General features: G+C 37.9%; 6 protein-coding genes across 14 annotated transcripts in view; 5 read left to right on the top strand and 1 right to left on the bottom strand.

Annotated features, from left to right (window-relative positions):
• Window positions 1-5,693, top strand: part of tbccd1 (TBCC domain containing 1) — a 9,856-nt gene extending 4,163 nt beyond the window's left edge. Inside the window, exons 6-9 of the mRNA XM_044131110.1 lie at window positions 302-551; window positions 646-832; window positions 1,320-1,850; window positions 2,995-5,693. Coding sequence (XP_043987045.1) covers window positions 302-551; window positions 646-832; window positions 1,320-1,850; window positions 2,995-3,187 — 1,161 coding nt within the window. The 3' untranslated portion in view covers window positions 3,188-5,693. The remainder of the gene's footprint in view (window positions 1-301; window positions 552-645; window positions 833-1,319; window positions 1,851-2,994) is intronic.
• A 1,652-nt stretch (window positions 5,694-7,345) lies between these two features.
• On the top strand, window positions 7,346-8,661 carry LOC122839500 (gamma-crystallin S-like). The gene is made up of 3 exons (XM_044131109.1): window positions 7,346-7,423; window positions 7,643-7,885; window positions 8,284-8,661. The coding sequence occupies exons 1-3, from the start codon at window positions 7,415-7,417 to the stop codon at window positions 8,554-8,556; spliced, it is 525 nt and encodes a 174-aa protein (XP_043987044.1). The 5' UTR covers window positions 7,346-7,414; the 3' UTR covers window positions 8,557-8,661.
• A 6,116-nt stretch (window positions 8,662-14,777) lies between these two features.
• Window positions 14,778-15,546, top strand: LOC122839499 (gamma-crystallin M3-like). The gene is made up of 3 exons (XM_044131108.1): window positions 14,778-14,861; window positions 14,942-15,181; window positions 15,268-15,546. Exons 1-3 carry the CDS (start codon window positions 14,814-14,816, stop codon window positions 15,544-15,546), a joined length of 567 nt encoding a protein of 188 aa, XP_043987043.1. The 5' UTR covers window positions 14,778-14,813.
• A 6,457-nt stretch (window positions 15,547-22,003) lies between these two features.
• Window positions 22,004-29,074, top strand: LOC122839498. Of its 2 annotated transcripts, none has more exons than XM_044131105.1 (6): window positions 22,004-22,167; window positions 22,246-22,327; window positions 23,488-23,808; window positions 24,027-24,284; window positions 25,338-25,396; window positions 28,563-29,074. In XM_044131105.1, exons 2-6 carry the CDS (start codon window positions 22,279-22,281, stop codon window positions 28,566-28,568), a joined length of 693 nt encoding a protein of 230 aa, XP_043987040.1. In that variant the 5' UTR covers window positions 22,004-22,167; window positions 22,246-22,278; the 3' UTR covers window positions 28,569-29,074. The 2 variants fall into 2 exon arrangements, with proteins under 2 accessions (XP_043987040.1, XP_043987041.1); XM_044131106.1 differs by having other exon boundaries at window positions 22,122-22,167; window positions 22,275-22,327.
• A 3,007-nt stretch (window positions 29,075-32,081) lies between these two features.
• LOC122839496 (adhesive plaque matrix protein-like) lies at window positions 32,082-60,706 on the top strand. Of its 6 annotated transcripts, XM_044131095.1 has the most exons (64): window positions 32,082-32,250; window positions 32,329-32,410; window positions 34,108-34,428; window positions 34,619-34,876; window positions 35,002-35,096; window positions 35,270-35,320; window positions 35,456-35,506; window positions 35,640-35,690; window positions 35,825-35,875; window positions 36,006-36,056; window positions 36,192-36,242; window positions 36,377-36,427; window positions 36,520-36,570; window positions 36,706-36,756; window positions 36,887-36,937; window positions 37,603-37,653; window positions 37,789-37,839; window positions 40,563-40,613; window positions 40,749-40,799; window positions 40,934-40,984; window positions 41,306-41,356; window positions 42,606-42,656; window positions 42,978-43,028; window positions 43,350-43,400; window positions 43,536-43,586; window positions 43,722-43,772; window positions 43,908-43,958; window positions 44,652-44,702; window positions 45,024-45,074; window positions 45,396-45,446; window positions 45,765-45,815; window positions 45,951-46,001; window positions 47,067-47,117; window positions 47,253-47,303; window positions 47,438-47,488; window positions 50,679-50,729; window positions 51,618-51,668; window positions 51,804-51,854; window positions 51,983-52,033; window positions 52,540-52,590; window positions 52,912-52,962; window positions 53,283-53,333; window positions 53,469-53,519; window positions 53,648-53,698; window positions 53,834-53,884; window positions 54,205-54,255; window positions 54,577-54,627; window positions 54,763-54,813; window positions 54,949-54,999; window positions 55,688-55,738; window positions 55,874-55,924; window positions 56,059-56,109; window positions 56,245-56,295; window positions 56,613-56,663; window positions 56,799-56,849; window positions 56,985-57,035; window positions 57,171-57,221; window positions 57,357-57,407; window positions 57,540-57,590; window positions 58,285-58,335; window positions 58,471-58,521; window positions 59,215-59,265; window positions 59,488-59,538; window positions 60,515-60,706. In XM_044131095.1, the coding sequence occupies exons 2-64, from the start codon at window positions 32,362-32,364 to the stop codon at window positions 60,542-60,544; spliced, it is 3,711 nt and encodes a 1,236-aa protein (XP_043987030.1). In that variant the 5' UTR covers window positions 32,082-32,250; window positions 32,329-32,361; the 3' UTR covers window positions 60,545-60,706. The 6 variants fall into 6 exon arrangements, with proteins under 6 accessions (XP_043987030.1, XP_043987031.1, XP_043987033.1 ...); XM_044131096.1 differs by lacking the exons at window positions 51,618-51,668; window positions 51,804-51,854; window positions 51,983-52,033; ... (5 more) ...; window positions 53,834-53,884; window positions 54,205-54,255 and adding an exon at window positions 54,391-54,441; XM_044131098.1 differs by lacking the exons at window positions 47,067-47,117; window positions 47,253-47,303; window positions 47,438-47,488; ... (8 more) ...; window positions 53,834-53,884; window positions 54,205-54,255 and adding exons at window positions 46,137-46,187; window positions 46,323-46,373; window positions 46,509-46,559; window positions 46,881-46,931.
• A 102-nt stretch (window positions 60,707-60,808) lies between these two features.
• LOC122839497 (acetylcholinesterase collagenic tail peptide-like) lies at window positions 60,809-68,883 on the bottom strand. 3 transcript variants are annotated; one of them, XM_044131104.1, is made up of 15 exons: window positions 68,390-68,883; window positions 66,854-66,980; window positions 66,518-66,630; window positions 66,330-66,371; window positions 66,187-66,213; window positions 66,034-66,105; window positions 64,970-65,035; window positions 64,106-64,132; window positions 63,977-64,021; window positions 63,861-63,896; window positions 63,697-63,777; window positions 63,430-63,526; window positions 62,701-62,810; window positions 62,327-62,446; window positions 60,809-61,348 (listed from the first exon to the last, which is right to left on the bottom strand). In XM_044131104.1, the coding sequence occupies exons 2-15, from the start codon at window positions 66,927-66,929 to the stop codon at window positions 61,322-61,324; spliced, it is 939 nt and encodes a 312-aa protein (XP_043987039.1). In that variant the 5' UTR covers window positions 66,930-66,980; window positions 68,390-68,883; the 3' UTR covers window positions 60,809-61,321. The 3 variants fall into 3 exon arrangements, with proteins under 3 accessions (XP_043987039.1, XP_043987038.1, XP_043987037.1); XM_044131103.1 differs by having other exon boundaries at window positions 62,701-62,787; XM_044131102.1 differs by lacking the exon at window positions 60,809-61,348 and having other exon boundaries at window positions 62,233-62,446.
• Window positions 68,884-69,208: the final 325 nt, after the last annotated feature.

The following is a 69,208-nucleotide window of genomic DNA, read 5'->3' as shown; positions in this document are numbered from 1 at the left end:
GGAGCTGTGTCTTGAAGGTGGGGCTAGGTTCAAGCAGGCGTTTTGCAGCTGAATGGTTGCCATGGGAGATTGAAGGGTTTTTCAAACATGCATGGAAGAATTAAAGCAACACTCCAGGTATGTTTCTGATGAGGGAATGACATCATAACATGATGTAAAACTCAAAAAAGTGGATTTTATGCGATACTGCCCCTTTAAAGCCCACAGATGTTCTTCTTTAACAGGTTTTCTGAGCAGATGTGTTTTGAATTTCTATGCCGTAGAAAGATTTAAAGCATTGCAGTTACCCTTCTGTCATCAGATCTCCCTGGAAGCCGTGCGGAGTTTAGGCCTCCTCCTGGAGGGCTCGGTTGGCCATGGAAAAGGCATCCAGCCCATCCACAAGCTGTTGACCAAAGGGCCCCTCCAAACACAGTCTGGCTACTCCATCTTGAGCCGTTCCTTCCCTCTGCACAAACTCCTCTCATGTCTCCAACAAAACCTCACCCTCAACCCCTTTGGGATGACCGCCTGCCTCCGCTCAGGGAAGAAACTAGCCTGGGCCCAGCAAGGTGTCACTGAGTCTTCTGGCATTCAGACTCCTTCAGCCTCCAATCTGCCTTCCTGGAAGTGTTTGACTCCCTGCCTGTTGTCTTTTCATTCCAGTGGAAGGAGCCATGAAAAGAGCTAAGATAGCCCGCAACACCCACATGGCCCCACCCGGCAGCAAGATGGTGCTGATGTCCCAGGTCGTCAGACAGACTCTGGCTAAAACATCCGACAAGCTGACCGGTGCCAACATCAAGATCCACAGATGTTCTGATGCCTTTATATATCTCTTATCTCCTCTCAGGTGTGGCCAGCTTCTCTTAATGCTGGGAGTGCATTTGGCAGTGGCACTGATTTGTGTTAATGTAACGCCAGCAGTATGAACGTTCTCCGTCTCACATTAGTACTTGCAGTCAAAATCAATAAAATGGAATATGGATTTGCTCACTTGATAGATTTAAAGCAACTCTTGACCTTTAAAATAACCTTTAAACAGGTAACATATTTTTATTAGGATTCTAATAAAAATATAATTAGAAGGATTCAGATTTTTTAAGCTAGCTTTAACTTTGTTTGAATCAAATACAACATGGTGCATGTTGGTGCATGTATCCCACATATTACTAAGCTTGTTTTCCTCCCCTTAGTAATATGCTTAAATTCAGTGGGTCGTCTCGTCCTATCTCTATTTTGAATTTAGATGTTATCTGTGAGGGAAACGCTGTCAGTCAGCTCATATCATTCTCAGGGAACATGAACTCACCATGTTATGTTTTTGTTGCGTTCTTTAGATCCGTCAGTGTGGACAAATGCCGTGACAGCACAGTGGTTCTGGGTCCAGTCCAGACCAGCGTCCACATCCACAGCTGTCAGAATGTACGTGTGGTGTGTGTCGCCGGCAGGGTGGTGATCGGCGCCTCCTCGCGCTGCACCATCCACGCCCTGACCCCCACCTGCCCGCTGCTCTTGCCTGGAAACTCTGAGATAACCCTGGGTCCCTTCCACATTTTCTACCCCTCCCTGGAGGACCACATGGCCAGTGTGGGTCTCGCTGTGGTCCCCAATGCCTGGGATCAGCCCTTGGTTCTGGGAACCGAGGGCCTCGCCAGCCCCCCACTCAGCTCGGCCTCCAGCTCGGACGGCACCTGCTACCGCCTGCTGCCTCCCTCCGAGTTTCACACGCTGGCTGTGCCTTTCCAGATGGAGGGCGACACATGCGAGGTGCCTGGCGGCCTGCCCCCGGCCTACCAGGCAGCACTGAGGGAAAAGCAGAAAAGGATACAGAACTGGCAGAAAACAGTGATGGAGGCCCGACTGAACAAGTGGGTATTAAGAAAAGCCTGGCAGCGCTCCATGCTTGGTGGATTGATTATTAAAGTGCAGTATGCAACTTTTATTAACAGTAAGCTTTTTTCTTTTTTTTTTTTTTTTTTACATATTTGTTAAAACTGTCACTATGTTGTCGCAGTACGTTATGAGACAGATGATCTGTGAAAAGATCAAGCTCCTCAGCCTTTCCCCTGTGGTCCTGCTGTCATCTACAGAAATACACCGAAACAACCAATCAGAGTCAGGAGGAGGGTTTTAATGCTGTAATCAGTCCTTCCAAGTACTGCTCACATCCTCCCCCTTTTTCTTGGCTACTCTACAGTTCATTACCCACAACAGATCTTACCATAAATGCTAAGGTGAGTTAGCATAGCCAACAACGATGGCAGATAAACGGCTCTCCTGTAGTTTCCATTTAGCACCATGTACACAAGGTTGATTGACAACGCCCAACCCCTCCTTCTGGTTCTGCTTGGCTGTTTTCAACCGTTTGTTTCTGCAGATGGCAGTAAGAGCACTGGAAGGAGGTAGAAGAGATTATCTGTTCATATTATACTGTGAGATGGTGACAGTTGTAACAAATATTTAAAAAACACATTGTTTATACAAACCGGCATACTGCAACTTTAAGCTGTTTACAGTGCTATGCAAAAATATTCATTTCCCTTTAACATTGTCACATTACAGCCACAAACCGCAATGCATTTTATTTGTAGTTTATGTGAGAGAATAACTCATGGTAATTCATGAGTGTAGCAACTTTATTTAGCATTATCGGAGTAAAAGGACTCCAGCCTTTTCATTATTTCATTTCAAAATGTTCCTTCCATTTTATCATTCTATGCTACTTTCTCTTCATTTGGGTAAAATTCCAAAAAAGGTGATCAATGTTGTCATGTGAAAACTTTTAAGGAGTATGAATACTTTAGCAGTGCACTGAAAACCAGGGAGGAGTTTGATGGAAAATGTCTCCCAAAGATCAATGTGGATTTGATCTATTGGCTTCTGCACTGTCTGACGCAGACACACTGGTGAACCCGTGGCAGGGAGGGGGGCAGATGGAGGGGAAATCTCTCAGCAGCCTCTAAAACTCTTTCTTGACTTATTGAAGCCTTTTCTCCTGATGTGTGTCTGTAGGGAGCAGAAGCAGCAGTTTCAGGAGTTGGTGGAGTTGAAGTTCCATGAGTGGCTTTTGGAAACTGGCCACCGACAGGAACTGGACAGTCTGATCCCAAGCCTGGCCAACTCTCAGAAGAACTCCGACGGAGCGGCGACAGACTCCAGCCGAGTTAAAGATGCTAAACCCATCCAGACGACTGCTGCTTATTGAGCTTGTGACTCGCTGTTGTGTAGGAGTTAGGTTTCTGACCTGATCCGGAACACCTCACAGGCAGACTGCATCCTGTGAGCCAAGTGACGGGTTCTGGTTGGGGCAGTTGCTGCGCTGCAGGTTCAGGTGTGACCTGTTTTCAGGCTCAAAATAGGCAGCTGAGTCCTCTACATGAAAGAGCAGGCAAAGAAGGAGATCGGCATGTTGTAGAGCAACATAGCAACAGGTTGCTGTTCTTGGAACAACACTCGACAAAATGCACAAATATGACAAGATTTCAAGATTTAACTTTTAGAGAAAAACGACTCCTTTAGTTTGGTTAAAGGATGGCTTAAATTAGTTAAAGTAGAACAAGAGTCCATCCACAAGAGTTGTGAGTTTTTTTTTGGTTTTCATTTTTTACCCAGGTGAAACCAGTTGACCAAGAAAAATCCTAAGAATCAGTTTCCTTTTCCACCCCAAGGCATTATCATTGTCTTTCCAGTACTGTTCATAGTTTAAACCTTCATAAGCATCCACATTCTTTGCCTACATTCAAAGAATAGTAGTCATTTATGGAAGCTTGTTTTAACTTCCACTGTAACTTACAAGGTAAACATGAGGCATATTAACTGTTACTGGCCGAACTGTGAGGTTCAGTTCTTCCAGTACTTCCTGCCTTGTGTCACACAGAGAGTACTCTGAACAGAAGTGCAGTGCAGAATATTCCGAGAACTGCTTATAGAAACTAAAGTGAGCAGCAGTAAACCAGGAAGAAGCTCTGGTGGAGTCTTTATGTCGAGTTCTGTTTATGTCTGCGGCCAGAACTTGGATCTGGAATATACGCCACGACCCGTTCATGTAGAAGGTGGAAAACCAGTCGGGTCTTCTAATCACCAAACCCAAAACACCGGGAGTTGATCGGTATCCATCACTATGGGAGTCTTGCAGTTTGATAATCCTGTGAAAATACAAGTTTTGTAGTACAAACAGAAAAATCAAAAAGAAAGATTGCCTAAAGATAATTCACCTTAATTTAAGTAAAAAAAAAAAAAAAAAGCAACAAATGTTCTTAATACTACCAAAATTCTAAGATATTGATACTTTTAATATAGATCTCTATGCAATGTATTATTGATAAGTTTAATACTTGTGTGTAGAATATTGTAGTATTTCTTATTTTGCTCTTTATAGAATTAAACTGGTCAAGCAAGCAGTTTGAGGCCTTAAATTTTAAAAGCTCTACCTGGATCCCAGGATCCTTTCCATGCCTGTTAATCAGGACCACATTAAGGTGAAAGTGCTTCAGATTAACTCAGATGGGCAGAAATAAACGTATTTTAAACCTTTGGAAGCCATGTTGAATTTTAAAATTTGATTGGTGAGAATCAGATTTTCCCCTTGGAAATCCAACTGTTTGTTGTTGCTTCTTCAAAATTCCCAGCTTTTATTTTGAAACATCCACCTTTTCACACACAATGCCAATGGATCTGGTTCATCTTTCTTTGGTTCTTTTCTATTATTTCTTTTTGTATTTCAGTGCCACCCAGGTTCTGTGTCTTGAGTTACCCTCAGCCAGGTTGGGCAGATGCTGATCTGCAGCCAGATGGATGAAAGTGTTGAGATAAAAAAAAGACTTGGTGTGTGTGGTGCTGCACTGTGATCCTCCTGGCAGCCTCTTTGTCCTTTTTTTCTGTTTCAGTGTGGATTTATCCTGTTCTTACAGCAGGAACAACCTGCTGGGCTGACATGTGCCAAGTAACAAGCATGCTACAAACACAATTATTTCACATGTGTGAATATTTGTGAACATTAGCTGTTGGATTATTTTTCATAAACCCTCCGTTAGAAGATGTATTACCTCAAAGTGTTTCTCACTAGCTTATTTGCACTCACCTCACTTGCTTCCAGCGTATTTACAGTTGATGTGTAACAGGCACATTGCTCACAGAGAGCTCACTGCAAAAACACTAAATCAAGTATTTTTGGTCTAGTTCAAACATCTTACTACACTCGAAATGAGACACTGTTTTACAAGTAACTTTTCAGTAAGACAAAGGAGCTTGTTTTAACTCAATTCCTTAATGTTGATGAAAAAGTACTAGTTCCATTTGCAGATTATTTTATTTATAATGACTTTTTTCTCCCTTGTTATAAGTCAAATAATCTGCCAGTGGAACTACAACTTTTTCATCAACATGAAGGAATTATTGACTTAAAACAAAGCTCCCACATCTTACTGAAAATTTACATCTCTTATTTCTAGTGTCTAAGATATTTGCACTAGAAACCAGACCAAGAATACTTGGTAAGATTTAGTGTTTTTGCAGTGCTGCTGCTGCTGCTTTGTGTTGATGAGGGAAGTTACTGTAAAACACTATGTATTTGAAGATGTGTACACTGAAAAAAAAGGCCTTACCGCTGATGTCTGCTACCTAAATGTCCCTGCTGCTGTAGCTGCTCTGTAATAAGTACAGGACATTTCATGATCAAGTGGAAACTAATAAAAGGTTTGCCAGAACTACAATGCCCGCTCTGCTCTGCTGAACCATAATGATCCTAATGCTGGATTATTATTCCTGGAAGTACTAATGTGTTTTTTTTTTTTTTTTTTTTCAATTTTATTCAAAAATACCTTTATTTATCCCAAAGGAAAATGAAATGTTGTTGTCACTCTTTTCATCCATGTATGTTCAAAGTTTGTGGTTGGTGATTCTGTGGGGAGGAAGGATCTCCAGCAGCAGTCAGTCTTGCCTGAAGACTCCTCTGACTAAACACACTGTTGTTGTATGACAGTCTGATGACTGTCCTGACATGCTAACAGCTCAACATTTCAGCAGCAGAGATGATATTCCACAGTAACATGTCCTGGATAACACCATCAGATGTTGGCATGCTCTGCTAATCCAGGTCATTTGGTCTTGCCACTCCTCTTTAAATTACTGCCTGGCTAGAAATGTTGGAGTGGGGATGTGATCCTTCTCATCAGAAGTAATGAAGGAGAATGAACTTCCTCGTCCCTTTTAATTGATTCACTTGGTACAGCACATAGGGTATGGGATATCACGCCCCACATGTGTGTTGTGTCAAGTGAATCGACTGAATAGTTATATGCATAACATTACATTTCTTTTACATCATATTTGATATACAGCTCTGGAAAAAAATTGAAGAAACCACTTCATTCCACCAAATATTGATCTCTTCCTGAGTTAAAACATCAACGTTGTCTCTAAATGAATATGAACTTATGTTCTTTGCATTATTTGAGGTCTGAAAGCACTGCATCTTTTTAGTTATTTTGACCATTTATTTTTTCTGCAAATAAATAAAACGTTTTTGCTTGGAATTTCAGACATGTTCTCAGTAATTCATAGCATAAAAGAGCAATGATAATTTTAAGTGGTTTAGGTTTCCAGAGCTGTATATATTGCATTTATTTAATAAGTGAAGGTAACACGTTGAAGTCAGTGACAGTTCCTTTTGGGAGATATTTTGATCTCACTCTTTATTCATGGCAGTTCTTCTGTAGAAATAAGTCAACATCCACACTCTTGGACAAGAAGAAACCCATGAATTAAATCATGGTAGCTCTCACCTTGTCTTCTTCCACAAAATATTTCTCTGGCCAGAGTTGGAGGGAGCTAAGAACAGGTCAATCAAAGCTGAAAGAGACTCGGCTCTAAAGTCTTCAGAATTATGTACTACTTTGTCCTGGTTTACCACATAATATTCTACTAAAATACAATGACATTTGTGCTACAATGTGAATCACTTTCACTCCCTTACCTGCTGAGTAACATTTTGTCTAGATGCCCCTGGATTGCACTTCTTTGTTTTTAATGACCACAATTTCTGTAAAAATTAGAATAGACCAGAATGGCTTTACATAACCAGTGGATGGATGAATGTGGATGAATCCAAAGAGTGGAGCTGAGTTATGAGCTGGCAGGCTCTCACCATGTGCTAGTGGGCTTTGGACCCAGCCGGTGGACGTGCACCATTATGCCGTAATCCTTCCATGCTTTTCTGGAAAAACTGAATAGCACTAGAATCACTGACTCAATTTTTGGATCTCATTTTCATGACAAAGCAATTGTTCCCCTTGTACTAACACTGTTGCTGTTTATAAATGTGAGCGAGTGTTGGGGTATAAAAAGCAGAACCTGAAAGGCCAGTCGACACGAGACCTCAGGGGATCCACCATCGCTCAGCATCACCAAGCCGGTCCCAAACAATATACCCAAAATGGGCAGGGTGAGTTAGCATGAGGCTCAGGGTGTCTGCTCCAAACTTCTCTTGGCTCTGGACTGTGAAAGAGTTTTTTTGGGAGGGATATTCCAGTTATGGTTAAGTCTACAGAACCATGTCTCTGTAGCTTTTTAGGTAGACCTACATCTGTTCTGGTAATCCATACTGTTTTCTAAGAGGACCTACACATTGGAGAAGTCTCACACACTAAATGTTTTCCTCCAGATTATCTTCTACGAGGACAAGAACTTTCAGGGTCGTCGTTATGAGTGTGACAGTGACTGCTCAGATTTCCACACATACCTGAGCCGCTGCAACTCCATCCGAGTGGAGAGTGGGGCCTGGGTGGTGTACGAGAGGCCCAACTACATGGGCTACCAATACGTCCTGACCAGAGGGGAGTACCCGGAGTACCAGCGCTGGATGGGACTCAATGACCGCCTCAGCTCCTGCAAGATAGTCCATTTTGTAAGTCAGTCTGTTCTGGACCTATACTAACTGGGTTTTTGGACCACAAAGTCTGCAGTGCGGGGTAAAATATTAGAGTTCATGGAGTACCACTTATGCAATCAGTGCCTGCAGGGCTCAGTCAATAACCAATAAAGGATGTGTTCCCGGTGTGACCCTTAGTCTGCAGTGTCTCTCATCTAAAAATCAAAGTTGTGAGCTGACGCTGCTATTTCATGGTTGTGCTCAAATGATGTAACCTGAAATTCTGCTTGGTGGACATTTCATCTGCCCATCAAGTCTCCTTTATCTTTTATTCTTACATCCCTCTTCCCCTTACTCTATTCATCCCTAACGCCTTTTCCCTTTAAACCCCCGTTTGTGTCGCTCTATCTCCTCATGTTCCCCTCTGCTTCCAGACCAGTGGGACCCTGTACAAGATGCAGCTTTATGAGAAGGCAGACTTCGGCGGCCAGGCCGTGGAGGCCACCGAGGACTGCCCCTCACTCCTGGAGAAGTTCCGCTGGAGAGAGGTCAACTCCTGCAAGGTCTTTGATGGCTGGTGGGTTTTCTACGAGCGTCAAAACTACACCGGACGCCAGTACTTCCTGGAGAAGGGAGAGTACCGTAAGCCCGGTGACTGGGGTGCCGTCAGTCCTTTGGTGCAGTCTTTCAGACGCTTCACAGAATGATTAAAACTCAATCCCAATTGTTCCAAGTACCATAAATGAGGTAAATCAAAGGCATTAACTGCTGTAAAGTGGTTATGTCATACTTCCAACAAGCTGTGGTTTTGAACTGAGGTCTTATAAATAAAACTATTAACAAAATCACTTGTCTTTGTAGTTTTCATATGAGCTGTTAAAGTCATAAATCCAAGTACGAGATTAGAAATGTTATTATTGCTGTTTCTTTAAAAAATGATTAGTGAGTGATAGTGGCTCATAAACAGTGGTTCATTCTGTCTATATTTAAAAATCAGATAAGTCTCAAATGCTCACTGTCATTACTTTACGAACCCAATGTGCCCTAGTGGTATGCTTACTTTATAGAAACTAATTAGAGATAAAAAGTGCATTCATTAGCATAATTTCAATTAAACTAAACCACTAACAGAAACCTAACAGAAACTCTGAAAAGCAAACTCAGATGAGAAAGGTTGAGACAGACTAAGGTGGAAACAGCAACGGTTTATTCATCTCTGGAACAGAGGGGAAGCAGCTACAAGCACAGGAAACGTCCCTGCTGTGATCTGTGTGACGAGTTTTTCTGCTGCATGGACACTGAAAGAACACCTCCGTGTTCACACTGGAGAGACAATTCCTCTGTGAGGTGTATGGAAAGAGCTTCAGGCATCTGAAAAGTCTGACGCGTCATCAACTTATCCACACACAGGAGAAGCCTTATGTCTGTAGGCACTCCAACAGGGAGTTTAAATTCTCAGGAGATTTGAAATGTCATCACAGAATCCACACAGGAGAGAAGCCTTATGTAGCAGAGAGAAAGGTGTGTATGTATGTATATGTGAATTTTACTCAAAATAATAGTATGCATTTGTAATGGGACTTTTGATCCATTTGTTTGGAACCACCTGGTGGTGTGGTGGGTGGCTGCGTGCGGCGGGTCCTTCAGGCGCTCTCGTGGCTTCCCCCACTGGAATTCTGGGGAGTGCTGGTGGAGGTAGGTGAGAGAGAGGCAGCGCTATGCTACTTTGTTTTTGCTTGGGGTCATATTTTTCTGGTTCAACAGTTAACGAGATACTGTAGGATCATTTAGCATTTATAAATATAATTTATAAAGTTTTCTCATGGTTGGGCTGGAAAAATGTGACCCTATGAGTGAGAGCTGTGCTAGTTGGTGTTCGTGGCTGACCACTCAGTCACAACACTAACTGTGTCTTTTGTTTTTTAGCTGTTGGACCACTTCCTTGCAGTCAGTCACATTGTGAGAGTTTCATTTTGTATCCCACTAGGTGACAACAACCAAGCAAGCAAGGCTACACTGGTGCTGTGACAAGGGAGAAGGGTTACACTTACAGCTGCAGCATGTTTGAAAAACGTTTGTCGTTTAGATTCTTTTAAAGTACCACCAATATGTCCACACAGGACAGTGTGGACATATTGGTGGTACTTTAAAAGAATCCTTACAGCTGTGAGAAGTATGGAAAGAGTTATTCTGCTGGATGGACATTGGCCACACTGGAGAGTGAAGTGGAGATCATAGAGGCTGTGGTCAGAGCTATTAGCCCAGGTTTACCCCTCTGTGATATGCTATTGCACATCTGTGTACAATATTAAAGGGACATTACAAGGAAGACAGCTCCCACTGACCTGTATCATCGTCTAATTAACATTACACAGGATAGTAATGAGTCTCCACTAAATTGTTTGATTGATGTCATCAGCCAAATTAAATTCTTGTTTAGAGCAATAGTTAAAAGAAAGATTGCTCTTCTGCATCTAGAGAACCTGGTTCAGAAGAGGATTATGGCCCAGAACTGCAGATGTCAGGGGGCTCTTGAGGCAGTGGCGAAAACTGTACATCAGCGATGATGGGATCTTATACAGAAAAGCAAGAAATAAGTCTCAGCTAGTTTTGCCATAAGAACATCATCCCTTAGGGTTTCAAGAATTACACAAAGAGAGGGGTCATCTGGGGTTCGAAATGACTCTGATTCTGATTCCAGACAGGTTTCATTGGGTCAGAAAGCAGCAGGACACAGAACATTGTGTGACCCAAGTGTGTGAGTGTCTAAAGTCAAAACGACCACAGAGAGCAGCCAGAGCACCACTGATGCCCATTGTGACAACATGTCCATTAGAACTGGTTTCAGTTGATTTTCTGCATCTAGAGGCCTGTAAGCAAGGTTATGAGTATATTCTGGATCACTTATAATGGATCACTACACTCGCTTTGCACAGGCCTAGCCCACAAAAAAACAAATCAGCAAAAACAGTTGTGGAAAAGCTACTTTTGGTTAGTAATATTAATGTCTCTCCTACAGTGTGGGACCTTTTTGATTTAGCTACAAGTTCAGCTACGTGGTAGCTAGCTTTAAGGGCTCTCTCGTTTACCTTTGTGATTTTTCTCATAAAAGTTGCCTGTTTCTCCATGTGTTTACACAAGAGAACAAAAATAGTCTGCTTTCTTATTTTGAAGCTAAGGGTGTTTCGTTTGGAGATGGCGTTTAAGCTTGCTTGGTACCATAGAACTGTTGGATAGCTTTTCACCGCATACCAAGCACAACGGAGTCGGTGTCGTTGCATCCCCGGTAAAAGTAAATCCAAATGAAATGTAACTCTCACTGTACTGTCTCAAGCTCACGGTATTTGCCTTCTGTTGATATCCACTCATACTAGGGCCTTCATCTGGGTCCAAATTTTGTCCAGGGACCAGATCGGAGTTAGCATTTTTTCTTTTCAAAAACTTTTCCATCACTGTCATCACAGTCTTGCAAGATACATGCTCTCACCTCTACCTGTCATATTCACGCATCACTAATTCTCTTGTTTTAATGTACAATGCTATGTACCTACTGCCATCTAGTGGTAAGGAAATTACATGATTATACCGCTAGTCGCTACTACAGCACAGAGATTCGAAGATGGCATATTATTTGCAGATAATTCACTTGTTTTCAAAATATCTTTTTAGACCAATTAGGTGAAATTGGATAATTTCCACGGCACACCTGACGATCCCTCACGGCACACTAGTGTGCCGCGGCACAGTGGTTGAAAAACACTGCTCTAAAGTACCACCAATACGTCCACACAGGAAAAAAAGCCTTGCAGCTATGAGCAGTGTGGAAAGAGGTTTGTTTTGTCAAACGACTGGAAGCGACATCAACTCATCCACAACCACGTCCACTCAATTTGAACTCTGGTATTTGAGGCCCATTATATTTGAAAGTTTGGGTATCCTAGACAGGACAGGTAAATAGAATTCCCAAAGAATGTCTTCAGTTCTTCAGGAGTGGTATTTAATGTTGCTCCAGACACAAGGACTTCATGCTGAATTGTGCACAGGGCCATCACTTCAAACACAGAGTCATCAAGGTACTGCTTATAATAATCCACTGGGGTCCAGTTTTGGTGTGTCAGGCATTATTGCTCTGAATGATCACTGAGACAAATTTCTTGTTCTAAATCCTAATTGAAGTTCAAAACAAAAGAAGGTACACATTGTACAACAACTGAAAATATGCAGAATTTAACTTGCACAATAGCATACGTAATTAATAATTGCTTGCTTTGTGGTACAGTTATCAATTTAACTGTGCCACAATTAAATTGATTTATATTATTTATATTTATATTATTTTTCAGTCTCAGGAAATGACTGAGGGACGAAGAGACTGATGTCTGGTTCTTTAGGTTCTGTGGTGTTCCTCCCCTGATCCATGAAAATATGGTCACCCTATTTTTGGTGATGTATGAACTTGCATACATGTGCCTTATGGTTTACTATTGACACACCCAAATATCTGTATTGTGAGACAAAGGGTTTCTATCCTACTTGAAAACTAATGAACCATGAAAGGGACTGTTTTGAAAATCCAATATAATTTGACAGTCAAATAAGAAACGGTGTTGATTTGAACAATGAACTTATCAAACAATAAAAACAACAAACAGTGTCTTGATAATTGGAAATTAATTTCTCCTGTCTTGAATAGAAAGCTCCTTTCATTTGAGATTTAGGCAGAAAGAAATATCAAAACATTTACCCAACTGAAAGTCAAAATATGGAATGCTTTGCCATATCAGAACTTTCAAAAAGGAAAAAATTAATTCTGGTCAGGTGTATGTAAACATGGCATAGCTTTTCAAACTCTGTCTTCACAACATTTGGCAGGACATCATAAAGCTTCCACAGAGATGGAGCTCTCTGGCAATATGCAGAATAATGTCCCAGGCCATCTTTGGTCAAGCTTCCCCTGAAAGCGAAGACTGCTCTCAAAGTAAGTGTTTATACTTGGAGAACCATAATGGAGGGAAATTCACTCAAGGTAAATTCAGTTGGATTTGGAAGGTCAGTGTCAATCCATGCTATTTCTCCAATGCTGTAGCTGAGAGTAACAGTTCCTGTGCAGAGAACATTTCCTGAGGTACTGGCTCCTGTTTTGAAATCAGATGGACATTCTGATTCATTCTGCAGTGATCGGAGGCAGGGAGACTGGAAGGAAGAGTCATTTTTCTACTGAAGTGTCAAACTGAGCCATGCCAGGATTTAGGTGAAACAAATGGTACTTCCCTGGTACTTCCTTTGTTTGCGTGGCTGTATTGTGAAGAGCAAGCAGTGTTTTGAGAGGTAAACGCTTGATACATTTCTCATCGTCTTCCCAATAACAGTGGCAATATTGCACTGGGCATCAATTTGGTGGGTGCCAGACCTCAACTGTGTTTTTGCAAACATTGAACTAGGCAGATCTGTCCTCTGTCAGTATGTCTTTGGGGTCACACCATCTGTAGTTATGGATCTCACCAGCTGCAAGAGTGGGTTATCACTGTCATTCATGGCAACATTTTGAAATACGGAGCTATCACAGAAAGCACAGCATAAGCACTGACAAAAGGCATCAAAGGAGCATGTGTTTAACACAGAGAGTGACAGTTTCCCAACTTTAACAGGCTGATGCATGTTTCCATTTTTTAATAGTCCCACTTTCACTCTTTTGGCCCCAGATGATGAATCTGCATGGAGCCATTCTGTGCAGAAACTCAGGTATGAAGTCCTCTTCCTCTTTTTGGGTGGAAGAATTTGTCCTCTCCAGTTTTCAACCACGTTTTCATCTGCTGTGGAAAAGTTTCTAGTGGAAATATGAAAGCATGGTCCATTGTCTTTTTTTAACTTTATTTACAAAAAATAATGAAATTTTTTTATATGCTGAATTTCGTAACACTCAGAATTTAAACTGAAGAAATATGTATATGAAAATTTGATCACTTTGATATAGGAATGTGATTTCTTTTTAATAAATAAAAATTGCAACCATGTACAAATAATGGCACTGATTTTTTTTCATGTACAAATAATGACGCTGAATTTTTTTTTAGGTTAAAAATATATTCTCAATTTATTTTAACACTGAAAAAGTAAGCAGTAATATACAACATTCAAATTTCAGAGGCATTTTTAATTCAAATCCTGACAGCACATATTTACCTCCATAGTCAGTTAACCTATCAAAGGTTTCTAAAGCCATAACATCATCATCCAGGCTTTTTCTATTTTTTAAAGACACAATGTTCATTCTGCATGTAAACACCTGAATTCAAAGCAAGTTACAATAAAATCTCTAAGAAAATTTTCTCATTAAGTTTTCTGACATTTAGCAAATAGGAAAAAATGTTAATTCTTATTCACCTAGAACAAGAACAGTATGGCCTGATTTAACTTAACTGATTTAACAGACTGTCTTTTTATCCAGTGAATGTAAATATCTGGTTTCAATTGTAAGTTTCACCCTAAAACAAAACTAATCTTTTTCTCACAACAAGGTATACTTACAATACCGTTATTACCATAGGAGAATAGATTGCACCAAATTTCTTCATATTGAGTACCTTGAGCGCTGAAGTACATTTTCACTTTGTAAACACCAAAAACAAAAAAATCATTATAGTTTAGATAACCACTGTAGAAACAATGTTTCATTCAAGTCATACACAGAATTCTTAACATTCACGTGGCTCAGTCTATTGTAATAAGCACTGTTAAAAATGCTGCTTGTAAAATCTGAAAGACCTTTCTAAAGACTGAAGACAAAGAAAGAAACAGAACATAACCTCTGCATTCTGTGCAGCTCTATAGTAATTTGCTTAGTTAGTAGTTCTGTGAAGTGAGGGTCAGTTGTTCTTTACATTCGCTCAGGTATAAAAGGAAAGGGTTAAACCAGGTAGGAAGGCAGAACAGGAGCAAGAGCAACCACTCATCAGCAGCCAACATGAGCACCACTGAGACGAGCAACACTGACATGTACATGAGGGGCAAGGTAGGCAATCTATAGGGATTGAAAAATACTTATTCTGTCACATAGGAATTGATTTCAAAAGGTGGTTTTCTCTTTTCCAGATCATCTTCTATGAGGATAGGAACTTTATGGGTCGCCACTATGAGTGCATGAGCGACTGTGCTGACATGTCCTCCTACATGAGCAGGTGTCACTCCTGCAGGGTGGAGAGCTGCTTCATGGTCTATGACCGCCCCAACTACATGGGAAACCAGTATTTCTTCAGGAGGGGAGAATACGCTGACTACATGAGTATGATGGGCTGGAGGGACTGGATCAGGTCTTGTCGTATGATTCCCATGGTGGGTTGGTGAAGCTTTCTGCTAATCTGAACTAACAGCAGCGTATTCATTACCTTTATATTTGTTTGGTTTTTTTTCTTTTACAGTACAGGGGATCCTACAGGATGAGGATCTATGAAAGAGAGAACTTCGGTGGTCACATGCATGAGTGTATGGATGACTGTGACTCCTTCCTGGATCGTTACCACATGTCTGACTGCATGTCCTGCCATGTGATGGACGGCCACTGGCTGATGTACGAGCACCCTCACTACAGAGGCAGGATGATGTACATGAGGCCTGGAGAGTACAGGAGCTTCAGGGAGATGGGATATGGAGGCATGAGGTTCATGAGCATGAGGAGAATCATGGATTCCTGGTATTAAATATGTCATGTTTAATGCTGGTGAATAAAAGTATTTTGAAATTATGATAATTTTTTCATGGCTGTATATTAACACCTGGTCTAAAAGACTCATCAAAATAGGAAACATCAAGGGTTGACATAGCACCATATCCATGTCAATTGAGACCTTAGTTTTTCTCTTCTGCTTGGTGAGTGGCGCATCCTACAGAGTTGTCTCCAGAGTATTTGGGATGCCTCATTCCACTGTCAATGACATCGTCAGATCTAGTCTTCTGTGACCCTCTGAGGTCACAGAAGGGGTAGTTGACATTTGCCACCAAGTCATCCACCTCCTTAAAACCCCAGAGGACCCAAGTACACCTCACTGCACCAAACAGGAAGGGGCAGGGACGTCACCTTGCTTAATTAAGTTTCTTATGTATACATTCTATGTATATATATGTATGTTTTTTTTATCATAGTTGATCATGTTGCTTTTCATGTCTCCTTATTTTTTATTCATCCTATAATTGTGATAGAAATATTGCAAGGCTTGGATGCCACAGAGCCTTTGTAAAGACTGTGGGTGCAATCGACGGGTGCCACATCCACATCAAGTGTCCAAGCGGCCCTGATGGTCACTGCTATCGGAATAGGAAACTATTCCCATCCATTGTACTACTATCCATTTGTAATCATCAGGGCAGCTTCGACACCTACGTGGGCTGGCCCGATGTACAGTCCAGACCAAAAGTTTGGACACACCTTCTGATTGAATTCGATATTGGTCCCATGGCCAAGGTTGAACCAGATTGGTGCAGCTCCACAAGACTCTTCCTGATGTCCTGACCAATTTATTTTTTGACTTTCCCATCATGTCAAACAAGACAGCAATGTGTCCAGATCTGACCTTAACATACATCCACAGTTGTGTTTGCAGAAACATCAAGAAGAGTTAGATGAAATGTATAAAGAAAACACATGCGGTGTTTTTATTTATCTAGATTAAAATGGATTGAGGAAGGTGAAAAAAATACCAAATACTTTATTAATATGGAAAACAGAAACTTTGAAAGAAAATCATTATCCAAATTAAATATAAATAATCCTGTAACAGAAGATAATTCAGTAATTTCAAAATATATATAAATTTTTTATAGAGATCTTCATAAAAATGCTAACTGCACAGATAGCACAGATGTATTAAACTCTTTAGTAGAAGTGAACAATGCTAATGACTCTTTAAAAGAGGATTGTGTTGAAAAAATCTGTATTGAGGAGATAAAATGGGGCATCAATAACCTTAAATCTAACAAGTCACCAGGCAATGATGGTTTGACATCAGAATTTTATCGCAAATTCTTGACGGAAACTTCAGAATTTCTTTTCGCAGTTTATAATGAATCCATTAACAATGACTCATTGTTAATGGATTATAAGACCCTGTTTCATTGACCCTATCTCATCACTCTGATCACTCTGATCACTCTGATCCCTAAACCAAATAAAGACCATTTAATAACAGGTAACTGGCGTGGCATCACTTTATGAAATAATGACTATAAAATTGTGGCCTCCATTTTAGTTAAAAGACTGAAAAATGGTTTAAATGATATTATCCACGAATCTCAAAACGGCTTCATGCCTGGATGGAACATTTCTGATAATATTCGATTAGTACTAGATTTAGTTGATTATAAAGATGTGACGATCTGTGTTTTTCTGTGTATTTATTTTGAGTTTCCTGTCTTTGAGTATTCTGGCTTCCTCCCAAAGTCCAAAAGCATGACTGTTAGGTTAATTGATTTCTCTAAAATCAATTAATCTTCCTTGTGATCTACTTGTGTCTCCAGTTCGTCATAATTTTACTATTTTTTGTTCTCCATGATTTTACCTCCACCAATCCCTCTGATTGGAGCTGTTTCCTCCCATTGGTTGAAGACACTCCTTATAGTCACATCTCTGCAGCCACTGGTTTCTCTCTTTTTGAAGTCTCTCTACGTCAGTGTTTCCCAATTCCAGTCCTTGGGGCCCCCCTGCCTGCATGTTTTAGATGTGCCTCTATACCAGAACAGCTGATTCAAATGATTGCATGACATCTTCTGCAGCCACCAAGTACTGCAGGAGCCTGTTAATCACCCAAAGATTCAATCCAGGTGTGTGGCAGAAGGGAAACACCTAAAACATGCACGCATGTTTTAGGTGCCTGCATGTTCCAAGGACTGGAATTAAGAAACACTTCTCTAGGTTACCAGCCACCATTGCTCTCCTCTGATGAGAATAACATTGCTGTCACATCCATACAACATCACATCCGCCGCTGCAAAAACATCTGGAAAACCACCATCGACGCCCTCAATAACACCTCCGCCCAGTACAAGTGCCTCGCTGACCAGAAACGGACCCCCGGCTCCCACCTACACTCCTGGCCAGAAGGTTTGGTTGTCCACTCTTGATTTTCCGTTAAAATCTATCTCAAATAAATTTTTCCCAGGTTCATTGGCCCATTTGATAACGATACTATATTCACTCCATCTGCAGTACGTCTCCGTCTTCTGGCTTCCCTATGCAGCCATCCCACTTTTCATGTCTCCCAGATCAAGCCCGTCCAGACCAGCAGTTTGTCTTTTTCTGTTGGAACACAAACACTCAAAAGAAAAGTGTTGTATTCATTTATTCCAGTTTGTTCTGTTAGAGAAACATTTAAACTGTTAAGAGTGACAGTTGCCAAAATACTATACTGTGACATCTTGTATGCTATAGCAACATTTTTTTGTGTGTAGATTTATTTTCTGTGAACAGACTGTTAACTACAATTTGATTTTCTTTCAATTTGTCTCATTATATCTGACCCTGATAGAATTATGTGACTGTCTATTTCTCTGACCCCCCAAATATAATATTAGAAGAAAAAAAAATTTCTAGGTGTATTAATAGCCAAGATACCACAAAATGTGTCTTTAGTCATGGCCATCTTGGAAGCTAGTCTAATATCCAACTGCATAGGACAAAATTACCTTCACTTACCATGTTAGTACAACAAAAGAAAAAAAAAAAACAGATTGGAAATTCTTTCTTATTTTTTAACAAGTTTTCTGTCCTATAACAGTAGGCCTCAGTCAGATGTGTCAGCCATCTTGAAAAATGGTCACCATATTGAGCTTTATCATGGCCAGTAGTATGTCACATCACCATTGGAAAGATTGTTTCACTTATTTGCTTCACTAATAGGACTGTAATATCTTCAAGGTCTTATGCTATCAGCATGTGCAATTAGTCACATTCCTGAAACAAAACTCACACTTTTGTATCACATTTTAACAACAACCTTGTTTCCCCTGATTACCTTCTCTGTGTATTTAAAGTATTTAAACCCACTTGTCTCTTGTTCCCTGTCGGATCCTTGTCATGGATATGTGCAGAAGCTGGCCTGCCTACAGTATTAGGATATGCCCAAACAGAATGCAGTGCGTTTTTAAGTCCAGCCCATTGTCCGGGGCATGTACGCTCAAGAACAGGGGTAGGGAACTCCAGGCCTCGGGAGCCTGCAACCTTTAGATGTATCTCAGCTTCAACACACCTGAATCCAATAGCTGAATGACCTCCTAAGTGCAGTCAGGTTCTCCAGAGTCCTGCTAATGACCTCATTATTTTACTCAGGTGTGTTGAAGCTGAGATGCATCTAAAAGTCGCAGGAGACCGTCTCTCGAGGCCTGGAGTTCCCTACCCCTGCTCAAGAAGAATATATAATGTGCTCTGATTACTTGGCTCTTTCTGTGGTGTTAACACTGCATAAAGAATACATTCATCTATTATCCAACACACTTATCTCTACTGGGGTCACCCAGTAGGGGTCTATCTCTAGCAGTCAACAGGCGAAAGGCGGGTATGAGGATTTGGATTTTGTGGGTGTTTTTTCAGTTAATTGGGTTAATTGTTGTCCTTTCTACCCCTTGATTGTCCACAGCTGTCCCTTGTTTCCCCAATAGAGCTTTGGAACCTGACGTCACTCCTGTAGATGTAGTCTGCAGTGAAGATTATGAAGGGATATGAGCGCCATCTGGGGCCATAAACATAACTGGCAAAAATCACTTTCTCGCAGATTTTTTGAATCCAAGTTTCTTAAAATAATTTAGCAATGGTACGAACTTGCTGCGTTATTGGATGTAATGTCCAATCACATGACTGAAATGGTAAAAAGATGAAAAACAGACCATCAGCAGTTGAAACGTCTTGATGTTACATTCTCCAACATCCAAAGATACCTACTGGTTTGCTCGGTGAATGTCTAAATTCGAATCGTTGGTGTCGTGTCATAATTTTTTGCTAGAATTTTGTCCGGGTGTACTCATGTTCAGTTTATGTTGAGTTCATTTAAGTGGGTCAACCTTGTTTAGGTCGGGCTTATATTTTTTATGTAGCATAGTCCGAGTTTTGTCAGTGGACATCAAGGTTATTCCATTACTGTGAAGTGAACTATTTAAGTTTTGTAGTGTTGTCAAATTGACAGTATTAATACTGATGTGTGTTCTAGGAAGCAAGTTGGAGAGGCTGAGGAGGAAACCCCAGGAGAGGAGCTCAGCAAGGCTGCACACTCTGAAGAGGAACATGAACCATTTGTGTTGAAATATGTGTCAGTTGGAAGTGGCTCATTTCTCTCACTTAATAATTTCATGTGGCAAACATTCATGAAACGTTTGATTCAAGCACTTCAAGTTGCATGTAAACAGGTGATGAAGTGAAACAGTTGATGAAATGAATCATATTTTAAGTAAAAATTTGATATTAAAAATATTTTATGTAATAATTGTACATGTAATGAAAGATTATATTTTTAAATATCACATTTTATGTGATTAAAGTAAACAATTATATAATCAGACATTTTGTCCGGGTGAGTACATTAAATGTTTACTGCAAAACCAGATGAAAGAGCCCATCTTTAAACATTTAATGTGTAATTAAACATTTCAGAGTAAACAATAAAAGCGGTAAGTAAATGTTATAAAATATATGACACTTTAAGTAAATATTTGTTGTATTTAAACATATTTCAGGTAAGAAGTGAACATAAAATAAAATAGATCCTGTCCTAGAATTTTATGAAATTGAACATTACAGGTAACAAATGTGATGATCATCTGAGGTAATACATTTTATAACATTTTTTTAAATATAAAATTAGTAAAAAAATAAAAAAGGGGCCAAAATGGAATAAAAATATGTGCCTCATCTATACAGTTTAGTAGAATAATTTCACATGGATTTTGAGTTAATAGGTCACATGACCTAGAAGCTATTGAAGAAAACTACTAAATTTTGATGACAGAAATAGCTAAAAAATATAGAAAGTGCTAAAATGTAATAAAGATGAGTGTGCTTCATCTATATAGTGTAGTAGAACATTTTCACACTGATTTTGGGTTAATGGGGCAACGATTTGGAAACTATTGAAGAAAAGATATTAGTTAACATTAAAATTATTTAAAATATTGAATATGAATTAAAATTTCAATAGAGGATAGTGTGGCTCATGTAATAGCATGAATTACCACTTTTTTGTATCAGGTGGTCACAAGGCAAGACATTTATTTACAGTGTTTGGTTTGGAAATTGACGGTCTCTATGTGAACCTCCGAGCGCTTGAGGAGGGAGCGATAGATAACAGCTGGCTGAAATTAGCATAAATCAGATCAACCTTGAACTAAACAGCCGTTGCTCTGCGGAGCGCAAATATCCAATATCCAACTTGAAAACATGCGTTCGGAAACACAATGAAACGCCTGAATAAAGTGTGTTTTGGTCTGTGGCCTTTAAAAATGCTACAGAGCGACTGCGCGAGACGTAAACGTCATACGTAGTGACGTTGGTTCCAAAGCTCTATGACGTTCCCTGTGTATTCAAACCCACTTGTGTCTCTTGTTTCTGGTCAGATCCTTAACATGGTTTGTCATTGTCGTATGTGTCTTGTTTTTGTGATCACAGTTTTTGTGTTCTCATCCAGTGTCTACGTTCCCTGCTTGATGGTTTACCTGTGCCACCTGGATTTTGTGAACTTAAGAAACCTATATTAAACTATAATTTTGCACTTCAACCTGGGTCCAACCGCGTTCATCCTCACCACCTCAAATTCCACAATTTATGACAGCGGGGTTACCCTCAATAGGTCGCCAGTCCATCGCAAGGCACATAAACAATACATGTAGCACATTTCAAGCTTGCATCACCATTGGAAAGATTGTTTCACTTATTTACTTCAATAATAGCACTGTAATATCTTCAAGGTTTTCTGCTATCAGTAGGTCTGCTGCAATTAGTCACATACCTGAAACAACACACACTTTTGTATCACATTGTAATGACTGAACGTGCAGAAACTGGCCTGCCCACAGAATTAGCATACGGCCAAATAGATTGCGGTGCGTTCCTAAGTCCAGCCTATTGTCTGGGGCATACTAACAAAAGAAGATAAATATGTAAAGTACTCTGATTTCTTGCCTCTTTCTGTGGTAACACTGCATAAAAGGCTCAGTGCTGTACAACTTTACATGTGGTCAAGAATAAATTGGTCTCTGGTTTGCTACTGACTCCAACTCCTTTCCTTGGGCTGCCAATAGAAGAGCTGAGTGATAGAAAAAGCTAACAATTACCTGAACCAAAGGTATTTGTACAGTTTTTCTTCTGAAGCTAATCAGTAACAGGACAAGCTATCAACTGTAGAATATGTTTATTTTAACAGCTATTCAACAACAAATCTAATCTTCATAGAGACATGAAAGCTGTGATTGGACTTCAGTTAATGCTGATAGGAGTCTGCTGTGGTGAGCTCTTTATGATTCTTTTCACATAACACTTTATTGACTCTGTGGTTGTTTTGCCTGGTTTTCTGATACATTCTAGCTGGCTGTACTTTTAGAGAAAAAAACAGTGAAATCTCTTAATGATACATTGTTTAATATTTTCTACATTGGTTCATTTTTTTCATGTTGTGGATTTCAAGGATATTCTTAGAGTTTCCTTCTTAAACCAAAATCAAAGTCTTCATTTGCTGTATCTGCATTGGGTCATGCCTATGATGTTATCAGACACACAAATCATTACAGTATGGGTGATAATCTTTCAATTATCAATACCTTATTTAATCCCAGCTGATGAAAAAGTTTTTGTTGTCGTATTATTAAGTCAGTACACACATTGTTAGCATAAAGTCAAATGTATTTATCATTTTTAATTACCGGTAGGTATCTGAAGCTTTTTCTTTTGGCGTGAAATGATTATAGAATGAACAGAAATACTACTACTACTACTACTAATAATAATAATAATTATTATAGTAGTAGCCATGGCAGCTGAGGTTTTGAGGAGACAGAGCAGAATACACAATACGAAACAGATGAACTGATGTTGGATTATCTCAGTGTTCATGACAGTGAAAGGTTAATAGCAGAAGATGGAGATGTTCTGCTATCATCTGCATTTTCTCAGCAGATGTCCTCCTCCAGGAAGGTATCACAGCTAAACAGAACACCAGTCCAGGTGGAGCTCCTGTGGAAAGAAAAATAACTGAGAGTGTACGCAAAGTTAACAGCAAATAATGTAAATTTGAGAAGAGTAGAGGAAGAAAATTAGAAAAGTGGCTAGTTTTTCTAGCCACTTTGGAGCATAACTATAGAAATAGCTCAGAACACCATAAGCCTGTCTAACTAATAACATAATTACCAGCTATAACACCTGTGCCAATATGGAATTTTGATATCTGCCTAAATTTTCAGATTGGTGTATCTCCAGTATATTGTGATATTTGTGGGTCATTGTGATTCATATTGGATTTGCAGTTGCAATAAAAGTTATCAGCTGGCTGTACTTTCCAACTCCTTTTTGTCATCATAGCTCAATTTCAATGTCGAGTCTTGCTGTTGTGGGGTACGACAACTTGTTTCATACAATTACATTTTCCTTCTCATTTTTCTTCTTTTCTAAGGTTTGAAATCTTCCTGTGTTGCCATGCATGATGGAGTCAAATGCTATGGATCTTTGGGAGGAACATTGCACATTCAGCTAATGGCTGATGCCTCAAAAATACCTTATTTCAAGTGGACAAAGAGCCGCTCAGTGTTACTGCGCTGGATGGCCAAGAAGACTGTAACCCGTATAAGAGACAGCAGATTTAACTTTTTTCCAAGAAATGGGACAGTTAGGATCACTAACCTGAAAATGGATGACACTGGTCTATATAAACTTGATCTGATTAGTGAAAATGGAAAATACAACGGCTCAAAAACTCTGCAGCTGTACGTTGAAGGTAATCCACTGTTGATCTTCCTACATTTTCGGCTTCCTTTGTTTTTCTTTTCATATATTAATAGAAGTTATAAATTTCTAGCATTGTATTTCATACATAAAATGTGAAATATAGCTGTCATGTATGTTCTGTTCATTTCCAACTTCTCATCAAATGGAAAAAAGGCATATATTTTAATTTAATATTTAAATAATATTTCTGTGTTTTTTTTCTCTCAGCTCCTGTGTCTTCTGCCCGGCTAGTCTCTAAGTGTGCTTCCTTGGGTAAGCAGAGGGTGTTCTGCTTTTCTGAGGCCGGGGACAATACTTGGTACGAATGGACTCTGGATGGAAAACCACTGAAAGGCTTTGAGAACATGTATGGAGACATTCTGGCCAGCACCATTCTTCTGAAACCAAAGACAACAGGTCGTCTGGTCTGCTCAATCAGGAATCACATCAGTCATTCCTTCAAAGAAATGAAGCTAACCAGCTGTGGTGAGTAAAACCATCATTTTAAATGAAACAACCTGATCATTCATATTTATCAGCTTTAATTTTGAAAGCTTCCCACCGGAGTGATATTTAATCATAGCCACTCTGGGTATTTGGACCATCAGCAGCCAAGAAAACATGGACCAAATTGGAGGAGGAAAAAAAAAGAAGACTTTGAAGATCATTTATTAAGTCTTTTTGTGTGTGAAGTGGCGTTTTTGCATAAGGGTGTTTTTTTTTGCGTGCACAAATATATCAACAAAATTCTGTTTAACACAGATGTTTCTGTTAACAACAGATAAAGGTTTTATTCAAACAAACCATTGTAAAAAGCACAGGTGATAAACTCTGATAAACTTTATGCTTCTCTCCATGACAAGCTGGCAGTTCAACTCCTACTCAGTTGTGTGTATGTACTGCAGGGTGTAGTCAATCACCACAGCCAAATTTCATGCCTCATCATTGGCTTCTAGCTGCAATAACTTGTACTGACTGCAAACTACAGATTCTTCCTCTTTTAGTCCAAAGATAATAATGTTAGTTTTTGGGTTTTTTTGTCCAGATGGAAAATGTTATGACACCTTCAAGCATTGCTTTATTGAATTAATCTGCTTATTGCTTGGATGGTTTCATGGTCACCTGGGTGACAATGTAATGTAGAACTGTGTATCATCTGCAAAAATATGTTAACTAATCTTCAATCTTCACTGTTATAACCTTAGCTGGCAGGACGTTGTAGATATGAAATAAGAGGGGCCCAGGATTGAACCTGCAGGTATTCCGCATGCCACTTATGTTTGCTCAAATGAAAAGTTGCTTTTTGACACAAAAGCATTACTGTTCTTTAAGTAAGACTCAAACTACTCAAATTATGTACAACCCAAGTCTCCAGTCTTTTCAATTATGTATCATGTTCCTCTGTTCCACTTTTTAAAAGCACTGTGGCTACAAAGTGCTAGCCACAGTGCTTTGTGCTTCATGTTCTGTGCTTTCAGTATTTATTGGCGTCCAGGTAAGTGTCTTTTAATTCTTCATTGTCTGCTTATTCTCCAACAGTGACGGGTGGGAGAAAAAAAATCAGGTTAGCCCTGGACGAAACTGTCCCAAAGAAATCGGTACGTGGAATGTTACCAACACCTGGCACAGATTTTACTGTACTTTAGTTATGACTCACTACAGTACAAGTTACAACAATACTCAAGTTACAGCAATACTAGTGATGTTGATGAATGTATATGATTCCAGTCTATATTGTGGCAGGTCAACATAGTGGTTTTTCTTCACAGTACATGAACCACTTTCTTTCTTTGCCATTTTTGTGTTTAAACACTTGCTGTAATATTAGGGTCCATCAAAAAATACAATTAAAATGTATCTCAATTATTTGCACCACTGTTTAATCCAAATTAAATCAGTGGGTCCATAAGGCCCCCAGGGCTTCAGGGGCCTCTTAAATGCAAATATTTTAGCACAAACCACAGATACATAAATGTAACATTTGTTTATTGAGATTATCAATGCTTCTAAATGTGATTTACACCGTGTTCCAAATTATTATGCAAGTGATATTTTCTCAGATTTTCTTAAATGGTCAATGCAAATGACGGTCAGTATCATTTTCAAGTCATGAACTATTACAGTATAAATCAAATTTGACTGAACAAAGCTCCCCAAGAGAACATTATTTTTTTCAAAAATAAAAAACTCAAAATGCAGATTTCCTAAACATTTTATGGATTTTAAAGAACTGCAAACGGTCATTCTTTGAATGTGCAGCATTAACTGGTCACAGGTACTAAAATCAAAACCTATTTTATCAAAAACATCTTAACAGACCAAGTTACATGTTAGCATAGGACTCCTTTGATATTACAGCACAATTCTTGCATCCATTTAACTTGTGAGTTTGTGGAAAGTTTCTGCTTGAAATTCTTTGCAGGATGTCAGAATACCTTCCCAGAGCTGCTGTTTGATATGAACTGCATTCCACCATCAGATCTTCTGCTGGAGGAAACTCCAAAGGTTCTCAATAGGGTTGAGGTCAGGGGTCAGAGGAGGATGGTGACCACACCATGAGTTTCTTCCCTTTTATGCCCATAGCAGCCAATGACACAGTGGTATTTCTTGCAGCATTCATTGTCATGCATGAAGAAGATTTTGCTACAGAAGGTACGGCTCTTCTTTCTGAACCATGAAAGAAAGTGATCAGTCAGAAAGTCCATATATTTTGCCATGGTCATTTTCACACCTTCATGGACTCTGAAGGGCCCGACCAGCTCTCTCTCTCCACATGATTTCAGCCCAAAAAATGACTCCACCACCTCCTTGTTGACGTCACAGCCCTGTTGGGATGTGGTGGCCATTCACCACAAATCCACTACTGCGTCCATCTGGACCATCCAGGGTTGCACAGCAGTCATCAGTGAACAAGTCTGTTTGAAAATTAATCCTTCATGTACAGTTGGACCCACTGCGACCGTTTCTGCTTGTGAGCTCTGGTTAGGGGCCCAATAGTAGGTTCATGCACCACAAGCCTCTGGAGGATCCTCCACCTTGAGGTTCCAGAGGCTCCAGCAGCTTCAAATAACTGTTTGCTGCTTTTTAAAGGCATTTTAACAGCTGCTCTCTTAATCCAATGAATTTGTCTAACAGAATCCTTCCTCATTATGTCTTTATCTGTACAAACCATCTTTGTTCTGAATCAGCCACAAATCTCTTCACAGTACGAGAACGCTTCAGTTTTTCTTAAATATCTAATGTTTTCATACCTTGTCATATGTAACTACACTATCTGATGATTTTCATCAGCAGAGATCCTTTTTATTTCCCTTATTGCTTGAAACCTGTGGCCTGCTTAATAATGTGGAACATCCTTCTTAAGTAGATTTCCTTTAATTGAGCTCACCAGACAAACTCATCAACCAGCTCTCTGAAATTAATTATAGTGATTCACTATAATTGACACACAATACCATCTATAAATTTAATAGCACAACAACAAATCCAATCTTTATGACACTTAAATACAATTTGCATAATAATTTGGAGCATGGTGTAATAGTTTCAGCATACATAAATTCAAAGATTTGAAATTGTTTAACATTTATATGTAAGATTTTTAAGGAGCTGGCAAGTTTACTTTGTAAAAGTTCAAAGAACAATATTCATAGTTAGATTGTTTTGTTACCATAGCTACAGTCTGGTGCGCTGAGTTTAATCTTTGAGTTTGAGATCTGTTTATTCACAAATACACAAAGTGTACTACAAAGCAGAAAGCTGACGTCGTTGTTTCTCCCTACATCCAGTGTGTGGCGCAGGTTGCTACAATTGATAGTAGCCACACAGACACACCCGCTAGAAGGAAACAAACGCACCCAGTACAATACTTTCATTCTATTGGCTGAGAGGTTGCCAGGCGACTGTGCCAAAAGGCAGTTCTATGTTTCATAAGCGAGCGGAGTCTGAGTGCAAGGAGAAATTTTGAGTACAATCATTACAAGTTTAGAGAAGAAAAGACATGAAATCCTGCTTTCAGACTTAAAATGTGTGCTCTTGGATTCTGGCAGAAAAATTCCTCCATACACAAATGTCAAACTCTCCAAAGGCTTCAAACACTTCAAACAGACACACAAGATAAACCACAACATTTCTCGATGCGCCCTGGTCCACAGGCTTTGCATGTAAACCGGATGCCTCTGACGCTCTAATCGTATTTTGTTCTTAATGCAGCTTCACACTGCCTGGTTGTGAAGCTTACCAGAAGGACATTAAGAGATGCTTTTGCACCTTAACAGAAGTTCCCAAACAACGCTATTTTATGTAATGTTGATTTGCTGTTTACTTTGTCACATACTTTCTGAAGTATGTGACAAAGTAAGTATACTTCCTGGATTGTTTGCGCGTTGTGTATGTGTCAAAGTAACGTGAAACGTTTATGCATATATGGCCATTCCATGTGCCAGTGCTACTTCTTTTTCTTTGCAAATAGCTGCTGTGCATGACATTGTTGCTGGAGTGAGAAAAATACAAAAAATCTGGTGATTGTTTGGAGGCCGCCGTCCATCCTGGCGCACCGACCTCTCTGTGATACTCCAGACCTCACAGATGGCCAGTCTGCCTGAGCTCAACAAAAAAGTTGAGGTGTTAAGTTGCCAGGATGAATCAGCTAGTACAATAAAAGATCTGGTGGTGTTGGTGTTATTTTGCTTCTCATTTACTTGTATATGGATTGTGTTTCTCTGTAGTAATTCTTCTATTAACTGATATTTCTTTGTATTTCAGTTGTGAAGAGGAATATACTGGCCATTTTGCCCAGGTTGTTGGTTGCCTTTTGATTGCTGGAGATTGGCCCTGGCCTGACTGGTGACGCTGCAAGGATAATAATAATCAGAAAATGGATGGATGGAAGAGTAAAATATGTTAAACCTGAGGACTTCATACTGTTGTTTGACAGAAAACATTCTACTTACTAAGTTTGTTCATATGAAAATCGATTTCTGAAGTGAAATTTTAAAATATAAAATCTTATACAGAAAAGATTCTAGAATAATCAGCACAAATTCAATACATCATGAACCGAGTTATAATTTAGTGGCTCTTTTCTGATATTTGCCTGTAACAGGTCTGGTGTTATGTTCTGTAAGTTTGTCATTCTTGAACTTTGATATTTTCACTACCTTTCTTACATTTGCAAATGTGTTGTTTTTGTGTGGAGAATTTATTTAATCAAAAGGTATTAAAATTTAAATATAAAGTAATTTTTCATTAAAGAATAGTTTTTAAACCACACAGCATCATAAACAATGTGGTCTGTTTTTTGTCGTTTTTTGTCACCAACACATGTTGGTGACTTAAAGAACCTTATAGAGAAGAAAAACATTTAGATTTTTTTTTCAGCTGTATGAATAGTTGTGAATACACATTTGTCTGCCTTGCATCCATGTCACTTATTCCAGTTGCTATCTCATAGAGGAAATACAGATTTGTGAACTTATGCTATTGTTACGAACAATGTTAAGTTGACTAAAAGTTGCCATGGGCGTCACAGTGAAACAAAAAATAGACCCATACATTTTGAAGTTATATATTTTCTTTCTAGTGTTAAGTAGAATACATTTGTAATTAAATTAATGTGCTGAAGTCTATGAAGCACAATAAATTATGATTTAGTATAAGTAAAATACAAGGACAAAATTAATAAAATTACATACACACACAATAAGTCGACAGATGACTTGACAGACTGATGACATGAAGCTTAGATGGACGGTTTTGTTCATAGTTTTGAACTAGTATCTATTTTATTTTCAAAATGAATGTGCAAATTGGCATTTAGAATATTTGATGCTCAAACCTTTTAATGCTTCATATTATCTTATCAATTGGGGGTGATTTATCTGTAACATGTCACCAGTAGATCTAAAATGTTGTGATAAAATTAAGTTGTCTTTTATTCATTGACATTTTTAACATGTTTTCTCCGACGGTACGGCACTCAGCATTGTTGTCACGTGAGATAAAAAAAATATATAACATATCGATTCTCAAATCAAAAATCAAACATTTATTAAATGCCTTGCAAGATTTTTATAACTGACGTGGCGGCAGTTTACTTGGCTGGACAAGGGCCACTGTTTTAATATAAACGATAGCACATTAAAGGGACACATTCATTCCTCATCATATACAACTGTCCGTGTGAACTTGGAGACATCTGGTCCTTATTCACCAAAGTTACATGGTGAGAACCTAATATGAGGTTTTTAGAGGTGAAGGAGGAAACAGGTCAAGCTAAGATCTTTCTAGACTCGTCTAATGGAAGTCCACCAAAGAAACTGATATCCACAATATATTTATGTCTACAAATGGAGAGAAAATTTAACACAGCATACATGAAAGTCAAATGAGAAAAAGAAGCCAGAATAATAACTGATGATAATATGCTAAACATGCAACGCTGTGATTCACACATCAGGTCCAGGACTTGAACTTACTTGGAAGAACATGGTGCACTTTTTGTTATCCTTAATTTTAAGAGTAAACAATGTAACAACCCTGAAAAGACTACATGTTGGAGGAACTGAATGTTCCAGTAGGACCTGTTAATATCATCTGAGAATGTATGAAGATCTCACCCTACTGGTCAGAGCTGATAATGGATCTAAACTTATTCGGCTATTTCACTGTGATCTATAAAGCACCTGGGCATGCAGACTGTTTTTTACAAATATTTGTTAAAGAATGGGTCACTCTGTGAACTGTGATACCACCTGTGCAACAAATCCGTGAAATTTCCTCACTTCTAAATATTCCACAGTCAGCTGTCAGCTGTGTTATGAGAAAACTGAATTGTTTGGGAACGACAGCAACTCATTCACAGAGTGTTAGGCCATATAAACTGACAGACCAAGGTCAGCAGATGCTGAAGAGCATAGTAAGAAGAGATCACCAACTTTCTGCAGGAGGTCACTATATCGACCTCTAGACTTCATGCAATCAGCTCACAAGTGTACAGAGAGATTCATGGAATGGGTTTCCATGGTGACCAGCTGCATCCTAGCCATACATCACCAAGTGCAATGCAAAGTATTGGATGCAGTGTTGTAAAGCATGTCGCCCCTGGAATTTAGAGCAGAGGAGATGTTATGAATCGCTCTTCTCCATCTGGCAATCTGATGCACGAGTCAAGGTTTGGCATTTCCCAGGACAAAGGTAGTTGTCTGACTGTATTGTGAAGAGTGTAAAGTTTGGTGGAGAGTGGATTATGGTGTGGGGTTGTTTTTCTGGAGCTGACCTTGGCCCCTTAATTCCAGTGAAAGGAACTCTGAATGCTTCAGCATACCAAGACATTTTAGACAATCCCAAGCTCCCAACATTGTGGAAACAACTTGGAGCTGACCCCTTCCTCTTTCAACATGAGCACCAGAGCACAAAGCAAGGTTCATAAAGACATGGATGGCAGAGTCTGGTGTGGATTAACTTGACTGGTCTGCACAGAGTCCTGACCTCAACCCAATAGAACACCTTTGGTATGAATTAGAGAGGAAACTGAGAGCCAGGCCTTCTCGTCCAACATCAGTATGTGACCTCACAAATGCGTTTCTGGAAGGATGGTCATAAATCCCCATAAACAGCCTTCAACTGTTCTGGGACAGCCTTCCCAGAAGAGATGAAGCTGTTCTAACTGAAAAGTATGGACCAATGTTATATTGAACCCAATAGATTAGGAATAGAAATGACTTACTTTACTGTAAAGCATGTTTGAGTGTCCTAAAAAGCATTTGATGTCATTTCATCTTGATGGCCATCCTGGATGTCACTTTAGTCTAATATGTTCTAAGATGGTAATTTTGTTTTGTTCAAAATTACCTTAATATGTCAGTGCAAAAAAAAAAATCTTTATTGGATATTATTTATTTCTTCTTTTTTACCAGTTATCTGATCCATAAGAGTTGGCCTCAGTCAGATGTGTCAGCCATATTGAAAAATGGTTGCCATATTGAGTTTTGTCATGCCCAACAGTAGATACTTGTTGCAAATTTCATGCTTGCATCACCATTGGAAAGATTGTTTCACTTATTTACTTCAATAATAGCACTGTAATATCTTCAAGGTTTTCTGCTATCAGTAGGTCTGCTGCAATTAGTCACATACCTGAAACAACACACACCTTTGTATCACATTGTAATGACTGAACGTGCAGAAACTGGCCTGCCCACAGAATTAGCATACGGCCAAATAGATTGCGGTGCGTTCCTAAGTCCAGCCTATTGTACTTTAAATATGTAAAGTACTCTGATTTCTTGCCTCTTTCTGTGGTAACACTGCATAAAAGGCTCAGTGCTGTACAACTTTACATGTGGTCAAGAATAAATTGGTCTCTGGTTTGCTACTGACTCCAACTCCTTTCCTTGGGCTGCCAACAGAAGAGCTGAGTGATAGAAAAAGCTAACAATTACCTGAACCAAAGGTATTTGTACAGTTTTTCTTCTGAAGCTAATCAGTAACAGGACAAGCTATCAACTGTAGAATATGTTTATTTTAACAGCTATTCAACAACAAATCTCATCTTCATAGAGACATGAAAGCTGTGATTGGACTTCAGTTAATGCTGATAGGAGTCTGCTGTGGTGAGCTCTTTATGATTCTTTTCACATAACACTTTATTGACTCTGTGGTTGTTTTGCCTGGTTTTCTGATACATTCTAGCTGGCTGTACTTTTAGAGAAAAAAAACAGTGAAATCTCTTAATGATACATTGTTTAATATTTTCTACATTGGTTCATGTTTTTCATGTTGTGGATTTTAAGGATATTCTTAGAGTTTCCTTCTTAAACCAAAATCAAAGTCTTCATTTGCTGTGTCTGCATTGGGTCATGCCTATGATGTTATCAGACACACACATCATTACAGTGTGGGTGATAATCTTTCAATTATCAATATCTTATTTAATCCCAGCTGATGAAAAAGTTTTTGTTGTCGTATTAAGTCAGTACACACATTGTTAGCATAAAGTCAAATGTATTTGTCATTTTTAATTACCGGTAGGTATTTGAAGCTTTTTCTTTTGGCGTGAAATGATTATAGAATGAACAGAAATACTACTACTAATAATAATAAAAACAGTAGTAGTCATAGTAGGAATAACTAACAGCCATCTGCCATGGCAGCTGAGGTTTTGAGGAGACAGAGCAGAATACATAATAAGAAACAGATGAACTGATGTTGGATTATTTCAGTGTTCATGACAGTAAAAAGTTAATAAAAGAAGATGGAGAACTGTTAGCTGATGGCAGCATTTTCTCATCAAATGTCTTTCTCCAGGAAGGATTTACGGCTCATATTTCTACTATGATAGGAGATTGTTTTGGATTAACAGAATTTTATAGACTCACTGATATTAAGGAAATACAGCAGTCCAGCCTTTAAGAAACAAATGTATGGACTACTTTTCAGCATGGACAATAATTTTTGGCAATATCCCAGAGATGACATCACTGGTGCAGGATTGTGGGGGGTGTTTACTTCAGAATGAGAATCAGAATTCCTTTATTGTGCTTGAATAAAGCACAATGAAACTTAAATGTAGCAATTCGTGAAGAAAAATAAAGAACTGGAGTGTTAACAATAAATAAATAACAGGTTTTAGATGGATTATCTGTGTTCAGTCCAACAACAGCTCTTGGGTAGAAAGTGTTTTTTAGTCTTATTGCCCTGAAACGCCACAGTGAGACGCTATGGCTTAACACCAACTCCACAGAGCAGCGGTAGAAGGACATCCAGAGCTCAGTCCTCAGGTTGTTCATCCTGAGAATCCTACAGTCTTTGCTGTGTCGTCTTAAGGACTGAAGTGAGTTAGTTCCAGATCGAGTCTTAACTGATGTAGGTACCCAGAAACTTGAAATTTCCTACATCATCTGGGCTAGCCCGGATGATTAGCAAAATCTGGGCTAATCTTGCCTGGGCCTTTCTGTGTTCAGATTCTTCAGGTTCCTCCAAGAGTCCATGAACAGCAGCATGATTCTGAATTTTTAACAAATTCCATTCAATGTTTCCATGTGTGTCTCTATGTTGGTGTGCTTATCAGTGGTGTATACCACCTTTGACTGTAGTCTGCTGGGATAATCAACATAGTGTCCCCCTATAACTTTACATATAGCAGTAACCAACTGAACAGTTATCAGCTGAACCAACTGGTTGTTTTTTTTTTGTGTTTTGGGGGGAGGGGGTTCTTAGCTCAGTTTCAAGGTCGAGTCTTGCTATTGTGGGGTGTGAAAACTTGTTTCATACAAATAAATTTTTCTTCTCACTTTTCTTCTTTTCTAAGGTGTGGAATCTTCCTGCAATGCCAGAAAGAAGAACGTTCGTTGTTTTGGAGCTTTAGGAGGAACAGTGAACCTTCGGATAATGGATAAGGCCTCACAACTAACGAAATTCATTTGGGCAAAGAAACGCTCAGAGTTATTCCGCTGGATGACCCACAAGATTGTAGCTCGTACAAAAGACAATAGATTTAGCTTTTTTCCAAATAATGGAACAGTTAGGATCACTAACATTAGAAAGCATGACAGCGGTGAATATAGACTTGTTATGTTCAAGAAAGGTAGAAAGCACAAAGGCACAAGAAAACTGAAGCTGTTTATTGAAGGTAATCAGCTGTTGATCTTCCTACATTTTCTACTTATTTTTATTTTCTTCTCATATATTAATAGAAGTTATAAAAATCTGACATTGTACTTCATACATAGAATGTGAAATAAAACTGTCATGTCTGTTCTGTCATATGGCTTGTATTTTAACTTAACATTTGAATGATACTTCTGTGCTTTTTCTCTCAGCTCCTGTGTCTTCTGTCAGGCTAGTCTCTAAGTGTACGTCCTCAGGAAAGCAGAGGGTAATTTGCTTTCCTAAAGCAGGGGACAATCATTCGTGCAAGTGGACTATGAATAAAAAACCTCTGAAAAAAACTAAAACCTTTTCTGGAAACGGTGCGAGTTGCACCATTCTTCTAAAACCAAAGACAAAAGGTCGTTTGGTCTGCTCAATCAAGAATCACATCAGTCATTCATTCAAAGAGATGAAGATAACCACCTGTGGTGAGTAAAGCCTTCATATTAAATGAAACAACCTGATCACTCATAATTATCAGCTTTAATTCTGAAAGCTTCCCACCGGAGAGATATTTAATCACAACAACTGTGGGTATTTGGACAATCAACAGCCAAGAAAAAATGGACGAAATCGGGGAAGGAAAAAAAGAGGCCTTTCAAAAAAGAGTCTTTTAAAACTTCATCATCTGCTCAGACTCCAGAAAAGGTAGATGGGGGTAAAAAAACCAATTGTTCCACAAAAATTGGTAAGGGAAAAGTTATATACACTAGTCACAGGTCTTATAGTACTTTAATCATGACCCATTGTTTTTAAATTACAAACTGGTCAGTGGAAAGTTTTCCCACTAACAATCTTTGAATCCGTCATTGCCAACTCAGTCTCCAAAAGAGAAGAATGGAGCTAAGAAACCAACTGTACCACCAAATTTGGTAGGTGGAAAGTTGTCAACACCTTCCACAGGTTTTACAGCACTTAGATTATGGCCCAATGTTTGGGAAATAACAAAACAGGTCAGTGGTGACATTTCCCATTAACAATCTTTGAATCTGTCATTGTCTACTCAGTCTCCAAAAGAGAAGGATGGGGCTAAGAAACCAACTATCCCACCAAAATTGGTAAGCGAAAAGTCATCAACAGCAGTCACAGGTTTTATAGTACTTTAATTATGACCTATTATTTTTTAATTACGAACTGGTCAGTGGAAAGTTTTCCCATTAACAATCTTTTAATCCTTGATTGTCTTCTCAGTTTCCAAAGGAGAAGGATGAGGCTAAGAAACCAAAAGTACCAAAAAAATTGGTAAGTAAGATGTTATCAACACCTGCCACAGGTTTTAAAGCACTTTAATTATGAGCCAATTTTGGTAAAATTACAAATTTTGGAAGTCAGAAGTTTTCCCATTAACAATTTTGAATCCATCATTGTCTGCTTAGTCACCAAAAGGGAAGGATGGGGCTAAGGAACAAACTGTCCCACCAAAACTGGTAGGTGTAAAGTTATCAAAACATGCCACAAGTTTTACAACATTTTAATTATGACCCAATGTTTGTGAAAAACAATGTCAGTCATAAGTTTTCTCATAAAAAATCTTCAAATCTTTCTTTGTCTGCTCAGTCTCCAAAAGGGAAGGAAGGGTCTAAAAAACCAAGAGTACCACCTAAATTGGTAAGTGAGATGTTATCAACACCTGCCACAAGTTTTACAGCACTTTAATTATGAGCCAATTTTGGTAACATTTCAAAATTTTAAAGTCAAAAGTTTTACCTTTACAAATCTATGAATTCTTCATGGTCTACTCAGCCTCCAAAAGGGAATGATGGGGCTAAGAAACCAACTGTCTCACCAAACTTGGTAGGTGGAAAGATATCAATGCCTTCCACAGGTTTTACAGCAATATAATTATGACCCAATGTTTGTGAAAAACAAAACAGGTCAGTCAGAAAATCTGTCATGAAAAATCTACGAATCCTTTTTTGTGTACTCAGCCTCCGAAAAAGAAAGAAGTGTCTAACAAACCAAGAGTACCACCTAAATTGGTAAGTGAGATGTTATCAACACCTTCCACAGGCTTTAATTATGAGCTAAAGTTTCCCTTTACAAATCTTTAAATCCTTCATTGTCTACTCAGTCTCCAAAAGGGAAGGATGGGGCTAAGAAACCCACAGTACCACCAAAAGTGGTAAGTAAGATGTTATCAACACCTGCCACAGGTTTTACAGCACTTTAATTATGACACAATATTTGTAAAATTACAAAATTTGGAAGTCAGAAGTTTTCCCATTAACAATATTTGAATCCCTCATTGTCTGCTCAGTCTCCAAAAGGGAAGGATGGGGCTAAGAAACCAACTGTCCCACCAAAACTGGTAGGTGGAAAGTTAGCAAAACCTGCCACAAGATTTAGAACACTTTAATTATGACCCAATGTTTGTGAAAAACAATGTCAGTCATAGGTTTTCTCATGAAAAATCTCCTAATCCTTCTTTGTCTGCTCAGTCTCCAAAAGGGAAGGAAGGGTCGAACAAACCAATAGTACCACGTAAATTGGTAAGGGAGATGTAATCAAGACCTTAATTATGAGCCAATTTTGGTAAAATTACAACATTTCGAAGTGAGAATATTTCCCATTAACAATCTTTGAATTCTTCATTGTCTACTCAGTCTCCAAAAGGAAAGGATGGGGCTATGAAACCGACTGTCCCACCAAAAGTGGTAGGTGGAAAGTTATCAACACCTTCCTTTTTAGAGTCCTTTAATTATGATCGAATTTTGGTAAAATTACAAAATTAGAAGTCAGACGTTTTCCCATTAACAATCTTTGAATCCTTCATTGTCTTCTCAGTCTCCAAAGGACAAGGATGGGGCTAAGAAACCAACTGCCCCACCAAAATCGGTAAGGGAAAAGTTATCAACACCAGTCACAGTATTTATAGCACTTTAATTATGACCTATTATTTTTAAATTACAAACTGGTCCATGGAAAGTGTACCCATTAACAATCTTTTAATGCTTCATTGTCTTCTCAGTCTCCAAAGGACAAGGATGGGGCTAAGAAACCCACAGAACCACCAAAATTGGTAAGTAAGATGTTTTCAACACCTGCCACAGGTTTTACAGCACTTTAATTATGAGCCAATATTGGTAAAATTACAAAATTTGCAAGTCAGAAGTTTCCCCATTAACAGTCTTTGAATCCCTCATTGTCTGCTCAGTCTCCAAAAGGGAAGGATGGGGCTAAGAAACCAACTGTCCCTCCAAAATTGGTAAGTGGAAAGTTATCAACACCTTCCACAGGTTTTACAGCAATTAAATTATGACCCAATGTTTGTGAAATAACAAAACATGTCAGTTGTAACATTTCCCATTAACAATATTTGAATCTGTCAATGTCTACTCAGTCTCAAAAAGAGAAGGATGGGGGTAAGAAACCAACTGTCCCACCAAAATTGGTAAGGGAATAGTTATCAACACCAGTCACTGGTTTTATAGTACTTTAATTATGACCTATTAGTTTTAAATTACAAGCTGATCAGTGGAAAGCTTTCCCATTAACAATATTTTAATCCTTCCTTATCTTCTCAGTCTCCAAAGGAGAAGGATGGGGCTAAGAAACCAATAGTACCACCAAAATTGGTAAGTAAGATGTAATCAACACCTTCCACAGGTTTTACAGCACTTTAATTATGACCCAATATTGGTAAAATGACAAAATTAGAAGTCAGATGTTTTCCCATTAACAATCTTTGAATCCTTCATTGTCTGCTCAGTCTCCAAAAGGGAAGGAAAGGGGTAAGAAACCAACTGTCCCATCAAAATTGGTAAGTAAGATGTTATTAACAGCAGTCACAGTATTTATAGTAGTTTAATTATGACCTATTATTTTTAAATTACAAACTGGTCCATGGAAAGTTTATCCATTAACAATCTTTTAATGCTTCATTGTCTTCTCAGTCTCCAAAAGGGAAGGATGGGGCTAAAAAACCAACTGTCACACCAACATTGGTAGGTGGAAAGTTAATAACAACTTCCACAGGTTTTACAGCAATTAAATTATGACCCAATGTTTGTGAAATAACAAAACCGGTCAGTTGTAACATTTCCCATTAACAGTCTTTGAATCCATCAATGTCAACTCAGTCTCAAAAAGAGAAGGATGGGGGTAAGAAACCAACTGTCCCACCAAAATCGGTAAGGGAAAAATTGTCAACACCTGCCACAGGTTTTACAGCACTTTAATTATGACCCAATATAGGTAAAATTACAAAATTTGGAAGTCAGACGTTTTCCCATTTACAATCTTTGAATTTTTTGTTGTCTACTCAGTCTCCAAAAGGGAAGGATGGGGCTAAGAAACCAACTGTCCCACCAAAATTGGTAGGTGGAAAGTTATCAAAACCTGCCACAAGTTTTACAACACTTTAAATATGACCCAATGTTTGTGAAAAACAATGTCAGTCATAAGTTTTCTCATAAAAAATTTTGGCATCCTTCTTTGTCTACTCAGTCTCCAAAAGGGAAGGAAGGGTCTAACAAACCAAGAGTACAACCTAAATTGGTAAGTGAGATGTTATCAACACCCGCCACAGGTTTTACAGCACTTTTATTATGAACCCATTTTGGTAAATTTACAAAATTTATAATTCGAATGTTTTCCCACTACAAATCTTTGAATTCTTCATTGTCTACTCAGTCTCCAAAAGGAAAGGATGAATAAGAAACCAACAGTCTCACCAAAATTGGTAAGTAAGATGTTATCAACACCTGCCACAGGTTTTACAGCACTTTAATTATGACCCAAGTCTGTTAAAATTACATGATTTCAAACTTGAAAGTTTTCCCATTAACAGTCTTTGAATCTGACTTTTTCTACTCAGTCTCCAAAAGTGAAGGATGGGGTAATGAAACCAACAGTGCCTCCAAAATTGGTAAGTAAGACATTATCAACACCTGCAACATGCTTTACAGCACTTTAATTGTGACCTAATTTTCTTAAAATTAAAAAAAATACAAGTCAAAATTTTTCCCTTTAGCAATCTTTGAATCCTTCTTTGTCTTCTCAGTCTCCAAAAGAAAAGGATGGGGCAAATAAACCAACAGTCCCACCAAAACTGGTAAGTAAGATGTTATCAACACCTGCCACAGGTTTTCCAGCACTTTAATTATGACCCAATTTTCATGAAATTACAAAATTTGGAAGTCAGAAAGTTTTCCCATTTAACAATCTTTTCATTTTCTTTGTCTACTCAGTCTCCAAAGAGAAGGATGGGGCAAGAAACCAACTGTCCCACCAAAATTGGTAAGTGGATGTTATCAACACCTGCCACAGGTTTTACAGCACTTTAATTATGACCTAATGTTTTCATAAAACAAAATTTACAAGTCATAAAGTTTTCAATAACATCTCTTATTCCTTCATTTGTCTACTCAGTCTCCAAAAGAGAAGGATGGGCTAAAGAAACCAACAGTACAACCAAAATTGGTAAGTGAGATGTTCATCAACACCGCCACAGGTTTTACAGCACTTTTATTATGACCTAATTTTTGTAAAATTAAAACATTTACAAGTCGAGAGTTTTCCCATTAACAATCGTTCATTCTGTCTTTGTCTACTCAGTCTCCAAAAGAGAAGGATGGAGCTAAGAAACCAACAGTCCCACCAAAATTGGTAAATAAGACGGTATCAACACCTGCAACATGCTTTACAGCACTTTAATTGTGACCTAATTTTCATAAAATAAAAAATTATACAAGTCGAAATTTTTCCCATTAACAATCTTTGAATCCTTCATTGTCTTCTCAGTCTCCAAAGGACAAGGATGGGGCTAAGAAACAAACAGTCCCACCAAAACTGGTAAGTAAGATGTTATCAACACCTGCCACAGGTTTTCCAGCACTTTAATTATGACCTAATTTTCGTAAACTTACAAAATTTACAAGCCGAGAGTTTTGCAATTAACAATCATTGTTTTTTTCATTATCAACTCAGTCTCCAAAAGAGAAGGATGGATCTAAGAAACCAACAGTCCCACCAAAATTGGTAAATAAGACGGTATCAACACCTGCAACATGCTTTACAGCACTTTAATTGTGACCTAATTTTCATAAAATAAAAAATTGTACAAGTCAAAAGTTTTCCCGTTAACATTCTCTTATTCCGTCATTGTCTACTCAGTCTCCAAAAGAGAAGGATGGAGCTAAGAAACCAACAGTGCCTCCAAAATTGGTAAGTAAGATGTTATAAACACCTACCACAGGTTTTACAGCACTTTAATTGTGACATAATTTTGTTAAAATTACATGATTTAAAAGTTGAAAGTTTTCCCATTAAGAGTTTTTGAATCTGTCATTGTCTGCTCAGTCTCCAAAAGAGGAGCATGGGGCAAAGAAACCAACTTTTCCACCAACATTGGTAAGTGAGAATTGATCAACATCTCACACAGGTTTTACAGCAATTTAATTATGACCTAATTTTGTTAAAATTACATCATTAAAAGTTGAAAGTTTTCCCATTAACAATCTTTGAATCTGTCATTGTCTGCTCAGTCTCCAAAAGAGAAGGATGGAGCTAAGAAACCAACAGTGCCTCCAAAATTGGTAAGTAAGACATTATCAACACCTGCAACATGCTTTACAGCACTTTAATTGTGACCTAATTTTCTTAAAATTAAAAAATATACAAGTCAAAATTTTTCCCTTTAGCAATCTTTGAATCCTTCTTTGTCTTCTCAGTCTCCAAAAGAAAAGGATGGGGCAAATAAACCAACAGTCCCACAAAAACTGGTAAGTAAGATGTTATCAACACCTGCCACAGGTTTTCCAGCACTTTAATTATGACCCAATGTTTGTGAAATAACAAAACAGGTCAGTCGTACGTTTTCCCATTAGCAAACATTGAATCCTTCTTTGTCTTCTCAGTCTCCAAAAGAGAAGGATGGGGCAAAGAAACCAACTTTTCCACCAAAATTGGTAAGTGGGAAGTTATCTACATCTGCCGCAGGCATTACAGCACTGTAATTATGACCTAATTTTCATAAAATTAAAAAATTTACAAGTCGAAAGTTTTCCCATTAACAATCTTTCATTCTGTCATTGTCTGCTCAGTCTCCAAAAGAGAAGGATGGGGCAAAGAAACCAACCGAACCACCAAAATTGGTAAGTGAGAATTTATCAACATCTCTCACAGGTTTTACAGCACTTTAATTGTGACATAATTTTGTTAAAATTACTTGATTTAAAAATTGAAAGTTTTCTAATTAAGAGTCTTTGAATGTGTCTATGTCTGCTCAGTCTCCAAAAGAGAAGGATGAAGCTAAGAAACCAACCGTCCCACCAAAATTGGTAAGTAAGACATTATCAACACCTGCAACATGCTTTACAGCACTTTAATTGTGACATAATTTTGTTAAAATTACATGATTTAAATGTTGAAAGTTTTCCTATTAAGTCTTTGAATGTGTCTATGTCTACTCAGTATCCAAAAGAGAAGAATGGGGCAAAGAAACCAACAGTCCCACCAAAACTGGTAAGTAAGATGTTATCAACACCTGCCACAGGTTTTCCAGCACTTTAATTGTGACCTAATTTTCATAAAATTAAAAAATTTGCTAGTCGAAAGATTTCCCATTAACAATCTTTCATTCTGTCTTTGTCTACTCAGTCTCCAAAAGAGAATGATGGAGCTAAGAAACCAACAGAACCACCAAAATTGGTAAGTGAGAAGTTATCAACACCTGCCACAGGCTTAACAGCACGTTAGTTATGACCCAATTTTGGTAAGCTTACAAAATTTAAAAGCCGAGAAAGTTGCAATTAACAATCATTGTTTTTTTCATTATCAACTCAGTCTCCAAAAGAGAAGGATGGAGCTAAGAAACCAACTTTTCCACCAGAATTGGTAAGAGAGATGTTATGAACATCTGCCACAGGCTTTACAGCACTTTAATTATGACCTAATTTCCGTAAGACAAAAAAATGTACAAGTATAAAGTTTTCCCAATAACATTCTCTTATTCTGTCATTGTCTACTAAGTCTCCAAAAGAGAAGGATGGGGCACAGAAACCGACTTTTCCACCAAAATTGGTACGTGAGAAGTTATCAACATCTCTCACAGGCTTTACAGCACTTTATTTATGACCTAATTTTTGTAAAATTAAAACATTTACAAATCGAGAGTTTTCCCATTAACAATCTTTGAATCTGTCATTGTCTGCTCAGTCTCAAAAAGAGACGGATGGAGCTAAGAAACCAACAGTCCCACCAAAATTGGTAAGTAAAATGTTATCAACACCTGCCACAGGTTTTACAGCACTTTAATTATGACCAAAGTTTGTTAAAATTACATGATTTAAAAGGTGAAAGTTTTCTCATTAACAATCTTTGAATCTGTCATTGTCTGCTCAGTCTCCAAAAGAGAAGGTTGGAGCCAAGGAACCAACAGTCTCACCAAAATTGGTAAGTAAGATGTTATCAATACCTGCCACAGGTTTTACAGCACTTTAATTGTGACATAATTTTGTTAAAATTACATGATTTCAAACTTGAAAGTTTTACCATTAACAATCTTTGAATCTGTCATTGTCTGCTCAGTCTCCAAAAGAGAAGGATGGAGCTAAGAAACCAACAGTCCCACCAAAATTGGCAAATAAGACGGTATCAACACCTGCAACATGCTTTACAGCACTTTAATTGTGACCTAATTTTCATAAAATTAAAAAATATACAAGTCGAAATTTTTGCCTTTAACAATCTTTGAATCCTTCTTTGTCTTATCAGTCTCCAAAAGAGAAGGATGGGGCAAGTAAACCAACAGTCCCACCAAAACTGGTAAGTAAGATGTTATCAACACCTGCCACAGGTTTTCCAGCACTTTAATTATGACCTAATTTTCATAAAATAAAAAATTGTACAAGTCAAAAGTTTTCCCGTTAACATTCTCTTATTCCGTCATTGTCTACTCAGTCTCCAAAAGAGAAGGATGGAGCTAAGAAACCAACAGTGCCTCCAAAATTGGTAAGTAAGATGTTATAAACACCTACCACAGGTTTTACAGCACTTTAATTGTGACATAATTTTGTTAAAATTACATGATTTAAAAGTTGAAAGTTTTCCCATTAAGAGTTTTTGAATCTGTCATTGTCTGCTCAGTCTCCAAAAGAGGAGCATGGGGCAAAGAAACCAACTTTTCCACCAACATTGGTAAGTGAGAAGTTATTAACATCTCTCACAGGTTTTACAGCACTTTAATTTTGACATAATTTTGTTAAAATTACATGATCTAAAAGTTGAAAGTTGTCCCATTAACAATCTGTGAAAATGTCATTGTCTGCTCAGTCTCCAAAAGAGAAGGATGCAGCTAAGAAACCAACAGTCTCACCAAAATTGGTAAGTAAGATGTTATCAACACCTGCCACAGGTTTTACAGCACTTTAATTATGACCAAATTTTGTTAAAATTACATGATTTCAAACTTGAAAGTTTTCCCATTAACAGTCTATGAATCTGTCTTTGTCTACTCAGTCTCCAAAAGTGAAGGATGGTGCAATGAAACCAACAGAACCACCAAAATTGGTAAGTAAGACATTACCAACACCTACAACATGCTTTACAGCACTTTAATTGTGACCTAATTTTCATAAAATTAAAAAATATACAAGTCAAAATTTTTCCCTTTAGCAATCTTTGAATCCTTCTTTGTCTTCTCAGTCTCCAAAAGAAAAGGATGGGGCAAATAAACCAACAGTCCCACCAAAACTGGTAAGTAAGATGTTATCAACACCTGCCACAGGTTTTCCAGCACTTTCATTATGACCTAATTTTCATGAAATTAAAAAATTTGCTAGTCGAAAGTTTTCCCATTAACAATCTTTCATTCTGTCTTTGTCTACTCAGTCTCCAAAAGAGAATGATGGGGCAAAGAAACCAACTTTTCCACCAAAATTGGTAAGAGAGATGTTATGAACATCTGCCACAGGCTTTACAGCACTTTAATTATGACCTAATTTTCATAAGACAAAAAAATTTACAAGTATAAAGTTTTCCCAATAACATCCTCTTATTCCGTCATTGTCTACTAAGTCTCCAAAAGAGAAGGATGGGGCAAAGAAACCAACTTTTCAACCAAAATTGGTAAGAGAGATGTTATTAACATCTGCCACAGGCTTTACAGCACTTTAATTGTGACATAATTTTGTTAAAATTACATGATTTAAATGTTGAAAGTTTTCCCATTAACAATCTTTGAATCTGTCATTGTCTGCACAGTCTCCAAAAGAGAAGGATGGAGCTAAGAAACCAACAGTCCCACCAAAATTGGTAAGTAAGATGTTATCAACACCTGCCACAGGTTTTACAGCACTTTAATTGTGATACAATTTTGTTAAAATTACATGATTTAAAAGTTGAAAGTTTTCCAATTAAGGGTCTTTGAATCTGTCATTGTCTGCTCAGTCTCCAAAAGAGGAGCATGGGGCAAAGAAACCAACTTTTCCACCAACATTGGTAAGTGAGAAGTTATCAACATCTCTCACAGGTTTTACAGCACTTTAATTATGACCTAATTTTGTTAAAATTACATGATTTAAAAGTTGAAAGTTTTCCCATTAACAATCTTTGAATCTGTCATTGTCTGCTCAGTCTCCAAAAGAGAAGGATGGAGCTAAGAAACCAACAGTCCCACCAAAATTGGTAAGTAAGATGTTATCAACACCTGCCACAGGTTTTCCAGCACGTTAATTATGACCCAATTTTGGTAAACTTACAAAATTTACAATCCGAGAGTTTTTCAATTAACAATCATTGGTTTTTTCATTATCAACTCAGTCTCCAAAAGAGAAGGATGGAGCTAAGAAACCAACAGAACCACCAAAATTGGTAAGTAAGATGTTATCAACACCTGCCACAGGTTTTATAGCACTTTAATTATGACCACATTTTGTTAAAATTACATGATTTAAAAGTTGAAAGTTTTCCCATTAACAATCTTTGAATCTGTCATTGTCTGTACAGTCTCCAAAAGAGAAGGATGGGGCAAAGAAACCAACTTTTCCACCAAAATTGGTAAGAGAGATGTTATGAACATCTGCCACAGGCTTTACAGCACTTTAATTATGACCTAATTTTGTAAACAAAAAATTTACAAGTATAAAGTTTTCCCAATAACATCCTCTTATTCCGTCATTGTCTACTAAGTCTCCAAAAGAGAAGGATGGGGCAAAGAAACCAACTTTTCAACCAAAATTGGTAAGTGAGAAGTTATCAACATCTCTCACAGGTTTTACAGCACTTTAATTATGACATAATTTTGTTAAAATTACATGATCTAAAAGTTGAAAGTTGTCCCATTAACAATCTGTGAAAATGTCATTGTCTGCTCAGTCTCCAAAAGAGAAGGATGCAGCTAAGAAACCAACAGTCTCACCAAAATTGGTAAGTAAGATGTTATCAACACCTGCCACAGGTTTTACAGCACTTTAATTATGACCCAAGTTTGTTAAAATTACATGATTTCAAACTTGAAAGTTTTCCCATTAACAGTCTTTGAATCTGACTTTTTCTACTCAGTCTCCAAAAGTGAAGGATGGGGCAATGAAACCAACAGTGCCTCCAAAATTGGTAAGTAAGACATTATCAACACCTGCAACATGCTTTACAGCACTTTAATTGTGACCTAATTTTCTTAAAATTAAAAAATATACAAGTCAAAATTTTTCCCTTTAGCAATCTTTGAATCCTTCTTTGTCTTCTCAGTCTCCAAAAGAAAAGGATGGGGCAAATAAACCAACAGTCCCACCAAAACTGGTAAGTAAGATGTTATCAACACCTGCCACAGGTTTTCCAGCACTTTCATTATGACCTAATTTTCATGAAATTAAAAAATTTGCTAGTCGAGAGATTTCCCATTAACAATCTTTCATTCTGTCTTTGTCTACTCAGTCTCCAAAAGAGAATGATGGGGCAAAGAAACCAACTTTTCCACCAAAATTGGTAAGAGAGATGTTATGAACATCTGCCACAGGCTTTACAGCACTTTAATTATGACCTAATTTTCATAAGACAAAAAAATTTACAAGTATAAAGTTTTCCCAATAACATCCTCTTATTCCGTCATCGTCTACTAAGTCTCCAAAAGAGAAGGATGGGGCAAAGAAACCAACTTTTCAACCAAAATTGGTATGCGAGAAGTCATCAACATCTCTCACAGGCTTTACAGCACTTTATTTATGACCTAATTTTTGTAAAATTAAAACATTTACAAGTCGAGAGTTTTCCCATTAACAATCTTTGAATCTGTCATTGTCTGTTCAGTCTCCAAAAGAGACGGATGGAGCTAAGAAAACAACAGTCCCACCAAACTTGGTAAGTAAGATGTTATCAACACCTGCCACAGGTTTTACAGCACTTTAATTGTGACATAATTTTGTTAAAATTACATGATTTCAAAGTTGAAAGTTTTCCCATTAACAATCGTTCATTCTGTCTTTGTCTACTCAGTCTCCAAAAGAGAATGATGGGGCTAAGAAACCAACAGAACCACCAAAATTGGTAAGTGAGAAGTTATGAACACCTGCCACAGACTTTACAGCACGTTAATTATGACTCAATTTTGGTAAACTTCCAAAATTTACAAGCCGAGAGTTTTGCAATTAACAATCATTGTTTTTTTCATTATCAACTCAGTATCCAAAAGAGAAGGATGGAACTAAGAAACCAACAGTACCACCAAAATTGGTAAGAGAGATGTTATTAACATCTGCCACAGGCTTTACAGCACTTTAATTATGACCTAATTTTCGTAAGATTAAAAAATTTACAAGCCGAAAGATTTCCCATTAACATTCTCTTATTCCGTCATATTCTACTCAGTCTCCTAAAGAGAAGGATGGAGCTAAGAAACCAACAGTCCCTCCAAAATTGGTAAGTAAGATGTCATCAACACCTGCCACAGGTTTCACAGCACTTTAATTGTAACATAATTCTGTTAAAATTACATGATTTAAAAGTTGAAAGTTTGCCTATTAAGAGTTTTGAATCTGTCATTGTCTGCTCAGTCTCCAAAAGAGAAGGATGGGAAAAAGAAACCAACTTTTCCACCAAAATTGGTAAGTGAGAAGTTATCAACATCTCTCACAGGCTTTACTTATCACTTTAATTATGACCTAATTTTCGTAAAATTTAAAAATTTACAAGTATAATTTTGTTAAAATTACATGAATTAAAAGTTGAAAGTTTTCCAATTAAGAGTCTTTGAATCTTTCATTATCTGCTCAGTCTCCAAAAGAGGAGCATGGGGCAATGAAACCAACTTTTCCACCAACCAACAGTGATGTCAGTAACGCGTTAATTTGTAATGCGTTACTGATGTCAGACCACTTTTTTCAGTAACGAGTAATCTAACGTGTTGCTATTTCAAATCCAGTAGTCAGACTACAGTTACTTATCAAAATCATTTTTGCGTTACTGTGCGTTACTATCTTCTTTAGTTATTTAATCGCATTTCCTCTACGTGTCTTGTTGAATGATCGACGTCTCTATGCGAGAGAAATGTAAACAATGGAGGGAGATGCGCATTTTGTTGGAGGAAAAACTGGAACTATTTTGAGTTTCTGTCGCCAAGTCCGATTATTACAAGCGGCTTTGGGCTTAATTTTTTTAAAGTTGCTTACAAATTTAATGAGTGGCGGGTTGCGCCTTTTTGGGCTCGTTTTTGAACGTAAAGTTGCTCATTTGGGCTTGGAAATAAGCAGAGACTCATAATAAATCCCAGAATTTGTCCGTCATTAAGGTAGTTTTAGTCTCTCCCTGTCCATCATTTCCTGGATGATCCGTCCCGCTGTGTCTTTGTTAATGTCAAGTTAATATATTACAGTACCTCTGTATGACATCGAGTTTCGCGTTGCGCTCCAGAAAACTGCTAACATTGAGACCAATATGAACAGCGCAATAAACGTGAAAACAGCCACGAATAAACGTGTACGTAGTTGGCAATAGTTATAATGGCAACTTAACGCCACTATAATTATTAATATTAAGATAAGTGTCACAAATCTGTGCAGCCATCTGAGGTGTGGAGCTGCAGGAGGAGCTCTGTGCGCTGAGCTTTGACACCAAAAGCAGGGCCGTAACGCAGAATCTGGAGGCTGGGAGAGGGGGGGCTTTAAAATCCTACTTAGAGTTTTCCAGACAACAGTGGACCACACAAATTATTCACGTTTTTAATTTTTTTGTACAATCTCCTCTTCAGTTCAACCTTATCAGTGGAGACACATTGTTGATGTTACCATTATAAAATAAATTACAATTACGTATTGGCAAAGCTCAATGTGATTTTCACAGGAGGCGGAGCGTTGTTGTTAGCAGCTGCTGAAAGTAACTAAAAAGTTACTTTTAGTGTAACTTAGTTACTTTCCAAATCAAGTAGTCAGTAATCTAACTAAGTTACTTTTTCAAGGAGTAATCAGTAGTCCGATTAAAGTTACTTTTTCAAAGTAACTATGCCATCACTGAACATTGGTAAGGGATAAGTTATCAACATCTCTAACAAGTTTTACAGCACTTCGGTTATCAACACCTGAAGGTGTTGATAACCGAAAGTTTTCCCATTAACAATCTCTTATTCCTTCATGGATATGGTGGAAGTTCCCATGGAAAAATCTAATATGATTTTTCATCACGCCTAAAGTCCAGAATAGATGTAGTGGCACAAACATGGGGTGTTGGAGGAACTGTGGATCAATGAACGCCGATCATTCTTACATATTTTATAACTGTCCTAACGTTGTCCAATTTTGGGAAATTGTACATGAAACTGTGGAGAAGGTTGTGGGATATGATATCCTTATGAGTAGTGTGGTACTATATCTTTGCAATTTTAACAATATCAAAGTAAGTGTAAAAGACAGGTATCTGATTAAGATATTGATAATAGCTAGCAAGAATGCTATTACGAGGAAATGGGGAAAGGCAGACCCCTCTTCTCAAGAACAATGGACTGCAATAATAGAAGAAATCTACATTATGGAAAAACTGACACATAGTTTGAGTCTTCAGCGAACACAAATGGAAGAGAAGTGGATGAAACGGAAAACATTCAAGACAAAAGAAAGCGACAAAAATAAAGAACTGGACAAACTAGATGGGACAAAGGTCAAATAGAGGAACAGCTCCCAAGCTGAAGTTTTATGTTATGTTATGTTGACTGTAAAGCGTTCATGTACATAGGATATGTAAACAAAAGTGAAAAATACTAATAAAAAGTTCAATGATAAAAAAAAAATAATCTCTTATTCCATCATTGTCTAATCAGTCTCCAAAAGAGAAGGGTGGGGCAAAGAAACTGCCAATACCTCCAAAATTGGTAAGTAAGATGTTATCAACACCTGCCACAGGTTTTAAAGTACTTTAATTATGACCCAATTTTGGTAAACTTACAAAATTTACAAGTCGAGGGTTTTCCAAATAATCATTGTTTTCTTCCTTATCTGCTCAGTCTCCTAAAGAGAAGGATGGACGGAAGAAACCAAAAGAACCACCAAAATTGGTAAGTAACATGTTATCAACACCTGCCACAGGCTTTAAAGCAACTTTTCCACCAAAATTGGCAAGTGCAAAATTATCAACATCTATCACATGCTTTACAGCACTTTAATTATGACCAAATTTTGTTAAAATTACATGATTTAAAAGGTGAAAGTTTTTCCATTAACAATCTTTGAATCTGTCATTGTCTGCTCAGTCTCCAAAAGAGAAGGATGGAGCTAAGAAACCAACAGAACCACCAAAATTGGTATGTGAGAAATTATCAACACCTGCCACAGGTTTACAGCACGTTAATTGTGACATAATTTTGTTAAAATTACATGAATTAAAAGTTGAAAGTTTTCCAATTAAGAGTCTTTGAATCTTTCATTATCTGCTCAGTCTCCAAAAGAGAAGGATGGTGCAAATAAACCAACAGTCCCAACAAAACTGGTAAGTAAGATGTTATCAACACCTGCTACAGGTTTTCCAGCACTTTAATTATGACCTAATTTTTGTAAAAATAAAAAATTTACAAGTTGAAAGTTTTCCCATTAACAATCTTTCATTCTGTCTTTTTCTGCTCAGTCTCCAAAAGAGAAGGATGCAGCTAAGAAACAAACAGTCTCACCAAAATTGGTAAGTAAGATGTTATCACCACCTGCCACAGGTTTTACAGCACTTTAATTGTGATACAATTTTGTTAAAATTACATGAATTAAAAGTTGAAAGTTTTCCCATTAACAATCTTTGAATCTGTCATTGTCTGCACAGTCTCCAAAAGAGAAGGATGGAGCTAAGAAACCAACAGTCCCACCAAAATTGGTAAGTAAGATGTTATCAACACCTGCCACAGGTTTTACAGCACTTTAATTATGACCAAATTTTGTTAAAATTACATGATTTAAAAGGTTAAAGTTTTCCCATTGACAATCTTTGAATCTGTCATTATCAACTCAGTCTCCAAAAGAGAACGATGGGGCAGAGAAACCATCAGAACCACCAAAATTGGTAAGTGAGAAGTTATCAACACCTGCCACAGGCTTGACAGCACGTTAATTATGACCCAATTTTGGTAAACGTACAAAATTTACAAGCCGAACGTTTTGCAATTAACAATCATTGTATTTTTCATTATCAACTCAGTCTCCAAAAGAGAAGGATGGAGCTAAGAAACCATCAGAACCACCAAAATTGGTAAGTGAGAAGTTATCAACACCTGCCACAGGCTTGACAGCACGTTAATTATGACCCAATTTTGGTAAACTTACAAAATTTACAAGCCGAGAGTTTTGCAATTAACAATCATTGTTTTTCTCATTATCAACTCAGTCTCCAAAAGAGAAGGATGGAGCTAAGAAACCAACAGTGCCTCCAAAAGTGGTAAGTAAGATGTTATCACCACCTGCCAAAGGTTTTACAGCACTTTAATTGTGACCAAATTTTGTTAAAATTACATCATTTCAAAGTTGAAAGTTTTCCCATTAACAGTCGTTGAATCTCTCTTTGTCTACTCAGTCTCCAAAAGAGAAGGATGGAGCTAAGAAACCAACAGAACCACCAAAATTGGTAAGTGAGAAGTTATCAACACCTGCCACAGGCTTTACAGCACGTTAATTGTGATACAATTTTGTTAAAATTACATAACTTACAAAATTTACAATCCGAGAGTTTTTCAATTAACAATCATTGGCTTTTTCATTATCAACTCAGTATCCAAAAGAGAAGGATGGAGCTAAGAAACCAACAGTCCCACCAAAATTGGTAAGTAAGATGTTATCAACACCTGTCACAGGTTTTACAGCACTTTAATTGTGAAATAATGTTGTTAAAATTTTATGATTTAAAAGTTGAAAGTTTTTCAATAAAGAGTCTTTGAATCTTTCATTGTCTGCTCAGTCTCCAAAAGAGGAGGATGGGGCAAAGAAACCAACAGTCCCACCAAAACTGGTAAGTAAGATGTTATCAACACCTGCCACAGGCTTGACAGCACGTTAATTATGACCCAATTTTGGTAAACTTGGTAAACTAAAAAGTTTTGCAATTAACAATCACTGTATTTTTCATTATCAACTCAGTCTCCAAAAGAGAAGAATGGAGCTAAGAAACCAACAGTCCCACAAAAATTGGTAAGTAAGATGTTATCAACACATGCCAAAGGATTTACAGCACTTTAATTGTGACATAATTTTATTAAAATTACATGATTTCAAAGTTGAAAGTTTTCCCATTTACAATCTATGAATCTGTCTTTGTCTACTCAGTCTCCAAAAGTGAAGGATGGTGCAATGAAACCAACAGTACCTCCAAAATTGGTAAGTAAAACATTATCAACACCTGCCACAGGCTATACAGCACGTTAATTATGACCTAATTTTGGTAAACTTACAAAATTTACAAGTCGAAAGTTTTCCCATTAAATATCGTTCATTCTGTCTTAGTCTACTCAGTCTCCAAAAGAGAAGGATGGGGCTAAGAAACCAACAGAACCACCAAAATTGGTAAGTGAGAAGTTATCAACACCTGCCACAGGCTTTACAGCACGTTACTTATGACCCAATTTTGGTAAACTTACAAAATTTACAAGCCGAACGTTTTGCAATTAACAATCATTGTTTTTTCATTATCAACTCAGTCTCCAAAAGAGAAGGATGGAGCTAAGAAACCAACTTTTCCACCAAAATTGGTAAGAGAGATGTTATTAACATCTGCCACAGGCTTTACAGCACTTTAATTGTGACATAATTCTGTTAAAATTACATGATTTAAAAGGTTAAAGTTTTCCCATTAACAATCTTTGAATCTGTCATTGTCTGCACAGTCTCCAAAAGAGAAGGATGGAGCTAAGAAACCAACAGAACCACCAAAATTGGTAAGTGAGAAGTTATCAACACCTGCCACAGGCTTGACAGCACGTTAATTATGACCCAATTTTGGTAAACTTAAAAAATTTACAAGCCGAGAGTTTTGCAATTAACAATCATTGTTTTTTTCATTATCAACTCAGTCTCCAAAAGAGAAGGATGGAGCTAAGAAACCAACTTTTCCACCAAAATTGGTAAGAGAGATGTATTAACATCTGCCACAGGCTTTACAGCACTTTAATTGTGACATAATTTTGTTAAAATTACATGATTTAAAAGGTTAAAGTTTTCCCATTGACAATCTTTGAATCTGTCATTATCAACTCAGTCTCCAAAAGAGAACGATGGGGCAGAGAAACCATCAGAACCACCAAAATTGGTAAGTGAGAAGTTATCAACACCTGCCACAGGCTTGACAGCACGTTAATTATGACCCAATTTTGGTAAACTTACAAAATTTACAATCCGAGAGTTTTTCAATTAACAATCATTGGTTTTTTCATTATCAACTCAGTCTCCAAAAGAGAAGGATGGAGCTAAGAAACCAACAGTCCCACCAAAATTGGTAAGTAAGATGTTATCAACACCTGTCACAGGTTTTACAGCACTTTAATTGTGAAATAATGTTGTTAAAATTTTATGATTTAAAAGTTGAAAGTTTTCCAATAAAGAGTCTTTGAATCTTTCATTGTCTGCTCAGTCTCCAAAAGAGGAGGATGGGGCAAAGAAACCAACAGTCCCACCAAAACTGGTAAGTAAGATGTTATCAACACCTGCCACAGGCTTGACAGCACGTTAATTATGACCCAATTTTGGTAAACTTGGTAAACTAAAAAGTTTTGCAATTAACAATCATTGTTTTTTTCATTATCAACTCAGTCTCCAAAAGAGAAGAATGGAGCTAAGAAACCAACAGTCCCACAAAAATTGGTAAGTAAGATGTTATCAACACATGCCAAAGGATTTACAGCACTTTAATTGTGACATAATTTTATCAAAATTACATGATTTCAAAGTTGAAAGTTTTCCCATTTACAATCTATGAATCTGTCTTTGTCTACTCAGTCTCCAAAAGTGAAGGATGGTGCAATGAAACCAACAGTACCTCCAAAATTGGTAAGTAAAACATTATCAACACCTGCCACAGGCTATACAGCACGTTAATTATGACCTAATTTTGGTAAACTTACAAAATTTACAAGTCGAAAGTTTTCCCATTAACAATCTTTGAATCTGTCATTGTCTACTCAGTCTCCAAAAGAGAAGGATGGGGCTAAGAAACCAACAGAACCACCAAAATTGGTAAGTGAGAAGTTATCAACACCTGCCACAGGTTTTACAGCACGTTACTTAGGACCCAATTTTGGTAAACTTACAAAATTTACAAACCGAAAGTTTTGGAATTAACAATCATTGTTTTTTCATTATCAACTCAGTCTCCAAAAGAGAAGGATGGAGCTAAGAAACCAACTTTTCCACCAAAATCGGTAAGAGAGATGTTATTAACATCTGCCACAGGCTTTACAGCACTTTAATTGTGATACAATTTTGTTAAAAGTACATGATTTAAAAGTTGAAAGTTTTTCAATTAAGAGTCCTTGAATCTTTCATTGTCTGCTCAGTCTCCAAAAGAGGAGCATGGGGCAAAGGAACCAACTTTTCCACAAACATTGGTAAGTGAGAAGTTATCAACATCTCTCACAGGTTTTACAGCACTTTAATTATGACCTAATTTTGTTAAAATTACATAATTTAAAAGTTGAAAGTTTTCCCTTTTACAATCTGTGAATCTGTCATTGTCTGCTCAGTCTCCAAAAGAGACGGATGGAGCTAAGAAACCAACAGTCCCACCAAAATTGGTAAGTAAGATGTTATCAACACCTGCCACAGGTTTTACAGCACTTTAATTATGACCAAATTCTGTTAAAATTTTATGATTTAAAAGTTGAAAGTTTTCCAATAAAGAGCCTATGAATCTTTCATTGTCTGCTCAGTCTCCAAAAGAGGAGCATGGGGCAAAGAAACCAACAGTCCCACCAAAACTGGTAAGTAAGATGTTATCAACACCTGCCACAGGTTTTCCAGCACGTTAATTATGACCCAATTTTGGTAAACTTACAAAATTTACAAGCCGAAAGTTTTGCAATTAACAATCATTGTATTTTTCATTATCAACTCAGTCTCCAAAAGAGAAGGATGGAGCTAAGAAACCAACAGTCCCACCAAAATTGGTAAGTAAGATGTTATCAACACCTGCCACAGGTTTTACAGCATTTAATTGTGACATAATTTTATTAAAATTACATAATTTCAAAGTTTTAAGTTTTCCCATTAACAGTCTATGAATCTGTCTTTGTCTACTCAGTCTCCAAAAGTGAAGGATGGTGCAATGAAACCAACAGTACCTCTAAAATTGGTAAGTGAGAAGTTATCAACATCTGCCACAGGCTTTACAGCACTTTAATTATGACCTAATTTTGGTAAACTTACAAAATTTACAAGTCGAAAGTTTTCCCATTAAATATCGTTCATTCTGTCTTAGTCTACTCAGTCTCCAAAACAGAAGGATGGGGCAAAGAAACCAACTTTTCCACCAAAATTGGTAAGTAAGATGTTATCAACACCTGCCACAGGTTTTACAGCACTTTAATTATGACCAAATTTTGTTAAAATTACATGATTTCAAAGTAGAAAGTTTTCCCATTAACAGTCTTTGAATCTGTCTTTGTCTACTCAGTCTCCAAAAGAGAAGGATGGGGCAATGAAACCAACAGAACCTCCAAAATTGGTAAGTAAGACATTATCAACACCTGCAACATGCTTAACAGCACTTTAATTGTGACCCAATTTTGGTAAACTTACAAAATTTACAAGCCGAGAGTTATGCAATTAACAATCATTTTTTCATCATCAACTCAGTCTCCAAAAGAGAAGGATGGAGCTAAGAAACCAACTTTTCCACCAAAATTGGTAAGAGAGATGTTATTAACATCTGCCACAGGCTTTACAGCACTTTAATTGTGACATAATTTTCGTAAGATTAAAAAATTTACAAGTCGAAAGTTTTCCCATTAACATTCTCTTATTCCGTCATATTATACTCAGTCTCCAAAAGAGAAGGATGGAGCTAAGAAACCGACACACCCACCAAAAGTGGTAAGTAAGATGTTATCAACACCTGCCACAGGTTTTACAGCACTTTAGTTGTGACATAAATTTGTTAAAATTACATGATTTAAAGTTGAAAGTTTTCCCATTAACAAACTTTGAATCTGTCATTGTCTGCTCAGTCTCCAAAAGAGAAGGATGGAGCAACGAAACCAACAGTCCCACCAAAACTGGTAAGCAAGATGTTTTCAACAACCTCCAGAGGCTTTACAGCACATTAATTAAGACCCAATATTTGTGAAATGACAGAACCGTTAAGTCGTACGTTTTCCCATTATCAATCTTTGAATCCTTCATCTTCTTCTCAGTCTCCACAGGAAAAGGATGGGGCTAAGAAACCAACAGTCCCACCAAAATTGGTAAGTAAGATGTTATCAACACCTGCCATGGGTTTTACAGCACTTTAATTATGACATAATTTTTGTAAAATTAAATCATTTACAAGTCCAAAGTTCTCCCATTAACAATCTTTGAATCTGTCATTGTCTGCTCAGTCTCCAAAAGAGAAGGATGGGGCAATGAAACCAACAGAACCTCCAAAATTGGTAAGTAAGACATTATCAACACCTGCAACATGCTTAACAGCACTTTAATTGTGACCCAATTTTGGTAAACTTACAAAATTTACAAGCCGAGAGTTATGCAATTAACAATCATTTTTTCATCATCAACTCAGTCTCCAAAAGAGAAGGATGGAGCTAAGAAACCAACTTTTCCACCAAAATTGGTAAGAGAGATGTTATTAACATCTGCCACAGGCTTTACAGCACTTTAATCATGACCTAATTTTCGTAAGATTAAAAAATTTACAAGTCGAAAGTTTTCCCATTAACATTCTCTTATTCCGTCATATTATACTCAGTCTCCAAAAGAGAAGGATGGAGCTAAGAAACCAACAGTGCCTCCAAAATTGGTAAGAGAGATGTTATTAACATCTGCCACAGGCTTTACAGCACTTTAATTATGACCTAATTTTGTTAAAATTACATGATTTAAAAGTTGAAAGTTTTCCCATTAACAGTCTTTGAATCTGTCATTGTCTGCTCAGTCTCCAAAAGAGAAGGATGGGGCAAAGAAACCAACTGAACCACCAAAATTGGTAAGTGAGAAGTTATCAACACCTGCCACAGGCTTTACATCACTTTAATTATGACCCAATTTTGGTAAACTTACAAAATTTACAAGCCGAGAGTTTTCCCATTAACAATCTTTCCTTCTGTCTTTATCTACTCAGTCTCCAAAAGTGAAGGATGGGGCAATTAAACCAACAGAACCTCCAAAATTGGTAAGTAAGACATTATCAACACCTGCAACATGCTTAACAGCACTTTAATTGTGACCTAATATTCATAAAATTAAAAAATATACAAGTCAAAATTTTTCCCTTTAGCAATCTTTGAATCCTTCTTTGTCTTCTCAGTCTCCAAAAGAGAAGGATGGGGAAAATAAACCAACAGTCCCACCAAAACTGGTAAGTAAGATGTTATCAACACCTGCCACAGGTTTTACAGCACTTTAATTATGACCAAATTTTGTTAAAATTACATTTAAAAGGTGAAAGTTTTCCCATTAACAGTCTTTGAATCTGTCTTTGTCTTCTCAGTCTCCAAAAGAGAAGGATGGGGAAAATAAACCAACAGTCCCACCAAAACTGGTAAGTAAGATGTTATCAACACCTGCAACAGGTTTTCCAGCACTTTAATTATGACCTAATTTTCGTAAAATTAAAAAAATGTACAAGTAGAAAGTTTTCCCATTAACAATCTTTCATTCTGTCTTTGTCTACTCAGTCTCCAAAAGAGAAGGATGGGGCAAAGAGACCAACAGAACCACCAAAATTCGTACGTGAGAAGTTATCAACACATGCCGCAGGTTTTCCAGCACTTTAATTATGACGTAATTTTCGTCAAATTAAAAAATTTACAAGTCGAAAGTTTTCCCATTAACAATCGTTCATTCTGTCTTAGTCTACTCAGTCTCCAAAACAGAAGGATGGGGCAAAGAAACCAACTTTTCCACCAAAATTGGTAAGTGAGAAGTTATCATCACATGCCGCAGGACGTATAGCATGTTAATTATGACCTAATTTTTGTAAAGTTACAAAACTTACAAGTCGAGAGCTTTCCAATTAACAATTATTGTTTTCTTCATCATCTACGCAGTCTCCAAAGGAGAAGGATGTAGCTAAGAAACCAACAGTGCCTCCAAAATTGGTAATTAACATGTTATCAACACCTACCACAGGTTTTATAGCACTTTAATTATGACCAAATTTTGTTAAAATTACATGATTTAAAAGTTGAAAGTTTTCCCATTAAATATCGTTCATTCTGTCTTAGTCTTCTCAGTCTCCAAAAGAGAAGGATGGGGCAAAGAAACCATCCAAACCACCAAAATTGGTAAGTGAGAAGTTATCAACATCTCTCACAGGTTTTACAGCACTTTAATTGTGACCTAATTTTGTTAAAATTACATGATTCAAAAGTGGAAAGTTTTCCCATTAACAATCTTTGAATCTGTCATTGTCTGCTCAGTCTCCAAAAGAGAAGGATGGAGCTACGAAACCAACAGTCCCACCAAAATTGGTAATTAACATGTTATCAACACCTACCACAGGTTTTATAGCACTTTAATTATGACCAAATTTTGTTAAAATTACATGATTTAAAAGTTGAAAGTTTTCCCATTAAGAGTCTTTGAATCTTTCATTGTCTGCTCAGTCTCCAAAAGAGAAGGATGGAGCTAAGAAACCAACTTTTCCAACAAAATTGGTAAGTGAGAAGTTATCAACATCTCTCACAGGTTTTACAGCACTTTAATTGTGACCTAATTTTGTTAAAATTACATGATTCAAAAGTGGAAAGTTTTCCCATTAACAATCTTTGAATCTGTCATTGTCTGCTCAGTCTCCAAAAGAGAAGGATTGGGCTACGAAACCAACAGTCCCACCAAAATTGGTAAGTAAGATGTTATCATCACATGCCACAGGTTTTACAGCACTTTAATTATGCAATAATTTTTGTCAAATTAAAAAATTTACAAGTTGAATGTTTTCCCATTAACAATCTTTCATTCTGTTTTTGTCTACTCAGTCTCCAAAAGAGAAGGATGGGGCAAAGAAACCAACGGAACCACCAAAATTGGTAAGTGAGAAGTTATCAACATCTCTCACAGGCTTTACAGCACTTTAATTATGACCTAATTTTTGTAAAATTAAAACATTTACAAGTCGAAAGTTTTCCCTTTAACAATCTTTGAATCTGTCATTGTCTGCTCAGTCTCCAAAAGAGAAGGATGGAGCTAAGAAACCAACAGTACCTCCAAAATTGGTAAGTAAGATGTTATCAACACCTGCCACAGGTTTTACAGCACTTTAATTATGACCCAATGTTTGTGAAATAACAAAACAGGTCAGTTGTACGTTTTCCCATTAGCAATCTTTGAATCCTTCATTGTCTTCTCAGTCTCCACAGGAGAAGGAAGGGGCTAAAAAATTTACAAGTCGAGAGTTTTCCAATTAACAATCATTGTTTTCGTCATTGTCTACTTAGTCTCCAAAAGAGAAGAATGGGGCAATGAAACCAACAGTACCACCAAAATTAGTAAGCAAGATGTTATCACTCTCCACAGGCTTTACAGCACGTTTATTATGACCTAATTTTCGTAAAGTTACAAAATTTACAAGTTGAGAGTTTTCCCATTATCAATCATTGTTTTCAAGCCTTTACTTAATAAAATTTTTATTTTAGAAATTTTTTATGAAAATTTTAGAAATTGTAAAATTCATGGAAAAATACTGGATTGATTCCAGCAGGTAGTTACCCAAAAATTACTCTTGAACATAAAACTATAGTAGTTTTGCCAGAGATGCATCAAGCAGAAAAATCTTAATGTATGACAAATGTGTGTTTGGCATAAAATTACAAGGAATATCAAATGTATCACTTGAAAAAAAATAGCAGAAACGTCAGCAGTAGGTGTTTTCCCTGTAATTATTTGATTCCTTATCTGTCGTTGAATTTTCACCAAGACACTTCAGCCACCTCATTTGCTGGTAATGTTCAGGAAAACCAATTGCACCCTCACTTCTGTCAGACTGCCTCACACTCCAGTAGATTGCCATCATTAGTGTGTGAATTTGTCCTTTGATATTTCAATTTGGTATACTAAGGGCATTATAAGAAAAATTGATTATTAAGGAAATCATATGTAACCAAAATATCACGCTAGCATTCTCTTCTCTATTATTATGCTGAGGAACACAAGGGATACATGTATGCATCCAAGCACATATACGTCCATCCATCCATACATATAAATATTCTTACATTAACTTAAGTTCAGGAGCACTGACACACCCAAACCACAATCCCAATTTTCCAAGCAGTGTATTTATTCTCAGTGCACCCATTCTCTGTTGCGTTTTGTCAATCCCACCCTCTCTTATTATTTACCTCTTTTGCCTCACCCCACTTCAATCAATCAAATCTTCCCCTTTCATTCTCTTTCTACCATCATCCTCATCCTCCTTTTCCTTCCCTCCATGCCATAACCACGCTTTACTCCTTTTTGCTGCAGATTCCATCTGAGAAACCCCCAGGGACCTGAAGAACCTGCGGTAGGTGGGCTTGGGAAAATAAGCAGAACAAATTTTCCTGAAGACCATACCCCCACGCTGAGTCTTCATCTCCCAAGACCTCCAGCATTATCCTCAGATCCAAGCTCATTCATCCCTCCATCCCCTTCCTACAATAAATTTTTTAACTTATACCTTTGTGGCGGAGTCCTTGCTGTTAGTGAACTCAGGCACATCTTTTGAAGGGACATGAACCAGTGCACCTTGTATTCTTGATGCCCCAAGTGCACTTTTTTGATTTTCTTTTTTAATCTGTGAGGCCTGCTTGTGACCCTAAATAGCATTTAGCTAAATATAATAATTTACCAAAGTTAATTATTCTGGCTGCCCTCCATCTAATGATGACTGAGGATTTTCTAATATACATACATGCACTGAGAAAAACTGTGTATTTATAATTGGTATATTTAAATATCTGGTTTTAACTGTCTAATCATAAATCTGCTGCTCACATATTCATGCACCATGGATTGGACACAGACACATTTACATGTTGGAAATACATTGTCTGACATTGCAAAAGTGATGAGAGCTTTATTATGATGGACAAAGTGTTTGCATGAGGAAAATCTAAATTTGAAAAACAATTGTTTGAAAAAAAATCCTCATTAATGATAAAATACCAGACATGCAGGGATTCTTAATCTGGACTCGGTGAATCTTTGAAACCAGTAAAATGTTGCATGAGAGGGAGAATGAATCGATCTGATGATCCATCAGTCAGCTTGGAAGGATCACCCAGTTAGATGTCAGGGTGAATGTAGTCTGCGGCCCTCCTGGTCCAAACAGGGAGGCGGAGCAAAAACACACAGAGAATGGATGGCTATGTTAAAGTACCTTTTCAATACAACAACCTATAAGCAGGCAATTAGTGTGAAGTCGTATTCTGATACTAAATGTCATGTCACGTATTGGCTGAAAGGCAGTCAATCAAAATGAGATAAAATAAAGGTTTGAAAACATCAGTCTGTGTGCAAATAATTAGTCAACTAAGTCACTAAAGTAAATGAACTTTTTATTCAAATTCTACTTCACTTAAATGACTGCATTGAACATGCTGCTATCTACTCATAAGGAACAATAACATATGGTACCTAAAGACAATCATACTGCAAAAAAACTTGATCTTTTCTATAATGCTTATCAAAGCCGAATCACTGTAAAATACTTGGTGCTAGTCCTGGTGTAAGCACTCGTTAAACATAATTTAATGGGACAGAAAAATGTATAACGGTCGAATAAGGACATGAAAATTAATTTTACTTCAAAATATTGAAGTCATCTTCATTTGGTTCAGCTCTTTTTAAATGAGTTCATTTTAGGTTTCCTCTCTAGTAGAACTGGTAGTTGATCCCATCAATGCTCGTGTTTCATGCATGTCGCACACTTCATGCCTCATCAATATCAATACTTTTTGACGTGATTTAACTTTCTGTCAACTGTGAGGTTTAACTGAAAGAACTTCTGTGTTTAAACGTCTTCCTGTGTGTGTGTTGATGACTTGCGGAGCTAAACTGTTCCAGGATGTTTGACACCTCCTGAAGGAACATCTGTTCACTGGTTGCAGATGAGGATCTAGCAGAAGGCTAGATTTCATTAGATGTTCAAGAAAACTTAAATGTTAAATCATGGCACAGACCAAATAAGGTTTTTTATGTCCTGATCAATAAAACCCACAGGAGGCATGTCTTTCCGATAATATTGCATTTCTATTCCCTCTAAACTTCTTGGATTGCCTCTCCGGCGGCGGTTACCAGGACGTTCATCCACTGGGAATCTGTGTAGATGTAGAGAGATCTTCTGTCCGTCCGCAGCACCATCACGTTCTCCGCCCGCAGCCGCCTCATCTCTTTCTCTCCGTCTGCGACAAACACCTGCAGAAGTAAAGATGGGATGAATATTTATCCTAAAAAAAAGGGAGAAATCAAGATACCTGAGACAAGAAGAAGCTCACAGAATTTAACAGGATCTCAAACAAATGAGGCCTCAATGTCAGGATGTGTATCTGGGGCCCTCTGAGGCCCCCTGCTGGAGGGATGCCACCTCCATTTATCAGACCTCAGGTTAATGTGTTGATTCTTGGAACCACATTGTTCAATCAGTGGGAGTGATCAGTGAGGTTACTGACCGTCAGGACGTTGTCCAATGGTCTCTGTGAACTTTGACCCTGTGGGCAGCTGCAGGGGGTCGGGGGTCCTCTGCTGCCGGAGTCTCCCTGCAGGCCAGGCAGGATGTACACTGGAACAACACAAGCTGCTTCACTCAGCCAGAACCAGAGCGCCTGACTTCTCGTCAGATATGTCAGCATGTTGTTCTCGTGCTTTGACTCAACAATAAAACTGTAGGAATATGGATCAAACGCTACAGAGGTAAACATTAGAGTGTGAAAAGTTTCTAAGGCTCACTGATCCCTTTACCTCCATTGTTGCTGGCTGCATGGAAGGTCTGACTCCTGTTGTTGTACAGAACTCCAAATACAGCTGAGCTGTTCTTTTCACCTACTGTCACCCTGGGCAACTGCCAATATATGAAACCATCTCAACATCCATGATTACACATGGAAAGGTCATAAGAAATTTATAAAGTCCAGGTACATGTATCAGCCTTTCAGGAGGTCTTACCTCTACTTCTCATTGAGCCCATATTTCTGTATTAAAAATCTTTTTTTTTCATTGTAATATTCTAATGGATTTTCATTAAATGCAAGCAGAAAATCAACATTAACAGAAATAAAAAGCATCAGACTGTGTGGAATTAATCTACATAATGACTTATACTTGATGAATAGCATGAAATAAATTCTATTTTTATAAATATATCTATTTTATATAGATTATTTTTTTTCTTCCATACAAACCTTGCCCAGGTAGACCAGGCTCTCCATGTAGACCAGGCAGTCCTGCTGTACCGGGATTTCCCTGTTCCCCGGCTGGTCCCATAGAACCCTTGAAGCCCTGCACACAATTACTGACTCACTGACTCTTTGAAAAAATCAGTGTTTGAATACACTTATAACTATAGATACATACATTCCTTCCACTTCACAATTAAGCACTACTTTGTGTTGATCTACTACAGTTAGTCAGAAATCATGAATACTTGCAGGACATCTGTGTGGACCTACCATCTTTCCTCTGGCTCCTGCCTCTCCTCTTGTTCCCTGCTCCCCCATCAGACCTCTGTCTCCCTTCTGGCCCAGGTGTCCCTGAGACAGGACATGCATTCTGTCACAGCCTCTCCGTCATGCAGCTTTTATATTCGTCTAACACTCATCAGTCAGAGTTTCACCTGCTCTCCGGCCGTCCCAGGGATCCCACGCTCGCCCTGCAGACACACACATACACACCAAATCCGAGTGCGTTTCATTCAGCATTGAGTGGAGGAAAAACATCTGACTTCCTAACCTTCTCTCCTGTGGGGCCTCTGTGTCCTTTGAGACCCTTGTCGCCCTGATAATGAGAGAGAAAAGAGAAATGAGAGACGAGCAGCTCAGAGAGGGTTGGCAGGAAAAGGAAGGAGAAGATGTTCCTCACCCTGAGTCCTGGATGACCTTTACTGCCCTGTAACGACACAACACAAACTACCTTAAGTCCAATCTGTGGAACTAGAACTTTTTCATCAATATTAAGGAATTATTGATTTAAAACAAACTCTTATATCTTACTGAAAAGTTACTTAGAAATGAGATTTGCCTTATTTCAAATGTACTGATATAGTTGCACAACAACACTTGGTCAGACTTTGTGTTTTTTCAGTCTACATCATACAGGTTATTATGGTTGTTGATTTTAACCTTACAGGAGAAGCAAACAAGAAAAAAATGCCCTAATTTGTGTTTTGTGAATCAGAATGTTGTTTAAGTGTAAGATATTAATTTAACTATTTAAAAATAACAACTGCAGACAAACACTTAACTTACACTAGAGTTAGCAAGTTTAATATTTTTTACTTTTAACTTGGAACAGAAAGTGTAGGTGGTAGTAATGGGTCCGGCAACACCGATGCGTTGTTATTTTTAATTTAACTGAAGATATGACATAATACAATATATAATATACAATAAAATATAATGACTTAAATCGTATTGTATAGACTAGGTCATCAAATCAGTCTGTCAACCACATTGACTGTAGGGATTTTTAATGTCCAGCAGGTGTCAGTATTCAGTGACACAGTATCAATACAGTTTTGCTAGTTGAAACGCTTCATGGCGTCTCATTTACCCATCACTTGTAGGTGGTGTAAAATGTGTATTCTATCACTACAAAATAAAATCAGATGGTACTCTTGGGCCCCCCCTGGTGGTGTTGTTCTACATATTGTGGAAACATGTATTCATTAGATTTCTTTTTTAAATAGTTGAGAGATTTTTTCCATGAATTAAAGCTTTGTTGTACCTTTATCATCCCAGGAGTTCCGATGTCTCCGTACAGACCCCTCCAGCCTCTCTCACCTTTCTCCCCCTGTGGGATACAGTGACCTACATCAGCTCCTGGCTTCCAAAAGTCAATGCCCTTTAAAACCATTTGTATCATATTTGCTGCAAAAGTTTCATTTTCCAACATGATTAATACTTACTTTAACAACCTGTTATATACAATTTTTGAAAATGTTTTTTCCGAATGTCTTCTCCCATGAGATAGTTATAATAAAAGTAATATCTGGATTGTTTTACATTTTCACTGAAAGCTTTGTCTTTTGACATGATGCATAATTACTTAAAAATATATTCTTCATATTCAATTGAAATCACTTTAAATCGCGTGCACCATATTTGGTAGTGCAGATATGAATGAACAGTCATGGAACATTTTTTTGCACTAATCTATGCCACAATGCAGCCACACAATATTTTGTTTATGTAATAATTGTCACTAAACGGTCAGGTCTTTGAACACAGTTAATAAATGCTCCATGTTTTTAGATGCACAGTCTGAACCAGCAGAGATCAGAACTCGCTGGAGATTCAATTAAAGCTTTCAGATGAATTACTTTAGACTTAAATCAATTGAAAAATTATACAGGTCATTTATCGGTTTCACCTTTTTTGTACTTGCATTGGTTTGTATGATTCTAGTCTTTATTCCTAATTAGTAATCAAATTTTACTTGTGTTTAGATTTGTGGCCTGAGCCCGACCCGGCCCGGGTTGGGACACAATCATTTGCTCCATGTTCAGGTCTGGGTCGGGCTCTGGCTCCTGGTGTGTTTAACAAGCCTGCAATGCAGGCAGCACTGAGAAGAACACACCATGCAAAGTGGTGATAATCTACTGATTATAGTCTAGACTAGAGGAGTAGATGGTTTAATAAACATAGTAAACATAAATGGAGGCTTTGCTGGGATCTTTGAAATGAGAGTGTTGACTGGCTAAACAAGATAACAATTGAAAAGGATGCTAAAGTAAACATATGTTGGGACATATGACCCTGACTTGTACAGATTTTCAAACTGTCTTTTACCTTCTGACCTGGTTTTCCCAGAGGACCTTGTGGTCCTGGTTCTCCTTTTGAACCCGTCACACCAGGTTTCCCCTAAAACAAACAGAATTAAGGAGCTGTTGCTTTTAATCTATAACATAAAAAAAAACAGATAAAATTTGTTCTGTTCTGTACCTTTGCTCCTCTCAGCCCTCTGCAGCCCTTTAAACATAAAACATCACAAAGCGCTCTGTAAAGTTTAAAAAAAATATGTTTTCCAAGCCATCTGGGTGGCCTTAGCAATAATTAGCATATAAAATAGAAAAGATCCTTCCCACCTTTTCCCCTGCGGGTCCTGTGATGTGTTCTGTCATGTCGACCTGAAGGCATGAGGATAACAGGCTCAGCATCGCTGGATGCTTTTTTCATAGTTTGCAACCCAACGACATTAGAAACTAAAACTGCAGAATTAAATGTTGTGCAGAGCTTGTTTTTTAACTGGTGTGTGAGCAAAAGGCCTCCTCACCATCAGCTCTGCTTTGTGTTTGATTGGAGGAAACATCGGAGGAGGAAGAGGAGGCAGGATGAAGACTTCACATTTCCGAGCCGGCCCCCTGCTGCCTCTACTCACTGGAAATCCTGAATGTACACAAGTAACATAAACACGTAAAAGACTTGGAGTCCATGTGAAGCCAAATATCGGTTTAAAAAGTAAGTGTCGGCCGATCACCAATCTCCCAAAACTAAAGGAGTCTGGGCCGATTTGTCGGCGAACCCTTACTGGAGGAGTTCAGGAATTTTGCTACGCTGACTGAACAGTGATGAGATGAGGTTCTGGGGACAGTGTTCACTTTTCACTTACGGGATGTTAAAGAGGAAGCTGCATGTGGGAGGCCAGACAGTAATGTAGTCCATCCCAGAAGCAGCATCGTCAGCATCTCCTCTCTTCATGAAGCAGCAATCAGATGAGCACAACTTCAGAAATGAACCTTTGAAAATAAAAACTCTCTTTAGACGTTCTGGGTTGTTACAACACAAACAATTCTGCCTGTGACTCCACATGTTGGCTTCATTTGTAGCAGTGATTTCACCACTTCCACAGGTTAAGAGTGTTATCAATCAGGTTAAAGTCTCAGTATCATTATATCAATTTGTAAAACTGACTAATGGAAATAGATCAATAGAATAAAAACTATAGCCACTAGCTAGGAGGTTCATTATCTTTACAGTGGAAAGAAGCTTTTTGTTGTTGAATATGACTTTAAGGTATTCAGAGTAGAATCAGAAATAAAAAAAATTAAATACAAAGAATATAGAAGGACTCTTTTCACTGGAAGTAAGAGGTTGAGCCCAACACCTGAAAAACAGACCAAACCCATAATCCATCATCCAACAACCTGGAGTCAGGCAAAAGTCAAATCCATCAACTAATACACCTCCCTTAAAGAACATCGATAATCCAACATCAGTTCATCCGTTTCTTTTTGTGATTTCTTCTCAACCTCCAGTCGGTCGTGGCAGATGGCTGCTTGTACAGACCCAGGTTCTGGTTCTGCTGAAGGTTTCCACCTGTTAACAGGGAGTTTTTCCTCTCCACTGTCGCCACTTGCACGCTCAGTATGGTGGAACGCTGTAAAGTCAACGACTCGATGGAATCCAATGGGATTCCTAACAAAGAAAACTTTCTAAACTAGTTTCAATAACAAACTGAGATTGATCAGAATTTGACTGAAAAAATGGCTGAAAAAAAATAACTTTTTTTAAAACTTCTTTGAGATGACATCTTTTGTGCAGTGCTGCTACATGAATAGCTAAACAGAAACTTAATAATCTGAATAACTGAGCAGATTCAACAAAAATATATAAAAATATCAATTTCATTAAGAAAGCTGAGTTGTACGCAAACAGCTGGTCATAAATCTTCACTCATCCTGTTCCTCATCTGCTCAGTATGTTGTGGTGGTTGTGGTGTGTAACACTGGATGAGTGTTGAAAATGATGAAAAGTATTTCAGACAGAAACGAGAAAGGATGCAAGTGAATGGAGCGTTTCTCCACACAGCTGAGCTCTGTTCACACTAAGGATGATCTCGGGAGGATGGAAAAGTTGCACCACTCTGCCTGCAATAATTCACCTCCTGCAGCTTGAAGCCCTTCCAGTACAACACTCCTCTACGGCCAAAAATGTCTGCAGAGCAAAAAGCCACACACACTAGGAAGAAATGCTAGTAAAACCTCAACCATCCAAAGAGGTGACGGAATTCAATCTGACACAATTTAAAGACTTAAAAAAAAAAACTCCCTCCACTAAATGATCAGAGGTAAACATTAGGGCAGCCACCCTGATGAACTCTTATTCTAGCAGGTTCCCATGCACTGGTCCCTGCATGCCGTCTTACCTTGTCGTTGAATCCTCTGGGACCTCGTCCTGCAGAGCTGGAGCACAATCTGCTAAGCTTGCACGCCTGAATCCGGCTCATCTCAATAAAGTGTGGAAACGCAGCGCAGCCACTGGCAGAGCTCAGCAGAAATAATCAGATAATTACTTAAAACACCGAGCCAAAGAGGAGCTTGCTCATCAAAGCTCAGAGCAGGGAGAAGTCACTGGCATCTTCTGTTAGCTGTTAGCGGTCACTGCTGCAGCCAACAGATTTACTACAGAAGGATGGAAGGAAAAAACTGAAACCTTTTCACTTGTCAGGTTAGAGACAGACTATGTGGGCTTTTCCAGATCTAAAAAACAGGAAACACATCAGACGTACAACAATGTCCCATGTTACAGCACCATTACAATGAAAGTACAGCAAGAAGCACTACTTGCTGTACTTGCTTCTTGCTGTACTGCCATGATTCAGTACATCTTCCTCTCATCAGTCAGCAGTTCAGAGCCTGTCCTGCTGTTTCCTGTGTGGCCGCAGCAGCTAAACCAGGTTCAGGTCCGGACTTCTTCACGTCACAGCATCCGAGTGAGGAACACCTTTACATGATGATGAAAGAACAAGAGCAGATCTGATGGCAGCATGGAGGCCCGGCTGGTACAGCGACACCATGTGCAGTTATTAGACACGTTGTCCTTTAGAGTTTTATCACTGATCAACCAATTCTAAATGAGTAAACCTCAGACCTGATATTTCAAGAACATAAAGGGGAGCTTTTGGCTGTTTCAGGAGGATATCTGTTTGTTAGTGTGAAGATTTGTTGTAAATGGACAAATGAAA

This window comes from Gambusia affinis, linkage group LG11 (assembly GCF_019740435.1).
Source record: "Gambusia affinis linkage group LG11, SWU_Gaff_1.0, whole genome shotgun sequence".
NCBI lineage: Eukaryota > Metazoa > Chordata > Actinopteri > Cyprinodontiformes > Poeciliidae > Gambusia > Gambusia affinis.
Note: the sequence above shows the minus strand (reverse complement) of the source record. Positions and strands in the feature narration are given on the sequence as shown.

What these genes read in the sequence shown, in the direction of transcription:
- LOC122839499 (XM_044131108.1), top strand. Translation starts at nt 14,814, where the DNA reads ATGAGCACCACTGAGACGAGCAACACTGACATGTACATGAGGGGCAAG. An exon ending in ACATGTACATGAGGGGCAAG is followed by an intron (nt 14,862 to 14,941) that starts GTAGGCAATCTA and finishes TCTCTTTTCCAG; the next exon opens with ATCATCTTCTATGAGGATAG. An exon ending in CTTGTCGTATGATTCCCATG is followed by an intron (nt 15,182 to 15,267) that starts GTGGGTTGGTGA and finishes TTTCTTTTACAG; the next exon opens with TACAGGGGATCCTACAGGAT.
- LOC122839496 (XM_044131095.1), top strand. Translation starts at nt 32,362, where the DNA reads ATGAAAGCTGTGATTGGACTTCAGTTAATGCTGATAGGAGTCTGCTGT. An exon ending in CAATAGTACCACGTAAATTG is followed by an intron (nt 36,938 to 37,602) that starts GTAAGGGAGATG and finishes TTGTCTGCTCAG; the next exon opens with TCTCCAAAAGGGAAGGATGG. An exon ending in CAACTTTTCCACCAAAATTG is followed by an intron (nt 47,489 to 50,678) that starts GTAAGTGAGAAG and finishes TTGTCTGCACAG; the next exon opens with TCTCCAAAAGAGAAGGATGG.
- LOC122839498 (XM_044131105.1), top strand. Translation starts at nt 22,279, where the DNA reads ATGAAAGCTGTGATTGGACTTCAGTTAATGCTGATAGGAGTCTGCTGT. An exon ending in TCTGCAGCTGTACGTTGAAG is followed by an intron (nt 23,809 to 24,026) that starts GTAATCCACTGT and finishes TTTTTCTCTCAG; the next exon opens with CTCCTGTGTCTTCTGCCCGG. An exon ending in AATGAAGCTAACCAGCTGTG is followed by an intron (nt 24,285 to 25,337) that starts GTGAGTAAAACC and finishes ATTCTCCAACAG; the next exon opens with TGACGGGTGGGAGAAAAAAA.
- LOC122839497 (XM_044131102.1), bottom strand. Translation starts at nt 66,929, where the DNA reads ATGCTGACGATGCTGCTTCTGGGATGGACTACATTACTGTCTGGCCTC. An exon ending in CAGGACCCGCAGGGGAAAAG is followed by an intron (nt 66,214 to 66,329) that starts GTGGGAAGGATC and finishes TTATGTTTAAAG; the next exon opens with GGCTGCAGAGGGCTGAGAGG. An exon ending in GCCTGGTCTACCTGGGCAAG is followed by an intron (nt 62,811 to 63,429) that starts GTTTGTATGGAA and finishes GTGTTGTTCCAG; the next exon opens with TGTACATCCTGCCTGGCCTG.
- LOC122839500 (XM_044131109.1), top strand. An exon ending in CCTGCAAGATAGTCCATTTT is followed by an intron (nt 7,886 to 8,283) that starts GTAAGTCAGTCT and finishes CTCTGCTTCCAG; the next exon opens with ACCAGTGGGACCCTGTACAA.